Source organism: Manis javanica, chromosome 1 (assembly GCF_040802235.1).
Source record: "Manis javanica isolate MJ-LG chromosome 1, MJ_LKY, whole genome shotgun sequence".
Classification (NCBI taxonomy): domain Eukaryota; kingdom Metazoa; phylum Chordata; class Mammalia; order Pholidota; family Manidae; genus Manis; species Manis javanica.
Genome location: NC_133156.1, coordinates 227,353,504 through 227,424,823, shown reverse-complemented (window position 1 = coordinate 227,424,823; position 71,320 = coordinate 227,353,504). Strand labels below are relative to the sequence as shown.

Sequence of the window (71,320 nt, the reverse complement as noted above, 5' to 3'; positions counted from 1 at the left end):
ACATTTTTATTTTATTTTAGCATTTTATGATTTTTTTTTAGAGCTCTTATTCACATGTGAATATGGCATTGGATCTCTGCAACGGTCTTGGGTGCCAGGAAGGAGGATGCCATTTTCTTTTTCCCATTTTACTACTGATCATATTGAAGCTGAATGTATTCCAAAATCTACACAGCTGAGAAGGGACTGGCCTGAGATTCCACACCTGATGCTTCTCTACTGCCCCAAGCTGGGGAAACAGAGCCATCGGAGTGTGTAATTTTCCCTTTGTTCCACCAAATGAGAGGTGGCTGCGTGGAAGTACTGTTATAAGCCTGATGTAGGCCCCAAACAACTCTGCAATTACCAGGCAGAGGGTATAATTTGGGGAACTCAGCCTGGGTGGGCTTTATTCTGAAATCTCTCTTGTGATTAACTCTCCTATTATCAGACAAGATTATGTGTGGGAACCAGATGCAGTTGGTTCTGATTCTGTCTGTGGCTCTGAGTCAGGCTGCGTTCCATGCCCCTTGGGGGTGCTTCCGGGATCCCATGTCTAAGGTCATGAGCTCAGTGTGAGAGCTGCCATGTGAAGCATCCCTGTGGTGACTCCTGCCCTCCTAGGTCCCAGGGGTGATCCCCAGGTCCTGGTGATCTCCTCCCCCACCTCCTCTGGTCTGGGCCATGCCCCAGCACCCCCATGGAGCCTGGGTTGAACCTGACTCTCTGCTTTCATTGTTGGCAGCTGGTTGTCAGTGTCAGCCTCGATGGGCTGGGCCATGACTCCAAGTGGGAATCTTAGATACAGCCTGGATGAAAGGATATTTCATCTCTGATTTTCACCAAAGTGTGCCGACCTTTTCTATCCCAGTTTCCTCATCTGTACAATGGGTGTTTGAGCAGCTGCTGTGTGATATTCTCAGGGGCTGCCATGGAGACTGGCATGTAGTGAGCTCCTGCTCTGTGCTCCACATTAATCCTGTTTGTTCTCAAAACCATCCTCCGGGTAGATATTCATAGCCCCATTTTAGAGATGAAGAAATTTATTCATGGAGAGATTTAGTAACTTATGGGAAAGAAAAACAGAGCAGCCCCTGACATTTCAAAGAGGGCCTTCCAGTCCCAGCTGACTTGTACTCTTCTCACTGGACATAAACAATCTCACAGGACACCAGCCCCCACCAGGGCACCCTGAGACCAGGATAAGATGAGACCAAGCAAGGACACTGTATTTTTTCTAAGCACAGAAAAAAAGTCAATATGCCACCCCCCAATGAACCACACCCAGCTAAAATGAGGGACCTCTTTACCAGCTACAGCTCCTTCCTAGTCCTAGCCTTTCCTACAGGAACATTTACTGAGAGACCAGGCATGGACTTGCCCCTGCGTTCTAACAACGTCCAGTCTCCAACATCTTCTGCTCCCTTAGACCTCTCCCAAACCACGCAACCAAACGTGGATCCTATATTCTGTTCTTCCCAGCACTCTCTGCTGGAGACCACCTGGTGTGCATTCTTGTCACTGCAATAAGAAATAAAACCATCTTGTTCAACTATGGGTTTGATGCTGGTGGTCTTCCTGGAGGCCAGTGACACTTGTCCAGGGTCCCTTGGTTGATGAAGGATGAAGACAGGATTCAAATTACCTAGGAGAGCAAGGAAAATGAGTAATCCCAGAACAGTAAAGTGTTCCACGCCTCCAAGGGAAGCTTCCAATTGTGGGGAGGATCAGAGCTCCAGGATTTATCTACTCATGGTGGCCTTGACTCTGGTATTGTGCTACACTCCCCATATGCTCAGGAATCAGCCCAGATAGGAGCCTCTCTACTTGCTGTTTGAAAGAGGAAACAGTGAACTCAAACATCCCCTATGTGTCACATGGTCCCACCCTTTGGACTGGCCGGCAGCATGGAGACCCACACAGCCTACAGAGTGACTGCCTCACCCGGCCTGGTGGCCCAGCCTCTCGGTGCCTGGCACATGGAGGCTGCCATGTGTGCTGTTGCCGAGGACAACTGAAAACCCCTTTCCCACTATTGTCCTTTGTTCCTGAGGATGTCCCTACAGCAGGGCCCTTGATCCCAACAGGGCATGGCCTGAGATTTAAGGAGATGACTAGCCATTCTCACAGACTCCCCCCCGGAGCCCAGCAGCCCATGTACCTGATGGCTCTTGACCCGGACTTTGGCAGAGCTCCCAGCTGAGAGCATCTGGCACCAATACAGGGGCATCATCCTTGTAGCCACAGCTGCTAAAATAACAATCACTGTGGTCACCTGTGCCTAGCACCATGTGTAGTGATTACACAAGGCCAGGAAAGTCTTTATATCTCCATGATCCTCATAAAAAATCCTAGAAGGTGGATATTATTATTCCTATTTTACCGAAGAAACTGAGACTCAGAATGTTTGATACTAATCAGACAGATTGGAAGTGGCAGAGCCAAGATTTGGATCCAGATTTGTCTCCCAGACACTCTCCTTCCTCCCCCACTGGTGTCTGAGCATCTGGCTGTCTGACATGTGCCCAGGTACCTGTATAGATTGTTTAAAACTGTTGTGAATGCTGTCCTCCACTCAGACTGCCACTCGGGACAGAGGACTTACCCCAGTTGCTGAAACAGCTGCTGGCTGATGACTTCTCTGGGAATTGCCCTCAGCTGAAGAGAGGGTAATGTCCCTGCCAAGGGGCAGCTTGCATCAAGGGACTGGTCACTGAGGAAGGTGTAAAGGCCTGGCTCTGGCCTCAACTGGGGACAACTCTAAAGGGCCATCCCAACTCACAGTACCCTGTGGGGTCACCTGTGCCTTCAGGATTGCAGTGCATCCCACCTTCTCCCTCTGTCCAGTTCCACTTTTTCCTTCTCCCACAGGTAGCCATCCTCAAGGAGCTCCTTAGGAAATTTCCGGCACACTCTCTCTGTCACAGTCTGCTTTCTGGGGAACCCCACTCACAACAAGGGTGTTTTGCACGATTAGCTGGGGTTTGCAGATTGACCCACTGGGTTTTGCCAGCAGTTGCAATGTCTGGAGGAGGCTGGTGTCGTTTCTGTGTCTTTGGCATCAGTGAGCATGGGCTGAAGGCAGAGGACCAATTCAGTGGGCTCTAGACTCTGTTTTAAAACAAGTTTTCTGCCACAAAGGTCTGCTAAATATATGTTTAGCAGGAAAGCCCAGAGTTAAACCTTTCTTTAAAAAAATTGTTTTCCAGATTAGAGAGTCTGAAAGTCTGAGTTTATTATTAAGGTAAATTAAGGCTATCTACTTTTATAGTTTAACCTCAAAAACATGGTAAATCATTTATAATGTCTTGACTAGAGCAAACAGTGTGGAAACGAAGATATTATTCTATCATTGATCCTGCAAACTCATTATTTATTTAGTTCCAGCCTCTGTTCCAGGGGTTCGGGAGACACACAGATGAATAAAACCATTTCTGCATTTTGAAGAGCTTGCCATCTAGCAGGGGAGGGTGACATCAAGTCAGTCATAATAGAAAATGTGATGATGCTAGTTTTGAGGGAGGATCTAGACTCTGGTTTAAATGTTGAATGAAAAAGAAGTAAATTATATTTTCATACTTAATTTAATGGGAATTATGAGTAGGCAAAAAACATCATCATTCTGAGCTAGTACAGAAGAGTATGATTTAGAAGGTTGCTAATCTTTCTCACTCCTTCCAGGCAGGCCTCAGTAGTAACCTCATGGGGTGGGTGTGGCCCACAACTTTACGGAAAGGCTTTCTGAGCATGATTTGTGTGTGAAACTGGTTGACAGGGTGGTCCCCTTCAGGTTGTCTACCAATGTCTTAAGAGTCATGGCCCTCAACTATATCTTTTTCCTACTCAAAAACCTGTAAATGCCTCCCAATCCACCCCATTTGCCTCCTGGGTAAAGTTCAATTCCTTTGTGGTCCAGCTGGTCCCCTCACTGGACCCCAGACTCAGGGGACCTTTCAGATGGTCCTGGTCACCTCCACTTTGCTCATGCTAGACCCCCTCTCCTGGGCTTCCTTCCTCACTTCTCTTGACTGGTCTGCAGAATGCACCCCTTTCAGGCCAGCCAAAAGTTCATCTCCTCTATAAAGCCCTCCCTGAGCACCAACCTGAAGTCAGCTTTCACCTTTGAGAGGTCTTGCATGGTCCTGTTTTAGGACAATGAGGTCCCATGACCTGTGGTGGCATCTGTGGTGGCCTTGAGTGGCCATTTTAATGTGTTCTGTCGCTCAGTGTTCCGGGAGTCTGCATGTGTCCCCAGCACGACTAGGAACTGGCCCGGAAGGCTCAGGCTTGGTGTCCCGAGAGGTGTCCCGGAAGGCCCTTTGCAGAGCAGTACAGCTTGTCCTCAGTGCTCTGATTTTTAGGGCCAAGCCGGCAACAAGATGCCACCCTCTTCATCTCTCTATGAAGATTTGGTACATTTGGCTCTCCAGATACTGAATGGAGCAAGCCGGCTACTTTGGGAGGAAAGAGGTAGCAGTTCTTACTGTTGAGAATAAATTAATCTAACTTCCTTTTCTTTTTAAGGAAAGCAATACATCAAAAGAGGGAAGAAGCCCTTAGGTGACCCTGTCTTGGTTCTCTGGGAAGATCATAAACTGGCCTCAACCCCAAAAAGGGGGAAAATGTTTTTCAAAATGCTAACAGCCCTACAAATTTTCAGTTCCATTTAGTTCATTTTTTGAGAAAATGAATTGTGATCTATGTATACCTTTGTGTGTGTGTGTGTGTGTGTGTGTGTGTGTGTGTGTGTGTGTGTGTGTGTGTGAATAACGGTGCCTGCCTGTGGGTGGTGTGTATGCTGATGCATGTATGTCCGAATGTCTGGCCATACTGCTCTTGAGCTTCTCATAAGTTGAAAACAGACCTGGAATGGTGTAAACAGAATGCGGAGGGACACCCAGGCCAGTCATTTGTGGTCCAGGGGAGGAGACAGAGCTGCAGTGGAACAGGACTAATAAGAAACACAGGGGTCAGCAGCACCCTAACTTACTATTTTTAAAAGGCACAGAAACCCACAGGAGCACACACCTGGCTCTCCCTGGCTCAGCCACAGGGAGGGTTCTGCCCAGCTAAGCCATGGCCCTTACTGCTCTGGCAAAAGCAGAAACCACAACACATGCCAACCCAGCAGGGCCCAGAGGCCAGGGCTCCAGCCACTTCTGAAAGGCCTCCTGTCTGCCTGTCTGGGGACCATCTCCAGACCCCTAATGACAGTCTTTCTTTTCTGGGGCTGCCTTGGTCTCTCCTGTTAGGTCCCTTGCCTTCCTGAGATGGCAACGAGGAAACCCACAGAAGTAGCTGAGCAAACCGTCCAGTGGCCAAGCCCTGTGCTAGTTGCCAGCACCTGCCTCCACCATCCACCTGCCATGATCACCATGCAAAGAGCAGGGCGTGCTCCCTTTTATGTCCAAGGGAGAGGCTTCATGGCATATATGCCGAGGGGGCCAGGATGTCCTGCTCTGTGTGATCGTGTCTGAGTGGCATCTGTGAGAACCACACTACCCATCACGACAGCAAGAAAGAAGCTGTGAGCGTAACATACAGTGACAGGCTGTTAGGACATGATTAGAGGTGGGACTGGCGGGAATACACCAAGGAAGGCCTGAGGCAGTCATCAGTGTGGCAAGTGTCAGGAGATGAGTTACTCCGGAGATGGCTCTGTCCCTGGGCCTACTCTGTCTCTGTCCCTTTCTGCAGCCTGGTGTCACCTCTGATTCCCTGAATCTACCAGGCAGAACAAGTAGAGGGCCTGACACACAGGAGAGGGGTCTAGAGATGTGTGTTTGGGGAGAGCCACAACCTGATGTGGCCTGTCATGGACTGAATGTCTGTGTCCCCTGCAAATGCATATGTTGAAGCCCTAATTGCCCATGTGATCATATTTGGAAGTGGGACCTTTGGGAGATAATTAGGCTTTGATGAGATCCTGAGGGCAGGGCACCATGACGGAATTAGTGTCCCTGCAGGAAGAGGAAGAGGCGTGAGCTTGCTCTCTCCCAGTCACATGAGGACACAGGGAGAAGGTGGCGCTCTGTAAGCCAGGAAGAGAGTGCTTACCAGAATCTGGCCCTGCTGGCATCCTGATCTCAGACTTCCAGTCTCCAGAACCATAAGAAATAACTGTGTGTCATTTTAGTCCCCACGTTTATGGTATTGTGATGTGGCAGCCAGAGCTGACTAAGGCGTGCACTTATAATCTGAGTTCTGGGGAAACTGAGACCATGGTACAGCATGAATTCCCAGCAGTGGAGAGACGGAATGTGGGTAAAATTGTAATATTTCCAGAATGTCTCTCCTGGCTTTAGTACATCTGCATATCAACAGATGCTCAAGGGTGGAGAAAAGTATGGCTTTAGGGCATTTGCATCATTCCCCAGAGATGGAGAGAAGTTCATCTCCATATCAATGGGTAATTACCTAGGCAACCGAGGGCACGTCTGAGCCTGAGAGGTTAAGGGGAGGAGGCTGGCTTGCTGGCTTCCTTCTTCTGGAGCAGAGGAGAGAGATGGCCCCAGACTGCAGTTTGAGGGTGACGTGGAGTTGGGGGCTGGTTTTGCTTCTGCTGGAGCAAGAAAGAGAGAAGGCCCAGGACTGCAGTTTGTAAGCAATAAACAGATTTCTAAACTTTATTTCTCCCTTTGACTGATTTTGATTTTTAGAGGTATTTTGCCCCAGGATTTCCTCTCCCCAGACTTACATGGAAGCATGAGGATGAAGGTGGCTATGCAGCAGACCGAGCAGGTGATGGAGATCAGAGTGTGCCCAGACTCTGGTCTGGCTGTGCCAGCTTGCCACCGTCCTGCCTGGGCTGGCTGAGACAGGTAACTTCCTCAGACAAAGTGCTTTGGAGGAAGCAGTGATTTCTGGACCAGGCGTGCACTTTAGCGCCCACTCTGTAATTAAAGTATGAACAGCAACAGGAAGCTGGGCCTGTGCAAGCCTGGCGCTCAGCTCTGTCTGTGGTAACACCTGGCCTGGGTCTGGCCACGTAGTGGCTCACCTGAGGCAGGGACCATGGATGTAGTCAGAGTAAGGTGAGAGCCTCCGGAGGGAGCAGGGCGGGGTATTTGCAGTTAGAGCAATGTAACTACATGCAAGGAAACCTCCCCACCCCCCTGCTAAAACTCTATGTTAAACATTGAGCTCTAGAATCATTCTTCAGTGAGATCAGTTAATGTTCCCCAGATAAAGCACATGTTTTATTATGCTAATCATTTGTAACCATGTGTAAGATTCACTTCAGCATACTAAAAGGCCCAGGCCTATGTGCTGTCTTTCCTCCTTCAGATCTGACGAGGTGATTCTGCAAACTGAGCAACTTAGCCTGCAGACCCAGCTGTAAACGGCACGGTAAAGGGCAGGAAGAATTCCATCTTAAAGATAAGATTGCATTTTAACACCCAGGAAGTTCAAGAGGCAAGATTCTTTAGCAAGTAGACAATACCTCAGCCCACCTTGGGGGCTGGGCAGGCAGCCTTTTGATATGCTCCCAGACCCAGGTGCAGGTGTCCCAGAGAGAAATCAAGGCAGGAAATTCCTTACAGTTAAGTTAATTTTTAATATTCAGGGACCACTTAACAAGTCCCCACCCCTAAGTTTTTTTTTGTTCTCAAAATATCCTCAACTGCCTATAAAACCCCCTAGACAACGCACCACTACGGACTCTCTTGTCCCCTCCTGGCGTGAGCCGGGGGCTCTGTCCTTTCACTTTACCTCTAAATAAAAGCCTGTACCTTGCTCTCCTACCTTGACTGTTTGTGAAGCTCATTCTTCGGCTCCGCAAGCAAGAACCCCGGCATCACACCTGACTTCAGGTTCCTTCCCTCCCCTCCCAAGGGGATGCATGCTGTCAGTTTTATTCTTGGGGAAGTGTTGTAGGGGGAAAACAACTGGGTCTCCTGGGTGCATGGAGCTGAGACCTGCTCTCTCAGGACCTTTGACTGGGAGCCTTCAGTGCCCTCATAATCAGCCTGGCCCATGTTTCTTGCACAGCCAGATTCTCTGGCTGATGAGTCCTTCTAGCATTAAGGGCCTGGAACCAGAGCCTCCTGGTTACAGCGGGTTTGGCCCCACGTAGCAGCAGGGGACTGACTTGGTTTACAATGTGGGGTCATGGAAGGGTCTGTCCAGGGCCATCACGGAGGATCCTGGAGGAGTCCCACGGCCTAGCAGGGAGGCTGCCGCGGGTGCTCTGACGTGAGTGAACGTGGAGTTGGTCCCAGCTGAAAAACCTTATCTTCTGGGAGCTTCCTTACTTCAGGGTCTCAGCAGAACTGATTTCCAACTCCTCTTATATCTGCATCCTGAAGGGGCTTCTGTGTCTCACGCTCAGGAGCCTGTTTTTTTTTTTTAATTTTGGTATCATTAATATACAAATACAAATACATGAGCAACACTGTGGTTACTAGATTCCCCCCATTATCAAGTCCCCACCACATATCCCATTACAGTCACTGTCCATCAGTGTAGTGAGGAGCCTGTTGAAAGCTGCCCGGGAACAGCTGACTGGGGCTGAACCGAGGGAGAGAAAGCAGACAGGTCATAGCAGACTGGGCTGGTGACCTCTGAGAAGGATCTGGCCTAAACCTGGGGCTATAGACAGCTGGGCAGACCCGGTTCTGTGCTTTCCAGGCAGCAGTTTAGGTGCTCAGTTTTCCTGTACCTTTTAGGAAATGAAAGACACTAAGAATTCAGGCCCTGGGCAAGCGGCTGCAGCCACAGAAGGCAGCCTCTCTCCTGTCCCTCTGCTCAGCCCTGTGGCCCCGCCACCTTCCCCACAAACACCCGCTTCCTGTCCCCTGCCTGACCTCTGCCTGGGAGCACACCGGGGGGGAAATGTCCAGCCCGCCAGAAACTCTGCCCTGTGTGAGAGAGGATGAACTTAATCAAATCTGCGAACCTGCTCCTCTGAGCCGCCCAGGAAGTGTTGGCAGATCTGGCTGTACTTTCAAATGCTCGGTGCAGCTTTTTATCAGTGAGGTGGGGGTGCCCCAACATTCCTATCCAGGCCACCCTGTTTGTACAGCTAGAGAGAGGCCGGGAGAGGCCAGGGTTCTGCCTGGGTTTCGAATCAGAGTAGGAGCTTCTTGGTCCCGAGATGTCTTGGAGGGGTATCTTGCTGCTGCTGAGGCCAGGACGGTTTCCTCTGATGGACCGTCCCCAGTGTTCACAGGCAGACATTTGGAGGTCTGGCCGGTCCAGCTCTCTGGTTCTGTGGGCCAGAGGTTCTGGGAGCCTGAGGGCTGCAGGCTCAGTATTCACAGCAGCTTCTCAAAGCCAGACTAGGTTTGCTCCAGGCCTCAGTTGGATGGTTTCAGGCAGGGAGGTGGCAAGGATCCTGTGGTCCCAGCCCAGCCCCTCTGGAGTGTGGGGCGTGGGTGCCCCTGATCTGGGGGCTCAGGCAGCGTGGGAAGTGAGGTCCCTGCCCTGTCTTAACCAGTCTTGCAGTCTGAGGTGCATCTTCCCTACTGCACCTCAGCTTTCCCATTTGCCTGGTGACAGGGTTGAGTGGATGGCTGCCTGAAGGCCTGGCACTGGGCTGCAGGGCCCTTCTCTTTCTCTCTCTCATCTCTGTTGGATTCCCAGGCATCAGTTTGAATAAACTAAGGAGAGCTCTAGTCCTTTTTACTACTTTCTGGGGACAAAATCTGTAGGCCAAGGGGAAACCCAATTGCTGTGCCCTTTTGTCTTTTTTGAATTACTTCCTAATCTATTATTAAAAAACAACCTCAAGCAGGATCCTAAATAAATGGGCTTTAAGCAAGGGAATTATTGATGTGATTCATTCTCCCTCAGGGCAGCTACGCAATTTATCTGTCAGCAAAGCACATTGTGATTTAGCATCCTGAGCCTAAGAACAATGGCCATCAGGTTCCTCTGTCCCCGTGAGAAGGAAGCTTTCTGTACCAGTGCCAGGGGCCCTGATCTCATTAAAGACTTCTCAGGGGAGCTCCCATATGGGTGACATCTGAACTAAAACCAGCTGGAGGGCAGTGGGGAGGGGAGGGAGGCGCACAGAGCTGAGCGGAGCTGGGCAGGGTGACCCCTCCTTTCATGGAGGTGGCAGGGGCTGCACCTTGGCAGCCGGTGCACTTTGGCTCAGCCGCTCTTTCTTCCTCACCTGCTCCCCTGCTTCCAGGTGGCTGCAGGGATGAGGATGCTCCCAGCACAGGGTGTTCATACCCCCTTTGCTGTGCAGTTATGGGGGCTTCCCTGGAGGGCATGGGGAGGGGTAAGGCTGGGGGGTAGGGAGGAGGCAGTGTTCTGTGGTCGGCCCTAGGTTGGCACCTGTGCGCTTGGCCCCACAGCAGCTGCTCCTCTGTTCCACAGCCACTCAGTCATGGGCTGCAACGGGGCCAGGGATGTGGCATTGAATCTATTCTTTTTTCTCTCAGAGGAAAGGGCTATAATTGCCCTTCCTTAGTGTGACTTGGTGACTTGGGAGAAGGCGGATTCCTGCCCTGGACTTGTCCAAATGCTTGGGGCCCCAGCTGGTCACCTGGCCAGCCCTGGTCGGGTTTGCCAGCCCTGATGAGCTCAGGCCTTCCCTGCCAGCCTAGGGCATCCCTGCTTCACCCTGCTCTGCCTGGGGCTCTGCTTTCCTGAGGCCCAGTGTCCACGGACCTGAAGGGCCTATGGTGCTAGTGTTACAGACTGAATTATGGGTAAGCCTTCCCAGGACCACAGAACCTCTTGGAAAGGGAATCAACTGGCAATTTAAAGCATTTTCAGAACCATGGAAATATACAAAAAATAGAGTTTGGAAAGATTTTTGAAGTCATCTACCTTCTTTCCAGCATAGAAGCCTCATGTACTTTCTTTCCTTATCTGCTGCCTCCTTGAAAGGAAGCTTGTCCTTGGGGTGGACGTTCCCAGAGTCCCTTTCCTCCCTGGGCCTGTGGGAGGCCATAGTCCCCTTGCAGTTAGGAAGGGTGGCGTGGCATTTCTGGCATATGAAATATGAGCAAAAGTAACGTGTGCTCACGTGCTGAGTAGAAGCAGTGACGAGGCCCTGGGCCATCCTCCAGTACCCCTCTGCGCACACAGCATTGAGGTGACAAGTCGGTGTTGAGGTGGCAGGGCTGCGGATCAAAGCCACCTGGGTGGAAACTTTGCATAGAGTATTGTGCGCTGGAGAGAGGTGGCGCTACTGCAGCCTTTGCATGAGTGAGAGGTAAACTTGTTGAGATGTGGGGGCTATTTGTTACCATAGTATAAAGTAGCCGGTCATTGTCATGATACTGTAATTTATAGTAAGAAATATATGTACATTTGGTCTTCACCTCTGTTTCTGGCACAGAGCTTCTAAGTGATCCTTCTTTTGGACTCACCAAGGATGGTGGCTGGTTGCCAGTGGAGCCGGCCATGCGATTAGAGGGTTGGAACTTTCACTCCCACCTCCCAACCCCCAGAGAGGAGAGAGGGACTTGAGATGGAATTCAATCACCAATAGCCAGTTGTTTAATCAATCATGCCAACGTAATGAAGTCTCCATAAAAACCTAAATGATGGCATTTGGAGAGCTTCTGAGTTTGTGAACAAGCGGTGGCTTATGGAGAGGGGCGCTTCCTGGAGAGCGTGGAGGCTCTAGGCCCCTTTCCCACATGTTGTGCTGTGCATCTCTCCCATCCAACTGTCCCTGGGCTATAGCCTCTTGAAATAAACTGGTAAGCTAGTAAGGAAAGTGCTCCTCTGAGTTCTGTGGGCCACTCTAGCAAATTAATCAAACCTCCCGTCTATAGTCATTTCGTCAGAACCCAGGTGATAATGGAAATTTTGACTGGGGTCTGAAGTGGTGGGAGGGCAGTGGTGTGGGTCTGAGCTTTCGATCTTTGAAATTTGATGCTATCTCTGTGTAGGTGATTGAGTTGGAATTGAGTTGAATTGTAGGACTTCCCACTGGTGTACAGGGAATTGTTAGTTGGCCATAAGGGATCCCTCGTGTTGGAACTGGTACCAGAACCCCAAATACTGGTTAATATATCCAGCCTGGGTTCCAAACTTCTAAGGATGGGAATTTAGCATGACGGAGGCTTCTGGGTTCATGGCTGAGCAGCTGGCAGCTGAAAAAATTCATTTTTCCCTTGAACTGGAATCTGCATCCTCAAAACTCCGTGGCTGGTCACCCTAGGAAGGTAAAATTCATTCCTGGGACTCTCCTTTCCCCTGATGCCCATGGTTCTCAAACTTTAACCTGTATTAAACCATTGGAGGGCTTGTTAAAATACAGTTTGCTGGGCTCCATCTCTCAGTCTCTGATTCAGTAGGTTTGGGGCAGGACTTGGGAGTTTGCATTTTTAGTAAGTTCCCAGGAGAGTTGCAGCCGGTGGTCTAGGGACAGCACTTTGAAAACAGTTGCTTTATACCTTCCTTTAGATCTCCTCAAGGGCCTACTAGTCCATGTCTGTCATAGTTGAAAGATAACCCTGCCATGCTAAGCACCATAGAACAGAACCTGGTTCTTTGACATCCACCCCGCCATTGGACTGGAATGATCCGAGCCTGGCTCTGTCCCCCTCCTTGGGCTGTAGGCCTCCCTGGGTGGGGACCTAGATGTATTCGCCTCTGTGGCCCTCAGCCTGATACCAGGAGGGTCACTCCATAAGTAGGTACTTGGTGAATGCTTATTGAGTGGGTGGAACACATTGTCCTCACCTCTGAAATCTCTCACTCATCTTCAGGCTTTTTGTGGAAACCTCTATGGAGCTCACACTCCCCACCCTGTGGGCACCAGTGCTGACACCAGCTTGTTGGTGGGCTGGAATGGTGAACAGGGGTGGTGAACAGGGAGTGTGCATCAAGATGTCCCTCTATAGGTAAATGGGTCTGTCTGGACAATGCACTATTATTCAACACTAAAAATAAATGAACTATTGAGCCATGAAAACACATGGAGGAACCATAAATGCATATTACTAAGTAAAAGAAACCAGTCTGAAAAGGCTACTGTATGATTCCAACTCTGACATTCTGGGAAGGCAAAACTATGGAGACACCAAAGGATTGCCAGGAGTTGGGGGAGGGAGGAATGAATTGGTGGAGCACAGATTTTTAGGGCAGTGAAAATACTGTGTATGACACTGTAATGGTGGACATATGTCATTATACATCTGTCAAAACCCATTGAATGTGCAAAAGCAGAGTGAATGTTAATGTAAACCATGGACTTTGGGTGGTAATGATGTGTCAGTGATTGTAGCAAATGGACCCTCTGGGGGGGATGTTAATGGTGGGGAAGGCTGTGTGTGTGGGGACAGGGAGTCCCTGAGAACTCTCTGCATCTTCCTCTCAGTTTTGCTGTGAACCTAAAGCTGTTGTGAAAAATAGTCTACTTTAAAAAAGGGAGTGTGCCTCAACATCCATCCAGGAGAGCACTGTGCCTGGGGCCTGCCAGGGGTGCCCTGGCTTTGCCGTGAAGACCTGGGCTGGCAAGCCCGCTCCTGCAGGATGCTCTGCGGATGACTCCCCTGTACCCACGCAGGCCAATTCTGACTTCTGGGAAGGATCGTGCTGTCTTGACTTTTGCAAACACAGACAGGCTAGCTCATGTTTGGCTACACTGCAGATGGGATGGGCTCTGGTTTCTTGGGGGGCCTGCTGGGCCAGATCCCCAGCTTTTCTGCCCCAAAACTGTGTACTACCTCTTAAGGCTCCACCTTTTTTACCCTGGCCCGAGTTTGTGGAAATGAGGCAGTCAAAGCTGTGGAGTGTGATTGCATTTCTGCTGGGTGCCAGCTCTCAGAGACTGGGCAGGCCATCACCAGGAGGGGCTGTACCGGGAACAGCCTGTCAGTATGAGGACCTCTGATATACTTTGCATGGAGGACTCTGAGGCTGACTTCGGGGTTGCCTGCCTTCTCCCTGGGAGAGGACTGACCCTGCTGGAAACCAGGCCCACCATGGAAAGGCCCTTCCCAGTTCCAAGGGCTCACTCATGACTTGCAGAGAAATAGGCAGCCCCATCCCAAGGACTTTTCTGGGTCAAGCGCAGCTGTCCAAGGCTAGGGCCTCACTGTGGTCGGTGACAGATGCTGACCCCGGGCTCGGGCTCTGTGTACTTAACTCCAGCCTTGTCCCAGGTCACACGCATTCATTCTCTTCCCTGCCCTCTTCCCTTTGCACCTCCTCCTCCTCTTCTACTAAAAAGATTTCATTACAAAAATAGCTAAGTATACAGGAAAATTGTGAGGATGGTATGTATAGTAAACCTCTTATACCCATCACCTAGATTTAAAATTATTTAACATTTTGCTGTATTTGCTATCTACATTTTTGTTAAGTACTTTAAAGCAAACTACTGACATACCTTTTACCTTAAAGATTTCTGTCTCTCTAAAATATAAGAGTTTTCTAGGTAACCGTAATATTTTTGCATCCATCAAAATGAACAATTCCTTAACATTGCCTAATAACCAGTCTGTGCTCAAATTTCTGCCATTGTCACAAAAATGTCTTTTATGGTTGGTTTACTTAAACCAGAGTTTAAGCTGGAACCACGCGTTGCATTAGGCCGTTATATCTTAGGTCTCCTTTAAACTAGGAGTATGTTGTCCTTCCCAGGAGATAGGCCCTGCGGGTTTCCCAGGTAGGGGTGCCAGGAGAAAGGCCCTGATTCCTCCTTCCTGTGCTGTAGGAGTCCCTGCAGGCATCACACTGGAGAGGTGCAGGGTCACGCACGGTCCTTAAGTTTCTGCTTTACAGTCCAGAATTCTGGAGAAGCTGTCCCTCCTTGGGGAGCCCGTGTGATGTGCAAAAGGGGCCGGGGAAGATGGCCTAGGATGAGAATAAAGGCTTTGAGACCCTGTAGTCACAACAGGTCCCTCAGGGAGGGAAGATTCACAGAGCCTCTGGGAAGGACCTTTGAAGATGAAGGCCAATGACTCACTCCGGTACCTCTGATTCCCGGGAGGGTGGGTCCAGGCAGCCTCCAGCCCACACACTACCCCCCTTGATGGGACGCTGGGCCCGCCCTCGGGCTCCCTCAAGTCCCTTGCCCGGGAGCAGCTTTTCTTCTGACTCCAGTTGTGCAGCAGCTGTCGTCAACAGCAGCTGTGACACTGTCCAGTCCCCCTGGTGCCTCCCCATAAGGCTGCAGCCCTGGCTCTGCTCAGCTGTCCCCGCCTACCCCCACTCCCAGGGGCTGCTTCTGGGCGTGGCTCTTCTGGGCGTGGCTCTGCGCACACTCACTGCAAACAAACAGAACTTCCTCATCAGTCGGTCACAGGGAGAGGCCAGCCATGACTCAGGAAGATTATAAAGCAATGGTGTAAATGAGGAGATGGCGTTTATTTTCCCTATTACATGGAAAAAATTAATTTAACAGCTGATGATCTCACATTGCCAAGGGTCTGGGGAAACAGTCTTTTGCTCTCTTGGCAGAATATAACTTGATCAGCCTTTTGGAAAATAAATGGGCAATACCTGTCAGCATTAAAAACATGCATGTCTTTTCATCCATTCTTTCATTCAACAAATATTTACTGAGTTCCTACGATGTGCCAGACAGTATTCTAGTTGTTGGGAAGTCAGACACATATGGTATCTGCTCTTGCGAAGCTTATGTTTTAGTGGGAAAAGCAGACAATAAACACATAATTGTATATGGCAATTTATAGTAAATGCTGTGAGTACAAGTAAAACAGGGTAAGGAGAGGGAATGTAGGGTAAGTTGAAGCTCTTTCAATTTTTTGGCTTAGGAATTGCATTTCTAGGAAGCACTCACCAAAATGCTTACATGTGTGAGCGTGCACACACACACACACACACACACACACACACACAAATATTCATAAGAGCAAAAAATTGCAAACACCTAAATGCCTGACCATAGAGGAGATGTAAACATTTTATCCATCCACACAAACATAATTTGCAGCCATTGAAAGACTTTTGTTAGGCCTCATGCAGCAAAGACAGTGTTAAGCAAAAGCATGATGTCTTGGGATAATATATATAACAGGACCCATATCAGTAAAATAATATGTGTATTTGCAAATGCATAGAAAAAAGTCTAGAAGTAATTAACGGTGGTGTCAAGGGCAAGGAAGGGAGAGGGAGTAACTGTAAAATGGGACTTCCACTTTTTATTCAAAATACTCCTATATGTTTGAATTCTTAAAAAACACCACCAGCATATATTTATGAATTCCATGGGTTAAGGAAAAACTAAGCTCAATATCAGAAATAGACCTTCCCCATCATGGCACAGACACCTTTCCTTGGGATTTTCAGATCCTAATTGAGGAAGTTAAATGGCTTCTCAGGTTTTTCAAATTGATTCTGACTCACAGCTTTTTGTCCTAAGGGAGAAAATGAGCATTTTTTCTCTAAATCTAAACTGCTCAACAGCCTCTGCTGGCCCCAAATCAGAGTTAAGAGGTTAGGGAAGGGACAGGAGAAGGACTGGCTTTTGCCGACCAGGGTGCTGGGCCAGGAGTTTAGTGGGCTCCATAGGGAAGGAGCTCCTCCTATCATTTGGAGATGAGGAAACAGGTTCAGGAAGTCAGCGGCTTGTCCAGGGTCCCAGGGCTGCTGAGTGACAGGCAGGGTTTGAAGCTATGCCTGTTGAGTCCCAGCATCTGTGCTCTCCTCTGGTGCGGATGGTGATGGTCCAAGTCAAGAGTCACAATGACACCTCCCCTCCAAGGAGGACCTAGCAGTGGGTGGGTCCCTCTTCTGCTCTGATGGCAAATAAGGACCCTCCAGTCATGCCAGCTGTTGGCCTGTCCCTAAACCCAGGGCCAAAGGAGGTCACCACCTCCTGGGCCCCTAAGTCCTGGCTCCTGGGAAATTGGGAAACTGGTTGCTGCAATCTGCAGCCCCAATCATAATCACAGCTGGGAAATAATAGTGATAATAATAACAACAGCTAATGTGGAACCATAATAGTAGCTAATAAAGTGCCAAGCATTATTCTAAGCACTTTGTAAGCATTAATTCATCTAATCCTTTTTTAACTAGTATCATCCCATTTTTACAGATAAGAAAATGGAGGCACAAAGTATTTAATAACTGGCCCAAAGTCACACAGTTAGAAGGCACAGAGCTGAGACCCAAATTCCAGGAATCTTCAGAGCCCGTGTCCTTGACTTCCCTTATACTGACTCCCCCAAAGCTACCTAACACAAGTAGTCCTCACTGTATGCTGGCGTAATTGTAAGTACTTTAAGTATATTAACATTCTAAGTGTTCTGAGACACCTTAAGAGGTAGGTACTTTCCCAAGGTCACACAGCATGTAAATGGAAGAGGTAGAATTTGAGCCCACACATTTGTGACTCCAGATTTTGTGCTCTTAAACATTGCACTATGTTAATGGACAGACCCTGAGACTCTAATGCTCTCAATGCACATTTTCTATTTCTAGAGAGACAAGTCCTGAAAATCCCTATGGGGCATTCTAGCATTCACGGGAGAAAAAACTGGTAATTCCAGATCTCTTGTCTCTTGTGGTTGAGGAGGTAGCCGTCCCCCAATGACTCATTGTGCTGGGATGGACAGATTAATCCCCTTACTGTCCAGCTAATGACACACCACCGCCCATCAGGCATGGGGAGGGGCTGCAGCTCGATGATTGTGAGCCTGTCCCAGATTTGAAGCAGGGTGGTGGTGGTGGTGGTGTGCAGGACACACACTGCAGAGAGCTCTTCTCTCTCCCTCACTTCCCTTTCTCTTTCTACCTCATCAGGATGAAAACAAAAAAGCAGTTCCTAGCAAGTGTAGCAGCAGTGTTGCTCCAACTCTGCTCACGTTCTGACCAAAGAGCAGACCCAGCCTGCTGCCCTTGTGTGCTTGGGTGCTGGTCTCCCACCGGGCGGCAGAGCAGGGTTGGGGCACCAAGCACTGCCCTGGGGTCACTGTGAAGCTCAGGGTGGCCTCAGGTGGCACCTGGTTGAGAAGCAGGCTGCTGCCAGGCAGCTTTGTGCCTTTGGTGACCTCGTTGGAAATTCATCAGAATGCTTGGCACCCTTCCCTCCTCTAGCTGACAGGAGCTCACACTTCGGAAAGCACCACACTGCTCTGAAATGTGATCACAGCATTTGTCAATTTCTGTGCACAGACGGCTGTTTTCTATAGCAGGAGTTTTGTCTTGGCTTTCTGAAACTGCATGGGCTTCCAGACCAGTGAACCTCACTCCCTGGAGCAAGGTATGGGCGGTAGCTAGGGTATTACAGGCCAGGGCAATGTAAGAGAGAGGTGGTGGGGAGCTCATGGGAGCAGCTACCTCTCTGCACTCCCTTTGTGGGGTGGGAGGAGGGGGTGGGATCTGGGAACATTCCTTAGCCAGGCAGCAGGCACAGCTGCTACTGGCAGCAGCTGCAGAGCCCCAGAATGGGGCTGAGCGTGGCCTCTCCCTCCTTAGGCCTGGCAGACAACCTCCTGCTCCTCCAGCTACGTTGCTGGCTGCGGCTGGCAGGGACAGACTCTCAGTCCTGCCCCTGCAGTGAGCTTTGAGCAGGTGCAGAGGGTGTGTTAGGAGGTGAAGGACAATGGGAACAGAAGTGCGGAAGTGGCATTGTGCCTGGTGTTTGCAGGAACCGAAAGGAGGACATGGTCATTGTTTTGATGCATTTGTACTTTGAGCCCAACTCTGTGGAGAAGGGGTGGTTGGAATAGGCCGTGAGTGTAGGGAAGCTGTGGAAACACGGAAAGGTTTTGAGCAGGGTAAGGATGAGACCAGGAGGCAAGACTGCCTACAGGGTGGAGAGAAGCTGGATGAAGCACACACACTGGAGGCTGTCCAGCAATCCAGGTGGGAGGCCATTCTGGGCTGGACAAAGAAGTGGTGGGTACAGAGAGAGGGGAGAAATGGAAGATGCAATGTTTGGGCAGAGCATATAGGCTTTGGGGTGTGCTGCTCCCCTCTGTCCTCAGCCCTAGTGCAACAACATGCTCAAGGCTGTCCCCCTCCCCTGTCAGGAGTTCAGTGGAACCCAAGGGTCCTGTAGAACACCTGGGTTATGTGACAAGATGTTTCTTAAGTTTTCTTCCTGCCGGATGCCCTGAAATGAAGCATGCATCCAAGGGAGTTGTTCTGGACCATGATGCTGGGTAGGTCCCAGCTCTCAGCCACTGCTCCTGGTGTCCCAAGACTCACGCAGCAGTCCTTTCTTAAGTCATCAGCTATGGCAGCTCACAGATTTAACCATGTTTAGAGTGCTTTAATCCATTGTTCGTTTCCTATTTATGTTCAAATGGTCTCATATTTAGTTGGTGGGAGTTTATTCAAGTTAGCTCTTGAGTCCTTCTGGCACAATCCCAGTAGTTGAGGCTTTGGTGTGAAAAACAGTATTAGGCTCTTATATATTTCCTTCCTCAGACTTGGAATCAGCCTTTTGTGCAAGTGGCCCTGGTTCCTTTTCATGGGAAATCACAGTCTAGCCATATTTGTATCCCTCCTTTCTTGGATAAACAATAGAATGATACAAATCCAGTTCTGCACCTAGATTTTTCACATACTTGATGTCCAACAGATCACTGAATAGCGATGAATGGAGATAGTCCTCCTTCCTTGTTACAGCTGCATAATACTCCATTTTGTAGATGTACACTCAATTCATCCCTTACTGATGAATATCTGAGTTGGTTCCAGTCTTTCATGATCACAAATTGTCCTGCAATGAATAGCTTTGTGCATGTGTCTTTTGGTATCTTTGCAAGTGTATCTTTGGAATAGACCTCTAAAAGTGGGATTGCTGGAGCAAAGGATTGAATCCCAAAGAGAATTGCACATGCAATTTTCTGGAATATTGTCCTCTGTGGAGCTGTGATAGTTTTCAGCCCCATAAGCTATGTATGAAAATGCCACAGTCTCTCCAAAAGTGTGTGATGCCAAACTTTAAGGTTTTTGCTAATGTATTAATAGGGAAGAAGTGGTATCTCAGGGTAGTTTCATTTGCATCTTTCTTATTATGAGTAAGTTTTTTTAAAAATATATACATTTAAGAGCCATTTTACATGTTTTAAATAGGATTGTTGTCCTTTTCTCCTTTAGTTTTAGAAGCTCCTTATTTATTAGGATAGTAACCTTTGTCTTTAATATAAATTGCAAATATTTTTTCTAGCTTTGCATTTGTCTTTTTACTTCATTTCTTTTGTCACTCAAAAGCATTATTTTGTTCTGTTTTTTATGATTATAAAGATCATGACTCTATAACCTAGACTGCAAAGATGGGCCTCAAGGAATCTGAATCTCTGGTCATTTATGCAAATTTTGGAGTATATGAGCAGATACACATTTTGCTGGGGAAGGAGTCTTTTTTTATGATAGCCCCATTATTTAAGAGCTTACCTTTGGATTCTCAAAATATAAGAGACTTTGCTCTTAAACTTTGGGAGGTTTCCCTCTGCCCTCTTAGACCTCAGTTTCTCCATTGAACGGTGATGGGGACTGGCCATGGGTCATTGAGGGCCTTCCCAGTGCCGTATGGGCTTTCCCCAGAGTCTGGACCAGCCTGGCAACCCCTGCAACACCCCTAAACCTGATTTCTCTTGGCCTTTTTGTGGGAGGTGCCACCCTCACTTGCTAAATTCAGAATCGATCCTCTCCAATTATCTCCCAGGAGACCTAGAGGCCAGATGATTCCTTTTTGAATGGGAAAGGTCTCCCTCGGTTAGCTGTGGATGTTACCAAAAGTTCAAGATCAACCAAAGGTCTAATAAATGAAGTAATAATCAAATTTTTGCTCCAGAATGGAAGGATCTGTCACTCAGGAATAAAATAGCCGGCAGGGATTAATGAATAATTAGACATTAATTCTTTGTGAATGGAAACAAATTAAACTGCATTTGGGTGGAGAAGGAGCCCAGCATGGAATGAGCTGTCCTCGCCTCACAGGCTTAATCTTCTCACTAGCGCTAGGGGATGGGGTGGGCAATGATTAATTAAGATTTTTTTTAAGTTTCTGCAATTTAGCAAAAGCCCCCAAATCTGAAGCCCCTTCAGAAAGAACAATCCACAAACCCTGAAACTCTTCTGTTTATACCTTACTTAGGGTCCTGGTGGTGGCGCTCTAGGAGGAAGCAGGTCTGGTATCTCGGGAATCACAGTGATCACCCACAGAGAAGGGATCAGACCTGTTTAGACACTGGCCATCACTGACTCAGCATCTTCAAACCCAAAGGGCCATTTGTCCATTTGTCCCTTTGCAGAACACACAGAGCTGGAAGCCCCAGGAGACAAGCTGCTCTCCTCTGGACCCTTGGCCTCTAGCACCGAGCTGCTGTGGGCTTGGGGTCCAAGCTGAGGCTGCCCTGGGCAGAGCTGGCCCCTTAACCTGGTTTCTTGGCATTCACTGTGGAGTAGGTGGGAGTTAGAGAGGAAACCGGACTGTGGGCCAGCAGCCAGCATGCGGCAGGGCACAGAGTGACCACTCAGCAAAGCCTCATGTGTGAACATGAAGGAGGGAGAATGCAGAAGGCACAGGCAGTGCCCCAGAGCTGCCAGGCTAAGCAGTGCAGTAGAAAGCTTCCTCCACCACCTAGAAAATGCTCAGAGAGGTTCTGTTCCTGCAACTCAACTACAGTAGACCCTGCATTTTCCAGAGCGATTGCTATGTCCCTGCCCCCTGATCCATGAACATAACACTGACCTCCCTGTATATTACTCCCTCACCCACCCACCCACCCTTCTCACCAGCCCCCATGGCCACCTTGAGAAAAGGGCGTTAACCAGACCAAGAGACCCCACAGGCCTGAAAGACGCTAGTCCTGCCTCCTGGTTCCCTGGTTCCCAGCCCTGAGCTCTGCCTGGCAGGCACCTCCCTGCTTCCCTTGTTCCGCCCCTCATGGCTCCTTAATGTTCCAATCTGGCCACCAGGAGCTCTTTGTTGGCTGGTGGGGGCCCACTCTCGGCCAGCGTGCTGCTGCTCTAAGGGCCACTTGGGAAACACTTTTGCTGCCACAGCTGGCATCTGCAGTGAGGGCCCCTGGGGCTCTTTGAGCACATGCCCCACTCTCTCCACCCTGCATGGCCTCCCAGGCCTGCTGAGGCTCAGACAGGCTCCCATGATCCAGTCTCGGTAGGGCCCTTTCTAGCTGCCCTCAGCATTTCTTGTGCATTTGGCCATCCCAGTGTTGGGCCGCCCCTCCTGCAGGGATCACGGAAGCAAAGGCCCTAAAGCAGACTTGCCTTGGTAGGGCAGGGTGGGCCTCTGGGGCTCTGGACCTAGACCTGCTTTTACAGCAGATCTGCCCCTGCCCAGTGGTGTGACCCTGGCTGGTCACAGGAGGGGCACCAGGTCAGCCCCTCTTCAGAGCAAGGCTGGGTGAGGCTGCCTAATGCAGCCCCTTTGCTTGACTTCCCTGAGATATGGCTGCCTCAGCTGTAAAATGGGGGAACAATTCCTTCTTCACTGAGTTTTAGTAAGAGTAGATATAAAAAATCATTATAGGAAATGAATCTCTGAGCAGTTTGCTGATGGAAATCAGGATAATCTCAGTTGTTTGGATGCCAGGCTGGCCTTTGTTTCGGGTCTGTGCTATTACTATGCCCTTTGGCCTCTGTCTTCCCTTGGCTGGATTCTCGTCTCTCTGGAAGATGGGACCCTTTTCTGGGACACTGACTCTCACTAGGCTCTTGTGCCCAGGCTGTTGGCTGGAGGGCGGGTAAGCACATGGCTAAGACTGCTCTCCCAGCTCCTAGTTGATAGCCCTGCTCTGGCCCGCCCTGCTTTCTGCGTCCCACCATAACAGTGAAGGGAGGGTCTACTCTTGGCAAAGCAGGTGGAACCAGGAATTTTAGGTGTAGTCCTCTTACTCAGCAGGCTCTGGCCAAATCCAAACCCCAGAGCCTGTGGCTGCTCCAGGTCAGGAGTGGGATCTCAGGAGACAGTGTTCCTCCGAGGGCATCTCTTCCTGGCAAGCCACTCAGACGCTAGTGGCCAAAACAAGGGGTGCTGGAGGAGAGAGGGGCACTGAGATCCAGCCTGTGGGGAAGCTCACTGGAGGACCAGGCCCTCAGGGACAAGGCCCTAAATCAAGTTTCCATTTTATTTCTCTCTCAGCAGACCTTCTGATGCGTTCATGTCTCCACCCCTTCCATTCTCTCAGGGGAAAGCATGAGATTAGTAAGGATGAAAAAGAGCAGCAGTGCCCAGTCTTGCGAAGTCTTGGGAAAGGGACCCTTTCTTAAATTTTCACTAGAAGTAGAAATGAGCTCAACCTGAGAGGAAAGGCAGTGTAGCCACAGATATTGAAATTTCAAATGTGCGTACCCTTGTACATAGCTTCTCCACTTTTAGGAATATACACATAAAGATGTGAAAACAAAGAAACTCACTCAACAGTATCTTTACTAACAATTACAAACAACCTAAATGTCAATAGGGAAGTAGCTAAGAATGTCAATTACGGTAAACTGATTAAATAGCCACTAAAAAAAGAATACTTTATATTCAACAACACAGGAAAAGGCTGAAAAAAAGGTACAAAATAATATGGTTAGTATATTCTAATGTATGCATATATTCATAAAATTATTTGCAAAATATGGACACATACATGCTTACAGAGACATCTGGTAGGAGTAGACGATACTGTTAATAGTATACAATATATAGCAGTATGCAGTATATAATGGTAAGCAGCATGTAATGGTATATAGTATGTAACAATATCTAGTATATTAACAGTATGCAATATATAACAGTATGCAGCATATAATGGTATATAGTGTAGAAAGTGAATACCGTATGTAGCATGTAATGTATATAGCATACATAGAGCATAGAGCATATAGTATATAATAGGATACAGTGTATGTAGTATATCATAGTATACAGTATATAATAGCATGTAGCATAACAGTATACAGTGTATGACAGTATATAGTAGTAACTGTATATGGTGTATGACAGTATACAGTATACAGTGGCATGCAGTATAGCAGTATACAGTGTATAATAGTATATAGCATATAACAATACACCACAATATGTACCCACATGTTCAGTATTACTTCCCATAGTGAGATTTTAGGTAATTTAAACATTTTTCTTCTACACTGATACTGTTTTCTGAAAGGCTCTTGAATGTACTGCCTAGTATCAGACTGTGGGACCAGCTCTACTGATTACGAGCTGCCTAATCACAGTCAAGATGACTTCTCTGAGGTTCAGTTCCCTTGGCTATACAAGAGAGATAATTACGCCTACCTCCTAGGGCTGTTGTGAGTATAAAGGAGTCTGTTCTGATACATATGAAGGATTCAGTAACTGTTAGCTGCTAGACTTCATTCGACAAGCTCTTAATGTACACCTGCAATGTGCAAGCCAGTGGGTTTTTTTTAGTTTTTTACCTACATCATTGGAAAAAGAATCTGATATGGCTATTTTTGTTTTCTTTTTCTTTTTCTTTTTTTAAATCAACGAAACTAAAGAAATGGACACAGTCTGTGTTCACAAGTTGAAAAACTGAACATTGTAGGGATGTCATTCCCCTCCCCTCCAGTTGATCTACAGGTTAAATGCAATTTCTATTAAATTGCCAGCAAAGCTTCTTGTAGACATAGACAAGTTTATCCTAAAATTTAAATGGAAATGTGTAAGATCTAGGATAGCTGAAATAATCTTGAAAAAGAAAAAATAAAGAGGGAGGAATCAGTCTACCCAATTTTAAGATCTAGGGTTTACTTACAGTAATTTAGACCATGTGATATTGGCGAAAAAACATCAATAGAGCACCCAGATATAGATCCACCCAAAAAGAATGAATTTCAATCTAAAACTCACAAAAATGAACCCCAAATGGATTATGGGCTTAAGTGTAATATGTAAAGCTATAGGACTTAGGCTAGATCTTTGTGATCTTAGACTTGACAACAAAAGCATGATCTATAAAAGAAAAAATGTATCAAGCAGACTCCATCAATATGAAAGACCCTATTAAGGTGAAACGACAAATTACAAACTGGGAGAAAATATTTGCAGACTATATATACAACAAAAGACTAATATTCAGGCTATATAAAGGACTCTTAAGATTGACTAATATTCAGGCTATATAAAGGACTCTTAAGATTGAACAGGTTATCCCCCCTCCTCCACAGAAACAATCCAACTAGGAAGTGGGTAAAAGACATAAAGTGACATTTCAAAGAAGAGGATACAGAGGTGGGAAATAAGGACATGAGAAGATGTTCATCATCATTAGCCATCAGGGAAATGCAAACTGATACACAATGGGGTATCACTACGTGCCTATCAGAACGGCAAAAATGACATAGTGACAACACCACTAGAAAGGGGTCTCCTGGTGCCCAGCCAGAGCTGTTCTGAAGTCAAGACTGGGGATTCAGTTGGGACTGGATCCCTCCTTATCCAGAAGAGCAGAGCAATCCCATCAGCTTGGTTGCCTTCCCAGCTCTGCTACCCTCAGTGTAGAGCTGGTGAAGGTCATGCGGCCCTCAGTCCGGCTAGAAGCCAGGCTTCCTGCCCTGCCTTTCTGTACAGTTCAGAAGTGTTTCTAAAATCAATTTATTTTAAACTCCCAGCCTGATAATTTAGTCTAGAATTTCATGGGGGCCAAGTGCTGCTTTCCTTTCTGTTGTCTCAATTTCCATTCATGCCACTTATGAAATAAATAATACAATTTTAAATAGATAAAAGTTTTAAAATAATCTCTCAAGCTGTTTTCAATTCAATAAAATATGGTGGTTACTATTCATATGCTTGACTGTGTGCCAGGCCCTGTGCTAAGCACTTTATATGTATTACCTAACTGAGTCCTTACAACCACTTTGTGAGTTGGTAGATTATTCTTTTTGCCAAAGGGAAAACAAGTTCAGAGATGTTAAGTAACTTGCTTGAGGTCACACAGCTAGTAAGTGGCAGTTTATTCAAGATGTGAACTCAGCCAAACCTCATTCTAAAGCCTCCACCTCATGCTGTCTCACAGTAAAGCAGGCTAAATGCCAAGTCACTGTTATTAACTCAGGATGGGCTTATGGCTGGGACAAGCAACCCCACATCTCAGTGGTGAACACACTATTCCCTTGGTTAGAACTTAGCTGTATGGGCCCCACCTAACTTCAAAGGAGGGTGGGAAATGTGGTCCTACTGTGTGCCCAAGGCACTGAATTGGTTAACACATAACAGTGTTTCAGCCAAACCACCTCCGGTGGTATTTTTCTCTTCACCTGAACTCATGCCCAAAGTCCACGTCAGAATGGTCTGTCTGATCAGATTGCAAACCTCTCATCTTTGCACAATGTCATGAGCAAAAAGCCTTTTCATGTTTTTGATAGAATCAGGGCAATGCGTCATGTTCCCTGCAGAAATTTAGAGAAAATATTTTCAGTCCCCTTTGTCCTGTGTCCTTTCTTGATCTTGCTGGCCAGGCGTGGCAGGAGTCCCCACTAGCCCTTCTAGCCCAGCGGCTGTGCTCACGCAGGCGGAGGAGGAGCCCTCTCAGCACTGCATCCTGTCTCTGAGCTCCTTGCTCAACTTCGCCAGCCAAGATGCGTGAGCATCCGGGACCAGCCAGGCATTGGCACAGGCCTCTCAGGCACCAGCCTCATGCTCTGTGCCCACCGGCCCGCCAAGAGCGCCCACAGGCCATCCTCACAGAGGGCCTCGGGCAGCCCAGCCAGGGATTCCCCCGAGCTCTCTGCTGCTGCCTCCCTGCCCTTCCTTGCCTTTCTGACCTGCCAAGTCAGCCTATTTTGTAGACAACTCAACTCCCAGAGACATCAGGAATTTGAACTAATTCAATTAAGCAATTAGCCTATCAGGCGGCAGGAAATGCCTGGACTACACCCTCTGTTGAATGGAGCAGGGCTGCTGCTGGAGCTTCTGTTGTTTGGTCTTTAAAAGGCAGTTAGGAGCTCGCCCACGATCTGTCGTGCCTGCCTCCGTGAAAGGCTGTATACCAGAAACAATGACCTGTCTCGGGGGATTATCTGGTTCACAGATTTTATTGCGCATGCTGTGGGCAGGGCCGGAGCCCGGACACCAAGTTCAAGGGCTGGCTCAGTCATGGACATTTTGTGACTCTGGACAAATCCTTACTGAACTCTGGGCCTCAGTTTCTTCTCCTGTAAATGGGAATAAGTAAGGTCTGGTTTTCCCACCTTGCAAGGTTGTGGTATAATTTGGGGGAAAAACTCAAAAAGTAGCCAACGTATACCGATAGAAGACTCAAGGTCATTGCCGTCCTTGAGGCAGACTGTGGGATGTGTAACCCAACAATGGCTCCCATCCCTTTTCCCTTGTCGTGTGCAGCTCTCAAGGCTAACAAGGTGGCCTCTGCCTTTCCTTAGCGTCCGGCTGGTGCAGCTGGGTGGCCAAATGACCAGGCACTGGCCAGTGAACATAACGGGAAGTGTGCTGGGGGCTCCTGGGGGGACCTTAGCTCTCCTGATGTAAAATTGCAACAACCGAGTGGCCAGCACTGACCTGGCTATTCTTCCTTTCTGCTTCTTCCTGCCTTGAATTCTGAAAAGATGCCAGGTCTTGGGACTGTGAGGAGACTCAGGGCCTATCCTAATCAGGTAGACCTCATCCGAATTACATCTGGAAGACCCTATTCCAAACAAGGTCACATTCTGAGGTTTCAGGTAGACACGGATCTTGGGAGGATGCTATTTAACCCCTTACAACCCCCCATTCCCCAGATCTAATGCGTCAGTGAGTTCTGTTAACCCGGCGTCCTAAATACACCCTGGACCTGGTTGCTTCTCACCATAGCAATTCAACTGCCCTTCCCCAAGTCCCATCCCACATACCTGCCTCAACAACGGTGTCCTAGCGGGCCGTGATGCTTGCTGCCACTCTGGGCAGGGAAGGCAGATGGGGCCTCAGCCCTGACTCAGGGCAGGGTGCAGGCTTCTTTACAGCTCAAAGTTCTAGGGGCTGTGACGCTCAATGCACTCTGCATGCCGCAGGCCATGTGACTCCTGAAGTCCTGGCATGATGAGGGCACTGAGCCAGTGTCTTGCCAGTGGGTTTCAGCCCCGGGCAAGTTCACTATACATTCAATGTGACTAAAGAAATGATAGTAGAATGTTCTTGGGGTGAAAGGGTTTATATCCAACTTTATTTCCATGGTGGCAGGTCAATCACTAAAATCCTGTCCACTCAGAGCGAGTCTGCATGCAGCAAGCTGGTCTCTGCCTCTGGGCCTCTGTCCTCGGCGCTGCCACCACTCCAGCCTCTGCTCTGCTCTCCTGTAGCCTTATAGCTGTGCCACCATGTCACCCAGAGCACTGCGTGGAGCTCTTTATATAGTCAATAGCAATGTATTGCCCACACGTGTGTAGTGAGCTAGCCAACCAGGGCCAGGTGAGAATCCTGGCCACAGGAACTTTCATTTTATCTACAGCTAGAATCCCCCATGGGCAGACCTCCAGTGAAGACAAGGTCAAGGAGGGAGGGGCTGAACCTCCCCCCACAGCTCTGATGGAGAGGACAGAGCCAGGTAGGAGTCATAGACATGTGCCACCTTGGGAGTGGACTTTGATCTGGGTTTGGTGGAGAGGTAGTGTGGGAAGGTGTCCCCAGGTCTCCTCTGCCTGGGGCCCTGACGAGAGATGAGAAGACGCATATCCTCCTTAGGGATCCACAGGTGCCCAAAGGGGCTAAGGCAGCTGGTAAGTGCAGGGTGAGCTTTGTAATGGGGCAGCTGGTCGGTGCTGGGATGATTCAGGGCAGCAGTATTGACTGAGCGCCTACCACCTTTGCAGCACTGCATTTGCGGGTTGGTGAGGGCTGGGGAAGTGCCAGCATGTCTCTTCAGAGGAATGAGAAGGCAGCGGTGGTGAGGTGGGAGGATCTGAGCACGATGCAGGTGAAATCAGAGAGGCTCAACCCACTGCAGCAGGAGAGTTCTCCGGTAGATTATGCACACAGAGGCCCCTGTAGCCCTGGGGTCCCGGGAACCTAACCGAATGCATTTGATAGGGGACAGGCCCCTCCCACTTCCTAAGGATGTTCCTGCCTGGAGGCAGAGGGCTGTCAGAAATGACTGTGAGGGTCCTTCCAACTTGGGAGGCTGTGATTCTGAAAGTAGACAAATAACCTCAAGCTCTCTGGGTCTCAGCTTTTCCAACCTTCCCCCGCATCTTCCTTGAACAAAGGGTTCACAGTGGGATCTGGGGCTTGTTCTTAGAAAGCTGAAAATAATATTAAGCAGATCTTCTATTTTAGAGGGAAGCATTTCCATAAGGGATCTTTCAAAAATTTCAGTCTGATGTCTAGTCAAGGAAATATCAAACAGCTGCCACACATACAGTTTGGGGTGGAGGCCACTCCCTACTCCCAGGCCCCCAGCCCAGCTGGTTGGGATGTTCTGAACAGCTGCATGGGCTTTTCAGAGGTCCGTCCTGGGATGAGCCCATGCCAGGCCGGCCTGCTCAGCCAGGCGCCCCTCCCTGCTGCTCTCTGCCCGCCCACTGGCTAGGTCAGAATCAGCAGCAGGCACAGGCTGGAAACTCCTGGAAGGGCTTGGCCCCCCCTGCAGGGGCCCCCAGCAGGACTATAGCCCCCTATTGTTGACCTGGGCCCCCAATCTGGTCTTCTGGCTTCAGCAACCCCACACGTGCCTTTGCACCACATGCAACATTCTATAAACTTACTTTGTTAAATCTGTACTCACTTCCATCACCAGACTCAACTTTGAAAGGAAGGAAAAGAAGAGATGAAAAGAAAATGTCACATTTCAAATCGTTCCCACAGTGAGTCATTTCAGAAGTGGGGTTTCATCCTTCTAAAAAACAGAATCAATACCGTCTTTCATGAACTCAGCCTTTCGGTCCCCTTCAGCTGCAGCCCTGAGCCACCCTTCTTGACTCTGTGTGGAAGCAGAGAAGGAAGCCAACAAGTAGCTCTCATCGTGGGCCTGGAGAGAATAGCAGGGCGAGCCGAGGGGGCTCTTTGGAGGGAAAGAAGATGGAGGGACCCACGGATTTCTTCAGGAGGGGTCTCTGTCATTAATAACTCCAGCCCAGAAGCTTCTAGGACCTCAACCCACTCAATAAGGCCAAACACCAAGCTAAGTACTCTGGAGGTCAGCAAGCTTCTCAGAGTAGCCTGGAGAGACATGCAAGTCTCTTCTCCAGACCCCCATGTGGGCTGATTCAGTGGACAGCCTATGCATTGGCTTATGAGGTCATTTATTCCAATGTCTCTATTATTATTTTTTGGGATGAATACATTCAAATATCTGTGCTCTGTATGCCTTCCCTTCAACAGCCTGATATATTTTGGAGTATATCTAGAATGTGTGCACATTTGGAGCACTTCATTGGATGTGAAAAATTAAATGTACTTAGGTCCATTTATTTCCCTCATTACCTTTAATAATGTCATAGAATGACAGATACGCAGCTCCAAGAGGGGCGCTCCATTCTACCCACCCATCCATTGTGCATCCTCTACTATATTACTGAAGAGCTAAAGTCTGAGCTGTTTTTGAAGATGAAAAGAAGTTTTCCAGTAAACAAAGACAGGGTTCGGTGCAAAGGTGCATTGGAGCCAATCATCTTGATCTACTTTGGATCCAGTAATTAATTCAAAGCTGCTGGGGCACAGGGACCTATGGAGTGGCAGGGTACCACTCACTTCTGCAGTAAGTGGCACACTGGTCTCAGAATCAAAAAACTGCAGTGTTTTATAAGCTTACGCTAAGTTCAGGCATTGTTCCGTTAAGCATGAGAACTCCTGAAATGATTCAAGGGGGGAAATGAGCTTCTGAGATTGATGCTTTACCAGGAATCTTCAATCGTCTGCCCTGGATCATGTCTGCAATGGTCCCCTTTCTCCAAGGACTTCAAATGCTTCTCAGATCATGAGCTAGACTATGTCTGTCCAGATGGCAAGGATGACTTACCCATCAATCCACCCATGGGGGGAGAGTTCCTGTCCTGCCTGTGTCCCTGGCAGGACCTAGCATGACGGGCTGTCTAAGTAGATGCCACCGAGAAGGAGCCCTGCCTAAACACTCCTTGTTGACTGCTATGGCTAAATACACTGTGTGGGCAAAGAGGGTCTCAGGGATGGTCTCAGATGTGAGCAGGCCCCAGGGGAGAATGAGCTGCCCCGTTCTTAGGCCACTGAGTTGGGTTGACTTTGGACTTGGCTATGATAGAAGGCAGAGGAAGAGAACGGAAGGAGAAAACTGGCTCTGGACACTGGGGTGGGCACGGGTTAGTACTGCCCCCCTGCCCCCAGCCTCACCTCCGTGTGCTCCTAGACCTTGAGCTTTCCTTGCAGGGCCTACAGAGCCCCAGAAGAAAGCCCTTCCGTTTCCAGAGCTATGGACCCACATTAGCTCTTCACTCACACAACTGCCACTGTCTGTCAGTCAAGAGACTGGGGCTGGTGTCAGTTCCTACATCCAGGGCCCAGCACAGTGCAGGCTATAGGCAGGGCATCGGGTCAGAGTTTGCCGATCACCTGGACGGGAACAGGCTCCCTTTTCCTCAGCCTGAACACTGGGTCTTTGAGACCCGCCGGAGACGGCCCTGGCCCCTCCTGTGGTTGGAGGGCTTGTACCTATGAGTCACCACTTGGCCCAGCACCGCTTCTGACCTCCCTCCCAGCCCCTGTTCCTGCTGTGACTTCCACACAGGCTCCTTTGTTTCCTTCTCTTCTTCTTGCTGCCAGAACCTTCCCCAGTTTCACTAGGAGGGCCATTCCTGTCCCTTCTACTCCCTGCCCTGTCCGCCAGTTTCCTTTTTAGATGATGGATTTGTTTCCTGATGAGCCTCCTGAGGACCTGCCCAGGACCCTGTCAAGGCCTGTCCCCGCCTCCACCCCTCAGGGGCTGTCCTGGGGCACCAGGGCCGACTCTTCTTCCCAGGGCCCGGCTCCACCAGGGCCGGGGGCCTATTTGGGGTTATCCCACCCAAGACAGAAGCCCGGGCCCATGTCCTTCTCCCCCAGAGTGTAGAGTCAAGCCACTCCGAGCAGCGTATGGAGTCACTGTAAGTAGCAACTGAACTAATAAGAATGTCCTCTGTGAAGCCTGGCAGGTGCCTCACAAGGCAGCTGGCATGGAAATCTGAGTGGCAGTGGTTTGAACGATCAAAAGCATTGCCTTTTCCTGGGGGTGGGGAGATCAGGTTTCAAAGAAATCTGAGGGGAGGAATTAATCCTGCCTTTATTTTGCTGGCACCCTACAACCCTTCTTGTAGGGGCTGCTTCCCCAGATGCAGAGAAAGCCTCGTTTTCTTATCACAAGGGAGTTAAACCCTGAATGGAATATTATTTCTACCCCACTGGGACGTGGCAAGGCTGGACGAGTCACATGCGGATAGACCCTGCCTATGGCCCTGACAGTGATGCGGTGACCAGCTGCATCTCACACAGGGTGGGGCTGGGTCTGATTGCCCCTGCTGCCGGTAGAATGATTAAGGCTAAGTTCCGATCCTAATCGCACCTCCTTGGGGCCAACACTTGGCTGTTCGCTCCACTTTGGGATGCTGTTCCCCCTCCTGCCAAGGGGCCCATAGTCTCTGGGGTAGACCAGACGAGCATGAGATGGCATCGAAGGACAAGGTGACAGAGCAAGGTGGAAACTATAGTAGAGGTAAGAAGAGGGCAGGACGCATTGCAAGAGGGTGGCCTCTGGCATGAGAGGTCTGAGCTCCAGGTCTGGCCCTGCCACCTCAGCAGCTGTGTGGCTCTGGGCAAGTCCCATCACTTCTCTGAGTGAGCGTGTCATCATCGTCTCATCATCCTTGCATTCATTGATGCCATTTACTGTGCACTGCATGCTGAGCAGCTGTCATCTCGTGTAGTTCTCCTAACACTGTGAATAGATATTCCTATTTTAAATATAAAGAAATGAGGTTCAGGGAGATTACTAAACTTGCCTAAGAGCAGTTTAGCTAGTAACTAATTAAGACAGGATTTCAGCTTGGCTCTGACCAATCCTGGAGACAGTGGGTGATAGGTTGAGTGGTGGTCCCCAAGAAGCTATGCATGTCCTAAACCCCAGAACCTGTGAACATGACCTTATTTAGAAAAAGGGTCTTTGCAGTTGGAATTATGTTAGGCTTGAGATGCGATCATCATGGATTACCCAGTGGGCCCTAAATCCAAAGACAGGTGTCCTTAGAAAGAGAAAGGAGAGGAGAAGGCCCTGGGAAGATGAAGACCCATTTGGAGCAATGCAGCCACAAGCTGAAGAATGCCTGGTGCTACCAGAAGCAGGGGATGCAGGGAGGAATTCTGCCCAAGGGCCTCTGGAGGGAGTGTGGCCCTGCTGACACACTGACTTTGGACTTCTGGCCCCCAGAACTATGAGAGAATAAACTTCTGTTTAAACTGCTCAGTGTATAGCTTTTGTTACAGCAGCTATAGGACACTCTTAAACATGCAATGAATGGAGCTGCATTTTATTGGTATAAAACGGCCTTAGAAAACCTACTTGCTGGAGCAAACAGCAGTGAAAGTTTGGAGGGACTCTGAGGTCCTCCCAGGCTAGCTATACCCTTTTGACACCAGCCCTAGTTAGCATGTCCAAGTGGCCTTGAGCCACCTCCTTTGGGAAGCCACTCTCTGCAGAGACAGAGCAATTCCCACAGACTGAGGGGTCACAGCCTGGGCCAAGCCCTCTCTCCTCCTGGCAGCTACCCTGTCTTGGTGCTGTCTGTGGCCCAGGCCATTTCTGGTTTGAGCTCTCCTTACTACTGGGGGTGCCAAGAAGGGAGCATCAGTTAGCCATGTGGGGGTGTGCCAGGGAACACCATAAACAGAGACCACTCTCCCAGGCTGCTAAGGAATCTGATCAAGTCATTCAGAAACACCCTGTGGCTCCTCACTGCCTCCAAACTCCTCAGCCTGGAATTCAAGACTCTTCCTGATCTGGCCCCAAGCTGCTGCCTGGACTCTGAGGATCTCGGATGAGGACCCAGCTCTTCCAGGCCTGGCTCTGCACCTGCGATGATGGCCTATGGCCTACATACCTGCAGCCCCGTCGCTCAGGGGCCTGAGGACACTGTCTCTGCTCTAAAGCTGGAGCAAGCTGACGGGACACTTCTGCCCCAGGGGCTCGTCTGTTCCTGTCCCATCCTTCATGTCCTTGCTCCCATTCTGTCCCGTGGAACAGCTCTCCGCAGCTGCCTGGGCTCGGCCCCAGTAATGGCTCAATCAGTGTTCAATGATGTGAACTGGGTTGAATGGATTTAAGGGGGCATCTCCTTCTCGCGGGTTCACACCACTCCTATGTTGGTTTGTAGTTGCTCTGCTCTCTCCTTTTGCCCTCTGACATGATGTAGCCTCAGCTTACCAAATCCTGCTTTTCAGTGGGCATTTCAGGCAGGCTGCCCTGTACAGTGGGGCAGGCTCGGTATCGTATAGTTCTGGGGGGTGCGGGGAGCACCACCGTTTACTGAGATCATGATGTGAGTGGCGCTCCCTGGAGGGGTAACGTCATGGCCCTGTCCCCAGGTGCCTTGTGTCTCCAGAGGCTGGGCCTGGTGCAGGGACTTTGGACTCTGCTTTCCTTCCCTGGTGCTTTTACTTTGCCAGGCATCTCAGGACACAGCCAGAGCTTCCCCCTGGGGCTGCAGAGTCTCCATGCAGATGCAGCCAGGCCCCCACAGCAGCGTCTCAAGGGGACACGTCATTCTGTTTCCCGCTCCCGCTCTCATCCCAGAACTATATGCGTGCTGAACCAGGTCACCCACGTGCCGTGCCTTCTGCTTAGTAAGGTGACACATGATGTATGGCCCTAACAAGGGCACTTGCAGAGGTAAGGAGCCCCAAGGTGTTACTATGCCAGGACAGCAGGTGTAAACTGTAACTGTCCCTGACAAACTGGGATTCCACTCCAGGCCTGCCTGACACCACAGCCCCTGGTATTTCCATCCATCAGCTGAGAGGGAACACAATCCAGGAATGGTTGTTCTGGTGAACAGAATGCCAAGGCAGGGCCTAAGCAGGGAGAGCTCTCCAGGGAGAGGTCCTGGGGGCCCTGTGAGGGGACTGTTGCTTTTGCTCTCTGTGTCCCTGACCCAGCTCCCATTACAGACCAACTTCTGTGAGCTGGGCCAGCCTGGGCCCAGGGAGCAGGAGCAAAAAAGCCTTCAGCTGGGGGCCAGGGGCCTGGGAGACAGCCACCTCTCCAGTCTGGGCCTCAGGCCATTCCCTTTGCAAACCAGGCCTAATCCTGCTCCGCCTACCTCACCGGAGCCTTGAGAAGCCTCTGCAGGATGACGGGTGGGGCTTTGTGCTCTGCAACACAGGGTCCGGTCCCGTTTGGTGTGTGTCTGTGCTAGTGCTTCTCCTTGGCCATCGCTGCGGGAGGAACAGATACAGGGGCCCCTTCAGGCTCTCAACCAGCTCGCTCCTTGAATACTTCCTGCTGGGAACCTATCTCTGAGCACATCGCTCAGGGAGGTTACCAAAAAAGGGTCTATGACATTCCTTCCCCCAAGCATTCTGGATGCAATGGAATAATACTGGAGCTGGGATCTATCCAAAGTCAAGAACTGGGCAACTTGGAGAGTCGGGGGGGGAGCAGGCATGGAGATGGTTGTGGGCCGGCAGTCAGGAGGGTAGGGGGAAAGGAGACCCACGACATGTCTCCAGGCAGGAGCCTCAAGGTGGCCACGGCCCTGGCAATGGCAGTGGTGGCTGCCATGGGGCGGCCTGAGCTTCCCGTCCTTCTGGGAACATGCTAGAACCCCTGGTTACGCAGATCCCCTTGCTTTATGAACACACTATGTGGAGCCAGGAAAGCAGGCAGGTCAGTCACTCTTTTAGAAGGAGGCTGCCTCATCCTGGGTGGGCACATGGGCCCAGGGTGGGGCTGTCATAGGCTCAGAGGGATGGTCAAATGTACTAGGGCAGGTGGAGGGCTGAGGCCAGCAGCACTGTTCAGTTTCTGCTAATTTTAGCCACATTGGGAGGAGGCTGGTGGCTCTTTATCTGAGGCAATTGTGCTCAGTTTAAATGAGCCCCGAGGGAGCCTCACAGCAGGACAGAAAAGCCAGCAGAGGCGGGAGGGTGCAGGCAGCTGACAATGGGCTGCTGGCTGACTCCTTCCCAGGAAGGAGCAACCCCAGGTCCGAGTGACAGTTGCATCCCAAGGAGGCCCAGGAGGTCACGCTCTGATCTGGAAGGGGCAAAGGATGGATCACGAGAAAGGAAATATGGGAAATGTGGCCAGAGTTAGCAGAGAGGTCCAGCTGGACTCCATTGTTAGCCTATCCACTTGGGGACTTTCCACAGGACAAAACGAATGTTCTCCATATAGAACATGGGGACCAGGGGCCTTAGAGCAGAGAGCAATCTGTTTCCCTCCTGCTCCCTAGCCTCTCGGTATGACCTCAGATGGGTCTGAGTGCCAGCCCCTGGGCACCTCCTTCCTCGGTGGTGGGTGGGTGTTGGGACTGAGGATTGGCAGGAGTGGGGGGCTCTTGTCTGGTGTGTCCACCAGGCATCTATCTGCTCACGTGGGCACTGTGCTCGAATGTTAGTCTGTTTAAATAAAGATGTTCTGGCCTATTAGACTTTGGTCGACCTCAGTGACCTTGCTTCACGATTTCCATCTGAGTTCAAAGTCACCTGCCTCTGGCAACCACATGGCTCATGTAAGCTAACAAGCATCACTTCTCTTTACAGAGGAAGTGCGGTGGGAGCTGGAGGCAGAAGTTACCGCAGGACACATCTGGGCACTGTGTCACCCAGCAGATTTGAAAGCTAAGCCCAACTATCAAAATGCTCTGCCAGGGATGCAGGCCAGGAAACGGCCCTGGGAGCTTGGGGACCTGGTAAGTGGCAGAACTGGAGCCTGGATCCCGATTTGCCTGGCTTCAGTGTCTAGTCTCTTTCCCTGGGGAAATATGGGAGACTCTTATGAGTCAGCTCTTGTCACTGAGGACCCTCCACTGTCCCTCAAGCCCACAGTCAGGACAGTCATGTTATTTATTCAAAGAAAGAGTAGAGAGTTTATATGGATTCCAGTTCAGGATAAGGCAACCATGCAATTGATAATACCTGGTCTTCAGAGCCAGAAAAATCCAGCTCTGCTATGTGACCTTGGGTCAGCCCCTTAACCTTTCTGGGGTTTGGTTTCCCCATTTGGTAAAAATCAGTAATAATATCTACCTTCTCTCTATATGGTTGCCTTGAGAGTCACAGGAGATATGTTTATAAAATGGTTCGAGTAGACTCTGGCACACAGTAAGTTTTCAGAACAGTTGGCTGTTACTCCAATCATCTGTCCATGACCACCTCTGTTATTGGGGATCAGTATAGCTTGACTGATCTATACATATGTGCGTATATATATCTCTCCACCGTTTAAACCACATCAGCACCTAGTGGGTGACTCAAGCCTTCTTCTGTCTGCTAAAAAAGAATAAGCCCCTGACCCATTTCATGTGGTTGCTTTGAAGGATGATTAATAAATGTGCTCATAAAAACCTCCGCTAAATGTCAAAGCCTTAAAGACCTCATTCAAGGAGAGCAGGATTTCTACAAGGTTGTAATCTAACTAGAGATGGAGAAAATGAGAGAGCTTAAAATTACACACGTGTATGTGTTTATGATTCATTTTAAAACTTTACAGGAAAAAAGAATGAATACATATGAGCCTCTAATATATCACTCAAACCTGATTTCTGATCCTTATGGAAGCCCATATCTAGAAGGTTAGCATTAGCATATTCACATTAGAGTATTGAGAATTAATTGGTTTGGGGCTCATCCTCCCGGGGGACTCTGAGGCACTGAGGCAGAAAACCAAGAGACCTGCTTATTACCCCTGGGGGATGTGGTGATGGGTTTTGGGAACAATGTTCAGGCTCCTGGGATTTTGGTGTGAAATTTTGTAAAGGGGGGAGCCTTGCCTCTGTCCAGGGGCGGCGACAGATGGACAGGGAACTCACCCTCTGTGACACGAGCATCCGGGACATGTGCCTTGTGAAGACAGTGGCTCCAGGTCTTTGGGGGAACTCTGCACAGCCCGCCCCCTGCCCAGCCTCCCTTGGACCTGCGAAGGCTGCTGAAGTTGGCTCACGTGGCTTGGGAAACAAAGCCAGGCCAGCTTACACCCTGATTTTTTTCACTTCACATTATTTTATGTTCTCATTGCCCTGTGTCACTGATAAAATAATAATTAACATGTTTGAGTACTTATTACATAGCTGGCATAGTTCCAGGTGCGTATTTAAGTCAGCTCACTTAAGCCTAACAATTGCTCTGCAGGCACCTTATCAGCCCCATTTTCTAGCAAAGGAAACAAAAATGATTGAATAAGGAAACAAAAATGATAGACTAAGGTGTGCAGGTAGGTTACACAGGGCTGTGACCTGGCCTGGCCCTCAGGCTGCTTCTTGGTAATGATAAGTCCTCATCAATGTGGCACTTACTGCAACTCAGGTGCTGTTCTAGGGCAGTAATTGATGTAATCCTCCTAACAACTGTGGCGCAGGTCTTACTACCCTCATCACCCCCATTGCACCCATGTGGAAACTGAGGCACAAAAGGTTTAGCATTTGCCCATAGCCACACCGCCTGGAAGCGTCAGCTACAACCCCTGTGCCTAAGCACACACCCTGCTCCTGGGTCGGGGCCGTCTTTCCCCTGCTGCCCCAACCTCCTGCTACCTAGGATGCCATGGCATCAATGTAAGAGCCACTGGACCAGCTCTGCTGTGGGGGAACCTGGGCTGCCCTCACTGCCCATGACACCTTCCCCTCCTGCCTCGTGTGGCTTCCAAGAATGGGCTTTGGAGGCTTTTCTGGGGGTGGGGGATGCAGCAGAAAGCTGGGAGCTGTCAGGATGCTGTGAAAAGATGCATGTCTGACCTGTTAAACAACGGTCTATCCTCCTGCAGCCTGTCAAGGCCCCTGGAGAGGGGGAGACCTTCAGGACAGCCAAGGCCCCCTCCAGCTCTTCTGTGATGGCTGAGATGATGGTCTGAGGAACGTTTATGTTTCTGCCACCATCCTGTAGAATAAGACCAGGAGGCTCCCCAGGGCTCCATGCCAACCCCTGCAGCCCCCTAAATGGGCACCCACCTGGTCCAGGACTCAGACTATTCCTCTGGCCTTGCCTGCGGGACTTGAGGAGTTGAGCTTAGACTTTTCCAAGGTCACACTGGGGCTTTGATCCCCTTGCTTGAAACTCAAGGCTCATGGCACCTTGGGAAAGCTTCTGAGGTCCAGGTGAGATGGGAAGCATTCTGCCTGATTCTGTTAGTACACCTCTGAGGCGTGGCTCCTCCTCTATAAAATGAGAGAGCTGTTAAAATATATCTAGATCTGAGAGTATTCTCTACTATTTCCAAAGTTTCCATGGAACAAGGTGTTGCTTGAATCAGGGGTGCCATAGTCACATAAGTTTGGGGAACTGCATTTTTTGGTCCATTCTTGGGGATCCAAAATGCTCAGTGCCTGCTCTGAGAGGTCTCCTTTTAAAGGCATCTATTTAGCCTGACTTGACCCAGTATCTCCCATATTTATTTACAATGGAACCCTTTTTATAAACATAACATGTATTAAGTCTTCTGCAGAGGGTATGTATAGTGGTTCCCTTGGTGAATCCCACTTCCTCAGGCATCAGACCTGTACCGTGTTCCTCAGCAGGCAGAGAGCTGAAGGAGACAGCGCTGCCATCAGCAGCGCATGGCCCAGAGAGGCCCGGGGCACCCACAACCTGGCCTAAGACCCAGACGGGATTTCATGGAGGGAGACTTGGACCTTTGCACCCAGGTAGCAGGGAAGGCTTCCCAGAGGAGGTAACCTGGGAGTTGGGCCTTGATGGCCTGGTGAAGTTGGTGAGGGGCAAGGCTGGATGAAGACATGGTTGTCTTAGTCTGACCATCTGAAGGTGTTGTTGGGGAGGGGAGGAAAGGGCCTGGGTCCACTCTGTGATCTTGAACACCCTGACTCTAAGTCTGAACCTGTAAACTTTGCTCGGTAAAGGAAAAGCCTTCCAGTTGTGTGGGCTCAGCCTTCTTAGGAGACAAATGAACAGCAATCTTTTGCAACTTGATTCACCCCACATAGCTCATTGAAGTATTCCTTCTAACCACATGCAATTTTATTCTTTAGAAGAGTCCTGTTGAATATACTTTTCTCCATCCCCTTTACATTCCAGTGATATCTTAGTGTTTCTTAGGAACCGGCACCTGTCCCACTCGTGAATCTAGCTCTGACAAGGGAAGAGGTTAAGGGACTGATGTCTCAGGTGCACAGGACTTTCAGGCATTCATTCTCTGTTTTTCAGTTGACAAACATTTACTGAGCACCTACTCCATTCTAGGAGCTGTGTTAGGTGCTAGGTTCTCAAAGTGGCATCAAACGTCTCTTTTTCCTTAAAGAAGCTCAAACTTGTGGGTCTCAGAAAGGCCTCTTGTAATATTACTGTGAAGTTTCCATGTGTCATAAGTAGAACACTTGTGAGAAGTTGTGGTGACACGATGTGAAAACCAATGACTGCCATCTAGGGTGTTAGGTACAGGGATTGACCAGGGCCCAAGCAACACAGGCACTCCTGGGAGAGCTCTCCAGAGCAGGCCAGGCCCAGGGGCAGCCTTCAGGGAGAAGACGAATACAATAAGGAGTGAAAAGGCAATCAGGGCAGAGGGAACAGCCTGTACAAAGGCACTGGGGCATCAACAGCCAAATGTGGAGAGCTAGGAGTTGACGTTAGAAGCTAACCAGGGCCCAGATCATGAAGTGCCTCTTAAACCATGTTTAAAGAGTCTGAACTTTATCTTGAGGGCTTTTAGCAGGGAGGGAATTTGATAGTGTGTTTTTAGGAAGATCTCTCTCTGGTTGTGGGTGGAGTGTAGGCGCTTGCAGGACAGTAGGTGCCAGAATGAGGAGCTGCTTCTCCCTGGCCAGGGCCCAGCACAGCAGGAGACCATCATGTTTCCGACGGGCAGGCCAGACCCTGGGTTTGGGAGAGACTTCTCAGGCAGGTCAGGAGCAGCAGAGCCATGGAAATCCTGGAGCCTGCAGCCCCAGACAGGCAGGCACTTCACCCAACTAGGACCTTTGAGGCAGTGAGGACGGCAGGGCCGAATCCCCGTGACATGACACGAACAATAGCTACAGGAGCTCTTGGGGCATCTCCGGGGGCATGGTTCTGCAAGAAAGCTGGCAATTTCTGCTCCAGGACAATCCCTTCACAGTATCCAGGCAATTAATTATTTCTTATCTCACTGAGTAAGAGGCCCACATGGAAATCACTCCCATCCTTCTGTTCAAATTTTATGCTGTTTATTCTTTACAGGAAAAGAGCAGAAAATAGAACTGTTTTCAGAATGGATACCAGTTGGAAGGGTCTTTCCCTTTTATTTCTGAGTGGTGCGAACAGGAAGTGGGGGGGCCCTTTCTCTGAGGCTGAGGTGGGAGCAGGCACCCCTCAGGGGATATGTTCTGGAGCCTGACCTCTGCACCTATCGGAGGTTGATCTGAGGGTCTAAACAGTTGGAGCCTGGAATCCACTTTAGCCCCAACCCTGGGAATAGCCCACTCCGGGCTATTCACTTTATGGAGAGAGGTGAGAGCATGTCCTTGGGGGTAGGGCAGGAAGCAGTGGATGCCTGCAGAGTTCTGGAGGGGTGGGAACAAGAGGAGGAAGGCAGGCAGACCCATGTGGCTGGTTGCCTGGTGTCCTGAAGCGAAGGCTGGGCTGGGAGCAGGGGACCCAGGTTCTGGCCCCAGCTGTGCCTGCTTATGCGATGCTGAGGTCATTATATTATCTTCCTGGCTGCAGTTCCCTCATCTGTAAAATGGGCCTTCCACCCTGAACAAATGCCCTAGAAAAAGTATAATACAGCTCCCATAAACCCAAATAAAACATGTAACATAGCCTTCAAGAGCAAGTGGGCAGGGAGTCGAGGTCAGATACTGCAAGGGTGGTGCGCTTGGTGGGGGTGGGGGGCGGTCCTCTGTGTTGTGGTCTTGTTGCAATGCACGTCTCCACGGAACAGCCCACAATTGGCCGTGACATCCTGAGAGTTCCAGAGGAGGGTCCCTGGAACTTTGGAAGGTGTGACAGGAGTGGACAGGCCCTGGGATCTGGGAGGTAGACGCATACTCAGGACTGTCTGGCCTTGGGGTGGAAATCTCTGCCATGTTCTCCCTTTGCATCCTTGGGCCCACTCATCTCCCTGAGCTTCAGTTTCTTCATTTATACCCCAGAGATCCGAAACCTGGCCTTTGAGATTGGAGGAAGAAAGAAGTGAGTAGAGGAGTCATATTGACAGTGTTCATTCTGTATCCCTGGTGCCTACCTGGCCTCCTGTAAATGTTTATTGAATGAATAATGCAAGGGAAGCACATAGTACAATGACTGGCACAGTCTCTGAAACAAGCATTACCTGCTACTATTAATATGCCCCACCCCACTCTGTGCTTCCATTGCCCCTGATGGCAGTTACTGACCTTGACATTTCACACACTTGGGGATTCGTGCTTTTCCTGACTCTGCGGTCCTTTCAATTCAAGCTCCACTGAAGAGGAATGTGTGCCCAGGTTCCTATACCCTGCTCTTTGTGCTGCCAGAAGCCTGCATTGTGACTGCAGGGGCCCCAGGGGCCTAACTCCCCAGTGGCAAGAAACAGCCTTGCACACAGGAGACAGGATCCAGGAGAGCCTCTGGGCAGTGAGGAGGCTTTCCCTCTGCTGAGCAGGTAGCACATCCCCTGCTCTGGGGGTCAGCAGGCTTAGCCCCGGGTCCAGCGCTCCCCAACCAAGGCCAAGCTGCTCAGGATGTGGCAGCTCCTCCCTGGCAGCCAAGCTTAGAAGCCATAATGGGCTGACACATTCCGTATGCCCACTGAGGAGGCCTCAGCCAGAGCCGGACATGGGTGGGCGGCGGCGGCGGAGGCAACATGAGGAAGTCCATCTGGGCAGGTGGGGCCAGGGCTTGACGCCTGGCAGCAGGTGTGGTGGGCAGCAAGCATGTCTCATCAGGTGACCAGCAGGTGGCTGGAGCCTGGTGACAGGAGTCTGGCAATGGGCAGGAAGGTGCAGGGTGCCCACATCTGGGTCAGGAAGCCAGGCACATGGATGTTCCAGGAGTGTTATAGGTGGCAGGGGGTGATCTTGATGGCACCAGGCCCTTGCCACACATACCTGGCTTCTAAGCCATCCTGTGTGCAGCATGCCCTTGACCATGGAATTATACCAAGGGCCAGCCTGCTGAGAAGGGCATCCTGAGTGAGGATTAATGGTGCTCCCCTCACATAGCCAGTGATGGACACAAGAGCTGCAGCTGGTGGGCAGTGGGAAGCTTTGCTAAGGGTACCCTGCCAGGAGAGCCCCACATTGGCCCCCAGGAGAGAAATGCTAGCACAGGCTGCTTGTGGCCCTGCCAGAGGGCCCTCAGTGGGCATACGGAAGGTGGTATCTCAGGTATGTCTCTCTGTGTTAGAAAGCCAAAGCAGAACCATTTCCAGAGAAGAAGAGGGGTGGGTGGGGGCTGTTTGACTCCTCTCCAACCTTGGCAAACACACAATTTGCTAAGGATTGAGGATGGGTGCCCACTAGGGCACCACGAGAGAACGACCCCTACAGCTTTGTGTAGTTCTGGGGTCCAGAAGGACTGATTCTAGTCAAGAACAAGGCCCATTTCCTGGGTCTGAGGTTGGGGGTGGAGGGTCCCCTGAGCCTCTCAAGATGTACCTGGGGGGAAAGTTACTGCTTCACGGTTACAGAGTTTGTTTGGGTGATGAACACATTTTGGAAATAGGTGGTGGGGGCGGGTACACAACATTGTGAATGAAATTAATGCCACGGAATTGTATACTGTCATGGTTACAATGGCAAATTTTATGTCATATGTGTATCGCCAAGGTCATGACAAGTAAAGAAAACCTGAGAACCAGTCACAGATGGGAGGAGACTAAGGAAACAGGACAGTCAAATGCAACGTGGTCACCTGGATTCCATCCTGGAACAGGAAAAAAGGACAATTAATATCCATTAAGGAAAAACTGGTGAAATTCTAATAAAGTTTGTAGGTTAGTGAGCAATATTGTCCCAGTGCTAATCTCTTAGCCGTGACAAATGTTCCATGGTTAGTAAATGTTACCAGTAGAGGAAGCCAGGTGATGGGTAATGGGAACTCCTGTACAGTGTTTGCAACTTGTCTGTAAATCTAAAACTATTCCAAAAGTAAAAGTTAAAACAAAAGTGGGCTGGACTATCAGGGAGAGCTGGGGTCCCCAGTGTGGCACTGGCTTCTGGCTCTGCCCAAAGGCCAGGGTGGCAGCAGCTGGCTGTCAGCTGGCCAGAAGGAAAGGCAGGCAGGCAGGAGGTGGGCACACAGCCCACGCCTGAGCCCCAGCAACAGCTTCTCTGTGAGCTTGCCTGGTTTTCCAGTGTTTTCTGAGTTCAGCAGGGTCTCTGCTCTCCAAAGGGTGTTTTGCACCCTCCCTGAGCTGGAGCAGGGCCCTCTGCAGCCAGGGTGGGGTCCCTGGGGAGCCTGTGGGGAGGCTGTGGTGGGCAGGTCAGCAGGCAGTCAAGGCCTCATTGGTCTGGCTGCACCCTCACCAGGCCACAGGCTGAAGACAAAGGGTTGGTGGCCCTGTCCTGGTGCTGCCTGGCCCCATCAGATCCCGCACACAAGGCCTCTTCCTGCAGGCAGCTCTGCTCACACCACTCCCGGATCAGAGATGGCTCCCTGATGCTTAGAAAGTAAATGCAACTCTGTAGCCAGCACCTGGGTCTTTTGCAGCTTCCACCCTCTTTTTACTGCCCGGCTTCTGCCACCACCCCAGCCAGCTGACCAGGCAGGCCAACCCCAAAGTGCCAGCTGTGGGGTCTCTGCTCATGTGGGTCACCATTCCTTTTGTCGTCATCTCCACAATATGCGACTTTGGGTTTTCAAGGTCCACATCAAACTCTATGCTCCTGGGTCTCTCACAGCATCTGCGACTGGCCGATCTGCAGTCACTCGTTTGTTGACGTGCTCACCTCCCACGGGGCTGTCAGAGTTCCCTTCTGTCTCTCCTGAGAGCGCACTCAGGGCCTGGCACAAGGAAGATCTAGTGAAGGAGTGATGTAGGCCGAGACTTTTGTGAGGCTCTGTCAGAAAACCTTGTCAGCCTCGGCGTCAGGCCAAGCCCTGAAGACATCAAGGATGCCCCACCCTCCTGCCCGAGTGTCCAGCTGTGTCCACACCCTGGCTGACCACAGGTGCTCTGGAATGCCACCTGGAACATGATCCCAGGCCCCATGAGGGGAGCAGAGAGGAGCCACTGCCCTGGGTTGGTGGTTCCACCCAAAGTATCCTCTTATTCTTGAACTGGAGCAGGCGGCAATGAAAGGCTCTGTCCTCAAGTCGGGAGGTTCCCTAGTGGTGGCTGCAGGGAGTCCCAGGGCACAGAGATGAGTCTGCTGTGGCTGCCAGCCTGGCCTGGTGAGCCTGTGCTAGCCTGCCTCTGCCCCTCAGCCAGGCCCACTGCAGGAGGCAGACAGGAGAGATGGCCCCTCCCCAGGGTCTGGGGACCAGGGGAGAACAGAAGGGCAGGGCCACAAACAGGCTGTCCTGGGCCCCTTCTGCCCATCCTGGTTTCTGTCTCTAGAATGGCTCCTCCCACAGCTTCTCTCCACCAACACCATGCGCCTGGGCACAGGGACGTCATGTCCCTGAGATGTGCTTTCCTAGATAAAGGGGTCATGCAGCGAAGACTGACCATGAGCTCTGAGGGAAGGCTGCAGGCAGAGGTCCTTAGAGCAGGATTCCTGTCTCCAGTCACTTACTGGGGGAAAAAGTGTTAGGACAGGGAGGGGAAAAACCACAAACTAATATTTAGTGAGCACCTACTGCATGCCAACAAAGTGCCAGAGACTTCACAGGTCCTTCTTCTTGTGATCCCAGACACTTGACAAGGTGCGTGGTTCTGCCCATTTTATAGTCAGGGCATTGAGGATGAGAAAGGTCAAGGAACTCACTGCCTACAAGAGTCAGAACCAGGGATTAAACTCATGCCTGATAGACCCAGATTCCATCTTCTTTTCTCTATGCTGGGGTGGGACACATCTAGCTCCCCATGTGGGGGCAACGTCCAGACTGAGGAACATTCTAAGCTTCCAAGAGCATCAAGCGACAGGAAAGAGGGTGCGCTTGGTGATGACATTCTTTGGAAGGAGGCAGGGCATGTACCTGCCAGGCCAGAGCTCCTATGGGCGGAGGGGTGGGGCTTGGGGAGAAGTCACGGGAAGTCGTGTGAATTTGGGGGTTGCTAGGGCCTAAGGTGGAGCCCAGGTCTCCTCAGCGTGCCTCCTGCCCTCAGCCCCCACACTGTAATGAGGTTTCCTTGGGCACTATTTTGTGACTTTAGGGACCACCCACATCCTAAAGAGGTGCTGGAAGTGGACGCTTCCTCTGTCCCCCTCCTATCTGGCCATCCTTCCAGGCCTTGCTTCGGTCTCCCCACATCATCCAGACCCTTAGCAGACACATCCTGTGCATGGCCTTGGGGACTGTTCTGAAAGCTGTGACCTTTCCTCACCCTGAGTTGGCGCCCCACACACCGCCCCCCGAGTGGTTCCCCTGGGGCGGCAGCTCCTGTCAGCACCGTGAGTCCGGCTGGTCCTCGCCATAATCGGCACTGAGCTCAGGGCTCAGCGTGTAGTGGGGAGCAGGGCTGGGGCCAAGCTTTGGGCGTCCATGGTGTGGACCAATGAGCCACATGGGGGCAGTCCCGGCTGGAGACCAGCCCAGGCTGCTGCTCATCACTGAGTCTTGACTTGGGATGGCAGGTCTCATAGCTCAAGGCCCTGGTCCAGGCCCGGACCTATCTTGCTGCTCTGAGTATGGCCTCTATTCTGAGTCCCACCCCACAGGCCAGAGAGGAGGGTGAGCCTAGAACATTCTGAGGGTGCAGGCTGTGATTGTACAAAAAGGCCAGTGTGTTTCCAGTAAAACACTGAGTGATCTAGAAAACAGTGACCACTGCCACATTTATTCTTTGAAATCCCAGAAAACTGTCAACTTGCGCACTCTTGGAACAACTCTAGCAGAGACAAGGGGGTCTACTAGAGACAATGCCCAGGTCCGTGCCTGAGCTGAGAGCAGTACGTGGGCAGGCCTGAGGAAGCAGGCTAGAGTGGCAGTTTGCAGGATGGGTAGCTGCGCAGAGCATTGCAAAGGCCCAGGGCCACCCTCCCTGCCCCTCCGCTGCCTTTCTGGCTTCAGAGCCCTTTGTTGATAAGCACACCTGGGTCGTGTGCTCTCCTTCCTTCTCCAGTAATTTCATTCAGTGATCCCTCTGTTGGAATCTTTCTGGAGACTAAGGAGATCAATGGTTTAAGGTCCTTTACCTTAATTCCTTGTCTTTGGCTTTGGGGAAGGGTGAGCCAGACCACGGCCTCCCTCGCTTATTCATTCAGCAAATAAGGGGCCGGGCAGTGTCTGGACTCAGACACTCTTTGTGGCCCTCTTAGGTGTAAAGGTGGCAAAGTCCAGCAATAGGTGTGAAAGGGCCAGAGAAGGCGGCAAACAAAGGGTTACATGGTGCAGAGAGAGAAGTTTGGCACAGCTAAATAGACTGGGCGGGCTTCCTGGAGGAAGGGGCATTTGACTGAGACTTGAAGGACTGATTTTTTTTTTATCTTGAGTACTGAAGGGGAGCCCGGCTGAGTGAAGTCCCTGACAAAAGGAGCAGCTGAGGTGAAACTGGGTCAGGCCTGCAATGGGTCAAGCAGACCTGGTCTGAATCCCATTCCTGAGCACAGGTCATGTGACTTTGGGGAGGTCACATGAGTATATTTCCTCACCGGGAAGGAAGGAAGATCATGAGGATAACATGAAACAGCACGTGAGAAGGCACCCGGCCCCAGTGCAGGGGAGCGGGCAGTGCCTGTGAGGTGTGCTCCAGGCATGCTCAGTGTGGTGTGACGACCTGGCAGATGTGCCAGGTTACCTGCAGGCAGATCTCGATAGCCCAGTGCACTGGTTTGAAGGGATTTATTAGACATCAAACACCCTCTGCACGGTGTAAGCTCCAAACTCCTCTGCACAGTGTAAGGTAAACATCGCCACGGTCAGAGCCACGGGTCCCTTCATTAGGGCAGGTGACTCGGACTGTCTGTGTCACGAGCACCACCAGCAGCCACACCCTGGAACGCTCTGCATCAAGCCCCTCTCCACAGGGAACGGAGGCTGAGGCCTGTGCCCAGCTCACGCAGTGCCCCAGAGGAGGTTTGCGCTGGGGCTCTGTCTTAACATTACTCCAGTCCTCTCGCGGACAAGATTCCTTCTTGTCATGGCTGGAGGCAACCTGAGCCAATTAATGTTTACCAGGAGGAATAATTGACATTCAGTAAAGGGATGTCTGCTTACTTACACTTTTTTCCTCAGAGCTAATTGCTAATTGCTTGATCTAATCCTCACAGCACAGTGGCCCAGGGCCGGGGCTCCTGGGATAAGACGCAGTGTTCAGGAACCCAGAAGCCTTTTGCAGTTCCTGAAAACTGAGCCAAAACTTTTACTTCAATCCAAAGTAGCTTCAAAAGCAGAAGAATAAACAGAAGCATGCTCAAGCTAATTACTCTGTGATCTCTAGATAGCTGTGGACCAGGGCAGCTCTTCGTCCAGACATATCCAGCTGCAGATGAACAGCTCAGTGGGTGGACTGTGAGAGGTGGGAGACCCGAGGTTGGGAATCCTGACAGGATACATCTTATCTTCTTAGGATAACGTACTGTGCGGCCTGGGGTGGCTCTGCTTGTGCCTTAGGTATTGGGCTGCAGCTTAGAGAATTTCACAATGGCCTTTCCATGGCTGGGATGAGTGTCTACAGGGAGCTTTTACTTTAACTCCTCTGTGTAAGTGAGAAACTGAGGCCTGGGGAGAGTGCCAGGGGCTGGTAGTGAAGTTGAGGAACCTGGGGCTGGAGCACAGAGGAGCTCAGAAAACCTGGATTTAGTGGCCAGGGGTGAGGGAGGGTAGGAGGCCAGTGGGCGTGGCTATACAAGGGCCACGTGATGGATCCTTGTGGCTATGAAAACTCCTGTATTTTGACGGCATTGGCCTCAGTATCTCAATGTCCTGTTGTGGGGCTGTAGCTGCAAGATGTTACCACTGGGAGAGACAGGGTAAAGACTACCCAAGATTTCTATTATTTTTTACAATTACATGTGAATCTGTAATATATCACATCAAAATAAAAAGTATAACTTAAAAAAAAGACCTCTGAGTTGGGTATGCAGAGGGGTCTGAGAGACAGAGGGGCCATCCAGGAGGTAGACAACTGAGCTGAGCGGAAATGGCCAGTGCCCAGCGCACCCTGAGGCGCCATGCCAGCCCTGGGACACTGAGTCACAGGTGCTCTGATGGGCATCGTCTGTGGGCACAGTGATGTCTGGGTTCAATAGATTGAGCCCGTAAGAGCAAGGAGAGGTAGGAGCGTGCACAGGAGGAAGTGTGGGGAAGCAGCCAGGACACTCACCTCCTGGTGAGAAGGGTGACAGGTGGTTGAGAAGGATGGGGTCTGCTCTATGGCCCAGTGTGGAAAAGTGCTCTCACTGCAGGCAGAAAGGGAGCTGCCAGTCATGCTGAGGGCAGGAGGGCCCTGGACATCTCTAAACCAACAGCTATTTACATTTCCTCAGGAAGAATTTAGATGAGATGCCAGGCAGGCTTGAGTGCAGGCAGTGCTATCAAAGGGCATTTGGTGGGACCCAGGGCTGCACTGCCCACCACCAGGTCAGGAGCATGTGGACTTCCCCTCTGTGTCTTGCACTTTAACTAGGGCCACAGTGGTGGTGGATAAATGCTCCACATTTCACATGTGACTGAAAAGGCCTGCTTCTCCAGGAACTCTCCTTTTTGCTATTGGCTTTGGCTTTGCTTTTGGAGGAAATTTGCTGGAGTAGCCTGGACAGGGCCTGGGGCCCCACTCTGGGCTCCAGCACTTCTTAACTGGGTAGCCTTGAGCAAATCACTCAAGCTCTCTGATCCTCAGTTTCTTCACTGTAGCAAGATCTAATAATACACTGCCAGCTGCTGCAAGGATTAGAGGTACTGTATGCAAAGTGCTGGACATAGGATTGTGCACAATAGTGAGGAACTATTAATATTATGTCAGCTGCTGGCTGCAGCCACCCCCTTCTCAGTAGTTCCCACTTTGACCACCCAGTCACTTCCAAGGGGATTGTTTCATCCCTTGTAATGCTGCAGGACAGAAGTGAATCTCCTAAGAATCTGAAACAGGTCCCTATGGTTTGACAGATGCTGTGAACATAAGGAAATAAAGTGACTTCCCTGATCCTGCACTTCACATGTTTTACACAGTATCCAAGAGTTGCTGACAATGTAGACAGCTGGTCCTGCAGCGCTCCTTCTCAGAGGAGCTATTAGCTGTGTCATGCATCCATTTGTAATGAAATGGAAGTGTTTTGATTTCTCTGGGAAGCCGGATTTTTTCCCAAATCCTTGCTGCTTTCATCCTTGGACACGAAACAGCCCGTTCTAATCTCATATGGAGGGGCAGCAGTTATAAGGCGCCCGTGAAATCTGATCACCAACTCAGCTCGCAGGCAGCAGCTTTGATCGCAGGGAGGGAGCAAGCTGTCCCCAGCTTGGTGCTAATAGTCCCATGCATTATTGAAGAGCCGTGTTCCGGTGGCAGACACATTTGGGGAGATGCCAAGATTGCAGGTGGGAGGGTCAGCTGCTTTCCCTCACTCCTTGGTGATGCAGCTTTGTAACCCAGTAGAGCCACTAAAAATAGGCACCTGACAGAGCTGTCTGTGCAGCTTGCCCCACCCTTGCTGCAGGCCAACTGGAGGGCAGTTGACCTGGAAGTGAATACGGCAAAACCACCATTTCCCAATTCTCTTAATTGCTGCTCCTCTGACCTAAGTTTCTGAGGAATGACCAGCTGACAGCACCCTCAGAAAGTGCACCTCTGAGGCCTCAGCTGACTATGGGCTGGACTGTGGTCTATGTTTCCTTACCCCTCTGGGGTCAGCAAGGCAAGGCAAGGTCAGGACTGAACTGTCTCGGAGAATTTGATGGACATCCTAAGGGGGGTGGGCAGACTCACCGTACCCATCCTCACTGACTGTTTATTTCACTTACTCTTTCATTAATTCAAAAGCTATTATTTGAGTATCTACGATATGCCAGGCGCTGAAGATATAAAAGTGAGCAAGGACATGGGATTCCCCCATGAGGCAGACAGCCTTCAAGACGGCCCCCAGCGCCCCCTGCCTCCTTGTTTGTAGTCATGTACTTAGGCAGCCCTCTCCTACACTGACGAGAGCTCCCGCATTGTAATCAGTAGAATATTGTGGAAATGGTGGAGCAGGAGGTCTGAAGCCATGTCATAAGAGACACAGTGGCTTCTGCTTTGCTTTCCTGTATCTCTTGTTCTCTGAGGGAGGCCAGCGGCCACGCTGTTAGGACACCAAGCGGCCCTGTGGAGAGGGCCGGCAGCCACCTCGGAAGTGCGTCTTCTAGCCCCAGTCTAGCCTTCAGATGACTGTAGCCCTGGCTGACTTCTTTACTGCAACCTCATGAGAAACCTTGACCCAGAATCATCCTGCTAAGGAGCCCTCTGACTGGAAGAAACTGGGAGATAAGGAATGCTTGCTATTTTAAGCTGTTAGGTTTTGAGGAAATTGTTCCTCAATAGAGAGCTAATACACTGGTCTTCAATGAACATTATAGTTGGGTAGAGAACTACATATTGATTAAAGAATCATGCCTATAGCTATACAATTAGAACTATGAAAATTGCTGTAAAGGCCTCCATCGGGGCAAATGATCCAGTTCAAGAGGTCAGGGAAGGCTTCCGGAAGGAGTGATGACTGACCTGAGGCGGAGGGTAGGTACAGGTCAAGGTGGGGGAGAGCTCTCCACATAGACAAGCAGCTTGAGCCAAGGCCCTGGGTTGGGAGGGAGTCAGAGGCACAAACACAGAAAGGAGACCAGTGGGGTGAGCGCGCTGTGGGAGAGAGGCACCAGGTGGGCCTAGAAAGGCAGAGGCGCCCTCCCTCATCAAGGGACTGGCTGCGTAGCTTACGAGCCTTGGAAGTGTCTGAAGGGTTTTAAACAAATGAGTAACATGCCAGATCTGTGTTTTTGAAGGTTTGTTTAGTGCCTGTGGAGCCTGGTAAGGAGATTTTAGGAGATGAGCTGTGGCACGTGCCATCCAGGAGAAGGATGGGGTGTCCAGAACCAGGTGGCATTGGGCATGGAGAGCGGTGGACAGATAGATATTCAGGAGGTTGCACTGAAGGTACTGTGGTGAGGAATGGCCTTGGTCGGGGGAGGAGAGGGAGTTCTAGGTCGTCTAACCACAGATAGCTGGGAAATTAACTGGCCTGAGAGGTCCAGAGAAATGTACCTAGTGGACCAGGGGCCGAGTGAGCTTGACACGCCATGAAGAGAGTGCCCAGCAGTATCAGGGACTTGGGTGCAGGGGTCCGCCCAGCCCCTGCCTCCACCCAGCCCCTGTCCCATCAGAGCTCATAGTCTTTAGGGCAGATGACACTATAGGAAACAGTGAGGGACTAGGAGGTTGAACTGGTTCTTTCTGAAGAATGGATCTCTCAGGACAAGGTCCAGAGCATCACCTGTGGGGTCCTGAAACCTTTTCGGGGCATCCAGGAGGTAAAACTATTTCCATAACCATACGAAGATATTACTTAGCCCTTTTCACTCTCCTCCTCTCATATGATAAAGTGGAGTGCTTCGGGATCTGTGTGGTGCCCCAGTCTGCAGGGGACTGAGGGCAAAAGCTGAGATGATCATCTGTTTTCTATTAAACACTGGAGATTTACAAAGCTGTACAATAATGCCATCCTTCTCACTAAATATTTTTGTTTTGGAAAATAGTTATTTTTCATTAAGATATATATGTTAACACATAATGGATTTATGATTGTTTTAAAATTAATATATAATTTTAAAATTTCTCAGTTTTAATTTCTAATATGGTAACCATTGATTGTTATACCTCACCTAAACAGAAGCTTTAGGGGTCCCCAATAATTTCTAAGAGCATAAAATAGGGGTCCAGAGACTATGAAGTTTGGGAACTGCTGATAGAGAGCAAGGAGGCCCCTTAACCACCGGGGTCCTTCTCAGGCCCCTCTTTCTCCGGCAGCCGAGTCATTAGCAAGATGTCGTGGGGTAGTACAGCTGTGTGGGAAACATACGTTAGACATGAATGGCTGTAGTCGTGCGGGAGAGCCCGCCTGCCACTCCCATCCGCCCTGTTCATGAAACCACTTCCTGGGCTGTAATACCTACAGAAGCATCACTTCTTGTTTGCAGGCTGACAAATGTCCTGCATGAAGCAAACAAGCATTAGGAGAACCCCCGTGCTATACACGAAGGTACACCTGAGAGCAGCTCTTCTAGACTCGGGCTTGACTTCTCTCACTTGGGGAATTCCTGGTCACCTTCTGTCTGGCCCCTTACCCTCAGTGGTTAATTAGAATTTAGACACTCATCTTTCTAAAAACACTAGAAAGATAGTTTGGTCCCATTTCCCCCTGATTAAAAAATCCTTCAACTGTCCCAAATGAACCTGAGTAATCAAATCTCAAAACAGTATTAAATCATGCAAAGTCCTTCATGGTCTGGTCCCTTCCAGCATGGCTACTTCCCACCAGCCTTGCTCAGCTACTGGAAGGTTCCTGAAGTCCTAGGGGCTCTCTGGATTATGGGATTTTTGTCCTGTGTCTGGAATGCTTGAGTCCTTCCTTTCCTCCTCTGGTCCTGCAAGGTTCAGCTTGGAAGCATCTCATGTGTGGAGCCCCACCGACCTGTCTCACCACGCCCACCAGAACACTGTGCTCTCAGCTGGGCCACTATCGCCAGGGCTGAGCTCGCTTGTGCAATTTGGAATGTGTTGGTCATTTACACACAGTGTCTGTTCTGAGTGGTCAGTTTATCATTCTGATCACTGTTGCCCATGTCATTCTGGTTGTTCCATATTTTTAAGGCCACTCCTTCCAAAGGCCTTGAAAGAAAGGACATGGTAGGTATTTGTCAAATGAAAAAATATAAATGAACAAAGTGCTCTGGGTTCAAAAGCCACAGAGTAGGTTTAAGGACCCCAGACTCCAGGCCCCCAATCTCTGAGTTGGTGTTTAAGGCCCTTCTACTTTACCACCAGCCTGGCATTTGAAACATCTGCCCTGCCCTGAGGGCTCTGCACCCAGTCAGTTGAGTTTTCTCAGAACCACGCAAAGCAGCAAATCATCGGAGCTTGAACCCCTTTAATGGACAATCTCGTTCCAACAGGCTGGCTCTTTACACACCTGAGCCTTTAGAAGCAGGGAAAAACCCCGCCCTACTAGGAAGTGCATCCTATGGTTTCTTAGGAGGGTCAGCACACACCCTTGGTCCAGAGGGATCATTACTGAAGCCTCGGCCTTTGCACATAATTTAACAGCTCACATTACAGGTTGAGCTCCTAACTGAATGAACTGCAAAGTGTTTCAATTACTTGAAATAATTATGCACTGGAATCAATAGCCTTCTAAATTGCTGAGAAGAATTGTATTCTAAATCCAATTATTGCCTCCGTGTTGGAATACCCTAATGGCTCTGCATCAAGACACCCTCATTGTCCCGTTAAACCTACCCTGCAGGGTCCTGTCCAGGGGAGAGTATAAAGCAGTCACTTGGGTGTGGGCTGGCCATCTGCAGGATAAACAAGAATGCCCCCTGCTGAGCAAGTCCGGATTCCTTTTCTTGCCAGTTACGATCTGTTATGCTCTCCCCTTCAGACTTGCCTAACCAAGTCCACTCATCCCTGCAGGCTAGGGTCATGCCCACGTGCTCCAGGAAGCCTGCCAACCTGGGCATGGCAGTGTGCTAGGGCCGGGTGCACCTACATGAACACTTGGTGTGTTAAGAGGCCCACCAAAGACCTGACCACCAGTTAAATCAATAAATAAGCAAAGAAGTTCAATTGATAAGGTTAAGATTAGAAATACCAAACACTGGCACCAAATGCCGTTTGATTGGTTATAACTGGTGGATGGCAGATGCATTTTAGCCTCATTTTGTATTCATTTGACAAATGTTTACACAGTGCCTGAGAACGTGCTAGGTTCTGTGTGGGTACAGGTCCCAGCACATAACACACACACACACACACACACACACACACGGACACACACACACAACACACACACATTTTTCCTTGGAAAATAAGGAAATGCAGCTTCACAAGAATTATCACAGCAGTGAAAATTCTCCAAAGAGGAACAAGAGAGAGGCTTCATTCTTCCCAGCTCTCCACAGACTGCTAAGACAAGCCTGGACTTCATGGTTTCCCTGAGTCTAAAAACTGGGTCCAGGAGTGGAAGGGGAGTGTGTGTCAGGCCTGTGGACATGGCTCCGAGGACAGGCTTCTGGACGCTGCCCGGGCCGTCGCTGCTCACTCCGTCTGGCCAGCGTGCTGGGCTGTCAGGCTGGCCAGGTGGGCACTGCCACAGGAAAGCAGGCATGTTCTGTTGGCAGCCGAGATCCCGCCTGGGAGCTGCGGGCCAGGGCCCATCACAACATCTTCCTGCTCAGCCCACTGCTCCTCAGCAGTTTAGAAAAAAAAAAACCAAGGAGATCAGGGGCTTGGATGATTGATGGGCTGTGTGTGTCTTTCTCTCGCTCCTGTGGATTTTTCAATAGGAAAGAAGAGGCTTATCTCTCATTTTTAATTGATTTTGATGTGGCTCAGGCAGGCTAGATCGGACCTCAGCTCTTCCGTGGCCTTCAACAGATGGTGTGCAGGGCTGCCGGCATGTTCATTAGAAGACCTGGGAGGAGCTGGTAAGAAGCTGGGGGCAGGTGACAAGGCCCTTGTGCCCTGGCCAGGTTTCCTCAGCTGCTTTGAGCTGACCTGCCAGGATGGCCCCATCTATGGGTTTCAGGGGTGGTGTGCATATGGGAATGGGGGTAGTTTGATCTCTAGATGATGCAGAGGAATGTGCAGGAGTAATTACAGCCTGGAGAGCAGCTGGCTCGGTCCATTGCAGGCTTGGGACACCAGCTTGCCTACTGCTCAGAATGTCTACTCCCCCTCGTCCTGCCAGTTCCCCGTGCTCCCACCTTCCCTGGAGAGCCCGTGCGGTTTTTAACTGCAGCACAGTCAGTACCTTCTGGCACTTGCTGGGCTCTTCCTCTCTGTAAACTTGGGCCAAGCTCCTCTGGACCTCAGCTTTCTCCTCCCAAATAGGGTAATAGTACTGGCCACATTACTTGAGGAGGGAGAGGGGATACTGCAGGCAAAGCGTCCAGGCTGTGCTCAGAGCAGTAAATACCCAGGTGTTACTTCTTTTCTACCGTCCCTTCCTTTCTACCAAGCCCACTGAATCAATCCAGAGATTCAAGCAAAATAATTGGAAATGGAAGGAGGCCTCAAATGGTATCCCTCGGGGATGGACTCAGGCTCCTGTAGTAACCACGTGATGTGAACGTTAATTGATAAATGCTCTGTCCCATTTTCCTGGCTGGAAAGAGATAATAGGCACTTTAGAGGGGAGGTTCTCAAGCTTTGCTGCTAGAGAAGAAACACCAAGAGTGATTTAAAAAAACATAATGCTGAGGCTTATGACCCTGATTGGGATTCAGCTGACCCATGATGGGCCAGGCATTGACAGAGGTTTGGAATGTTGTAGAAGTTGGTGAGTTTATGATAGATTAGGGAAGAACTTGTTTCACAAAGCAGGGATCCCTTCTAAGAGTTCAGCTACTTTTCCTACCTGATGGTCCTCTGTAGGCCTCTTCCTGTGGCCGCTACAGTCCTGCCAGGGGAAATCCCGTGCTCCTCAGTGGTCTCTAGAAGCCCAGGGGGCAGGTGGCTGGGTGGAGGAGGGGGCCATCTGTCTCTCCATGGTCCTTAGTCCCCATCTCCTTCCTTCCTTTCAATGAGGAGAGCTGGGATAGTCCCACATTAAATACATGCCATAGTTTTCTTGTACAGACTCAAATAGCCAAAGGCTGGTTTCCCACTATGTACAAACTCTGAAACACCCTTTTCCCAGAGACACTCTAACCCTCTAATCCTCACATATACACACAAATCTGGTTAAAGCCAGATTCACCGAGACACACATATTTACATGTTGTCAAGAGCTGTGAATGGTCTGAGATTTTCCCCCACTTGCAAGCTATTGAGCTAGCCCGTCACAGTTCCGCAGATGCTGGTAAAAAAACAAGATTCCTGGGTTAGGGCTGAAGGACAGTTTATTTCTAACACAATCACAGTCGCCAGAGTAACAGCATTTTGCTGCCAGCTTCTGGAGCCCTAATTCCCACAGGGTGCCCTGAGGAGGATTAGATGTCACCCTGCATGCAGTGGGTTACATTATATGGCAGGAACTCTGAGCTTAGGACCCTGGAGTCTTAGAGAGCAGGAAACATATCTGCCCTTTGCTCTGGAGGGAGATGCTGATTCTGTGCACCAAGGCTGTTGGCTCTACAACATGCAGCGCCCAGAGCAAAGGGGCATCAGGGCCTCCCTTTGCAGAGTGTGCAGGAACATGAGCTCCAAGAGGAATCATCTCCTAACACTCCTCAGAGATGCATCCCAAAACTGACACTTGCTGCCAGAGCACATTCACACAAGCATGTGAACTCACTTCAGTGTGTTCAGAAATCTTCACAGGGCATCCATGTATCACTCCCCACAAACACCCATGAAGCTTAGCAAAAGCTCAGATACAGTTTGGGACAGGGCTTGTCTTCCTTGTATAAATGGAGAATGCTTAGCTCGAGTCGCCGTCTAGATTTCATTTACCTTATAGTGATCCGTCTAGAACAGAAATCTCTTCGCTTCCCTCCCCTACTTGAAACCCTGTAGGACACAGTTCCAACTTGCAGACGTGGCCCTGGAGCCCCTGCAGCCTCCTTTCTTGCTTCTCTCCAGCCCAGCACCCTTTGCTTCAGCCAAGAACACCTTGATGTTCCCAGCCTGCCCTGAGCGCTCCGGTGCAACCATGCCCATTCCTGACATGCGTCCCCTCTCTCAGCCTGAGATCTACTGGGTGCTCATCGTGGGCCTACAGAGCGAACTGCGCTCTGCCCCACCTTCTCTGCATGCGTCTTTATGCCCAATATCCCACTGAGCTCCCTGTGGTGTAATCATCATATTTTGCTTTATTCTTGATTTTCTCTCCATTCTAGGTTAGGAGTGCCTTTAAACCAAGGCCCTTGTGTGCCTTGTTTTTGCATCTCTGTTGGGTGAGCCCAAGGCCTGGGGCGTGGGCCAAGGCTTAGGATGCCAGACCAGTTATAGGACTGCAGACGGGACCAGCAACATAATTTGCAGGGCTCAGTGCACAGTGAAAATGGAAGTCCTTTATTCAGAAATTAATGGTTACAAGAAGGTGACAGCAGAGCATCACACCAAGTGTGCAGCCCTTCTGAGTGCAAGGCCCAGGTGACTACACAGGTCACACAGCCATGAAACCCACGTCGACTACAGGAGCAGCCCCATGGAGAGGCGATCGCATCAGGCACCTTCACATGCCTTGAGGACTCAAGGAAGGTGAGTAGCCCAGGGAGGGGCTTCAGGTCAGGGAGCAACCAGCCCCAGCAGAGCTTCTGGGGAGCCTTGAATTTGCATATAGTGACCTTCCTTCCTTCCTCCTTCTGTGCGTGGGAGGAGCCTAGCATTGACATTATCTGCTTCTTTACCTTTTATCCATGTATGAAAATTCTTTGGGGCTCTACTGTGAGCCCTGACTCGGATATAACACAGTGGGTGCCCTGCTCCCAAGGAGCCTCCATACACACCCACGGGAGAGGAGTGGAACCTCCAGCTTCCAACCCTTTCTCCACCCCACATCTGCAGACTTACCTGATCACCCATCCAGCCCCTTCCCCTTCCCTTCTCTTCCCCTGTAAGACTCAAAAACATGTTACAGCTGTGTGTTCACCATCAAAGTCCTAAGGCAGAGGTGAAATGGAAACGAGAAGAAGACAGAATGGTGTTACCTAGAAAGTAAGTCTCTTGACTACGCCCAGTCCCACTACCCAGAGGAAACCACTTCTTATTTATAGTTCCGGTCGTTAGCACTGCAGTTCCAAATATGCTTAGACCTGTGTTTCATGGCTTGTGAACTTGGGACAGTATCTATTGACTTCCTGCTGTGAAAGGTGATCAATTTAGCATATTTCTTTAAACCTTGGTTTTCCCCTCCTCTACGAAATTTGTTTGTTTTTACTTCTTTTATTAGCTATCCTTATAACACTAAGTAATATGCTTTACCCTTGATATGCTCTGTTGCAGCAGCCTTGCTGTGTCTCTGGGCTGTCTGCTCTGTGAGAAGAAAATGGCTCTGCCCCTTCCAAACACCCTCCTGCAGCCTTCTGCACCCACATTGACTTATTTTACACAACCACATTCTTTAACTTTATCAAATACAGCTTCAAGTTCTTTTATTCTATCAAATTCTTTTATTTATTTATTTATTTATTTTGGTATCATTAATCTACAATTACAGAAAGAACATTATGTTTACTAGGTTCCCCCTTTCACCAAGCCCTGAGACATACCCCTTCACAGTCACTGTCCATCTGCGTAGTAAGATGCTGTAAAATCACTACTTGTCTTCTCTGGGTTGCGCAGCCCTCCCCGTGTCCCCCACACACTATACATGCTAATCGTAATGCCCTCTTTCTTTTTCCCACCCTTATCGCTCCCTTCCCACCCATCGTCCCCACTCCCTTTCCCTTTGGTAACTATTAGTCCATTCTTGGGTTCTGTAATTCTGCTGCTGTTTTGTTCCTTCAGTTTTCCTTTGTTCTTATACTCCACATATGAGTGAAATCATTTGGTACTTGTCCTTCTCCGCTTGGCTTATTTCACTGAGCATAATACCCTCTAGCTCCATCCATGTTGTTGTGAATGGTAGGATCTGTTTTTTTCTTATGGCTGCATAATATTCCATTGTGTATATGTACCACATCTTATTTATCCATTCATCTACTGATGGACATTTAGGTTGCTTCCATTTCTTGGCTATTGTAAACAGTGCAGCAATAAACATAGGGGTGCATCTGTCTTTTTCAAACTGGGCTGCTGCATTCTTAGGGTAAATTCCTAGAAGTGGAATTCCTGGGTCATATGGTATGCCTATTTTGAGCTTTTTGAGGAACCTCCATACTGCTTTCCACAATGGTTGAACTAGTTTACATTCCCACCAGCAGTGTAGGAGGGTTCCCCTTTCTCCACAACCTCGCCAACATTTGTTGTTGTTTGTCTTTTCGATGATGGCGATCCTTACTGGTGTGAGGTGATATCTCATTGTGGTTTTAATTTGCATTTCTCTGATGATTAGCGATGTGGAGCATCTTTTCATGTGCCTGTTGGCCATCTGGATTTCTTCTTTAGAGAACTGTCTATTCAGCTCCTCTGCCCATTTTTTTAATTGGATTATTGCTTTTTGTTTGTTGAGGCATGTGAGCTCTTTATATATTTTGGATGTCAATCCTTTATCAGATCTGTCATTTATGAATATGTTCTCCCATTCTGTAGGATACCTTTTTGTTCTATTGATGGTGTCCTTTGCTGTACAGAAGCTTTTTAGCTTGATATAGTCCCACTTGTTCATTTTTGCCTTTGTTTCCCTTGCCTGGGTAGATATGTTCATGAAGAAGTCACTCATGTTTATGCCCATGAGATTTTTGCCTGTGTTTTTTTCTAAGAGTTTTATGGTTTCATGACTTACATTCAGGTCTTTGATCCATTTGGAGTTTACTTTTGTGTATGGGGTTAGACAGTGATCCAGTTTCATTCTCTTACATGTAGCTGTCCAGTTTTGCCAGCACCATCTACTGAAGAGACTGTCATTTCCCCATTGTATGTCCATGGCTCCTTTATCGTATATTAATTGGCCATATATGTTTGGGTTAATGTCTGGAGTCTCTATTCTGTTCCATTGGTCTGTGGCTCTGTTCTTGTGCCAGTACCAAATTGTCTTGATTACTGTGGCTTTGTAGTAGAGCTTGAAGTTGGGGAGTGAGATCCCTCCCACTTTATTCTTCCTTCTCAGGATTGTGTTGGCTATTCAGGGTCTTTGACGGTTCCATATGAATTTTTGAACTATTTCATTGAAGAATGCTGTTGGTAATTTGATAGGGATTGCATTGAATCTGTATATTGCTTTGGGCAGGATGGCCATTGTGACGATATTAATTCTTCCTAGCCAGGAGCATGGGATGAGTTTCCATTTGTTAGTGACCTCTTTAATTTCTCTTAAGAGTGTCTTGTTATTTTCAGGGTATAGGTCTTTCACTTCCTTGGTTAGGTTTATTCCTAGGTATTTTATTCTTTTTGATGCTATTGTGAATGGAATTGTTTTCCTGATTTCTCTTTCTATTAGTTCATTGTTAGTGTATAGGAAAGCTACAGATTTCTGTGTGTTAATTTTGTATCCTGCAACTTTGCTGAATTCTGATATTAGTTCTAGTAGTTTTGGAGTGGAGTCTTTAGGGTTTTTTATGTACAATATCATGTCATCTGCAAATAGTGACAGTTTGACTTCTTCTTTACCAATCTGGATTCCTTGTATTTCTTTGTTTTGTCTGATTGCTGTGGCTAGGACCTCCAGTACCATGTTGAATAACAGTGGGGAGAGTGGGCATCTCTGTCTTGTTCCCGATCTCAGAGGAAAAGCTTTCAGTCTCTCGCTGTTCAGTATGATGTTAGCTGTGGGTTTATCATATATGGCCTTTATTATGTTGAAGTACTTGCCCTCTATGCCCATTTTGTTGAGAGTTTTTATCATGAATGGATGTTGAATTTTGTCTAATGCTTTTTCAGCATCTATGGAGATGATCATGTGGTTTTTGTCCTTCTTTTTGTTGATGTGGTGGATGATGTTGATGGATTTTTGAATGTTGTACCATCCTTGCATCCCTGGGATGAATCCCGCTTGGTCATGATGTATGATCCTCTTGATGTATTTTTGAATTCGGTTTGCTAATATTTTGTTGAGTATTTTTGCATCTAAGTTCATCAGGGATATTGGTCTGTAGTTTTCTTTTTTGGTGGGGTCTTTGCCTGGTTTTGGTATTAGGGTGATGTTGGCTTCATAGAATGAGTTTGGGAGTATTCCCTCCTCTTCTATTTTTTGGAAAACTTTAAGGAGAATGGGTGTTATGTCTTCTCTGTATGCTTGATAAAATTCCGAGGTAAATCCATCTGGTCTGGGGATTTTGTTCTTGGGTAGTTTTTTGATTACCGATTCAATTTCGTTGCTGGTAATTGGTCTGTTTAGATTTTATGTTTTTTCTGGGTCAGTCTTGGAAGGTTGTATTTTTCTAAGAAGTTGTCCATTTCTCCTAGGTTTTCCAGCTTGTTAGCATATAGGTTTTCATAGTATTCTCTAATAATTCTTTGTATTTCTGTGGGGTCCATCATGATTTTTCCTTTCTCGTTTCTAATTCTGTTGATGTGTGTTGACTCCCTTTTTCTCTTAATAAGTCTGGCTAGAGGCTTATCTATTTTGTTTATTTTCTTGAAGAACCAGCTCTTGGTTTCATTGATTTTTTCTATTGTTTTATTCTTCTCAATTTTGTTTATTTCTTCTCTGATCTTTATTATGTCCCTCTGTCTGCTGACCTTAGGCCTCATTTGTTCTTCTTTTTCCAATTTTGATAATTGTGACATTAGACTATTCATTTGGGATTGTTCTTCCTTCTTTAAATATGCCTGGATTGCTATATACTTTCCTCTTAAGACTGCTTTTGCTGCGTCCCACAGAAGTTGGGGCTTTGTGTTGTTGTTGTCATTTGTTTCCATGTATTGCTGGATCTCCGTTTTAATTTGGTCTTTGATTCATTGATTATTTAGGAGCATGTTGTTAAACCTCCATGTGTTTGTGAGCCTTTTTGCTTTCTTTGCACAATTTATTTCTAGTTTTATACCTTTGTGGTCTGAAAAGTTGGTTGGTAGGATTTCAATCTTTTGGAATTTACTGAGGTTCTTTTTGTGGCCTAGTATGTGGTCTATTCTGGAGACTGTTCCAAGGATACACTTGAGAAGAATGTGTATCCTGTTGCTTTTGGATGTAGAGTTCTATAGATGTCTATTAGGTCCATCTGTTCTAGCGTGTTGTTCAGTGCTTCTGTGTCCTTACTTATTTTCTGTCTGGTGGATCTGTTCTTTGGGGTGAGTGGTGTGTTAAAGTCTCCCAAAATGAATGCATTGCATTCTATTTCCTCCTTTAATTCTGTTAGTATTTGTTTCACATATGTTGGTGCTCCTATATTGGGTGCATATATGTTTATAATGGTTATATCCTCTTGTTGGACTGAGCCCTTTATCATTATGTAATGTCCTTCTTCATCTCTTGTTACTTTCTTTATTTTGAGGTCTATTTTGTCTGATACTAGTATTGCAACACTTGCTTTTTTCTCCCTGTTTGCATGAAATATTTTTTCCATCCCTTGACTTTTAATCTGTGCATGTCTTTGGGTTTGAGGTGAGCCTCTTGTAAGCAGCATATAGATGGGTCTTGCTTTTTTATCCATTCTATTACTCTGTGTCTTTTGATTGGTGCATTCAGTCCATTTACATTTAGGGTGATTATTGAAAGATATGTACTTATTGCCATTGCAGGCTTTAGATTTGTGGTTACCAAAGGTTCAAGGTTAGCTTACTACCTTACTGTCTGACCTCACTCGCTTATTGAGCTGTTGTAAACACAGTCTGATGATTACTTCTTTACCTTCTTTTTCCTCCTCCTCCATTCTTCATATGTTGGGTGTTTTGTTCTGTACTCTTTTTAGGAGTGCTCCCATCTAGAGCAGTCCCTCTAAGATACCCTGTAGAGGTGGTTTGTGGGAGGCAAATTCCCTCAACTTTTGCTTGTCTGGGAATTGTTTAATCCCTCCTTCATATTTAAATGATAATCATGCTGGATACAGTGTCCTTGGTTCAAGGCCCTTCTGTTTCATTGCATTAAATATATCATGCCATTCTCTTCTGGCCTGTAAGGTTTCTGTTGAGAAGTCTGATGATAGCCTGATGGGTTTTCCTTTGTAGGTGACCTTTTTACTCTCTCTGGCTGCCTTTAATACTCTGTCCCTGTCCTTGATCTTTGCCATTTTAATTATTATGTGTCTTGGTGTTGACCTCTTTGGATCCCGTCTCTCGGGAGTTCTGTGTGCCTCTGTAGTCTGAGCAACTATTTCCTCCCCCAGTTTGGGGAAGTTCTCAGCAATTATTTCTTCAAAGACACTTTCTATCCCTTTTTCTCTCTTTTCTTCCTCTAGTACCCCTATAATGTGGATATTGTTCCTTTTGGATGGGTCACACAGTTCTCTTAATATTGTTTCATTCCTGAAGATCCTTTTATCTCTCTCTGCATCAGCTTCTATGTGTTCCTGTTCTCTGGTTTCTATTCCATCAATGGCCTCTTGCATCTTATCCATTCTGCTTATAAATCCTTCCAGAGTTTGTTTCACTTCTGTAATCTCTCTTCAACGTCTGTAATCTCCCTCTGGATGTCTGTAATCTCCCTCCGGACTTCATCCCTTAGCTCTTGCATATTTCTCTGCAGCTCTGTCAGCATGTTTATGATTTTTATTTTGAATTCTTTTTCAGGGAGAGTGGTTAGGTCTGCCTCTGCAGATCCTTTCTCAGGTGTAACTATTTTGGTCTGGACCAGATTTTTTTGCCTTTTCATGGTGATCGTGGTGGCTGTAAGCAGGTTGCGGGCGTGTCAGCTGGGAGAAGAAAGTCCTTTCCTGCTTGCTGGATGCCTTGCTCTTCTCCGCTGCCTGTGATGGCTACCTGCACTCCTGGAGCAGCCACCGGGTTAACCTCCTAAGCTGCTGTGGGCGAGGTATCTGTCAGAGCAGTGCAGAGCCCTGCGGGGAGTGGCAGGCATGCCAGATGTTCTCCTCCCTGCTAGTGGTGACCCTGCCGGGCAGCTGTGTGGCAGCAGCGACCTTTGGGTCTGGCCTGGGCAGCTGTGCATTGGGCTGGGATTCTGGTCAGCTCCTGGGAGCGCGCCTGCTCCCTCTGGCTCTGCTGCTGGTGTGCACGGGGCTTTTCCGTGCAGGCTTCTACTGGGCTCTGGCTTCACTGCCGCCGGTGTGCGCGAGCCGCACCCGGGCTGTTCAGTTGCACCACTGTGGGCTAGCCCTGTGGCGCACGGATCTGCTCTTGGTTCCTTCTAGCGCTTCCGCCCCTGGCATGCGCTCCCACTCACCTGCTACTGGGCCTGTGTGTCGGGGTCCGCGCCAGTTGGAGGAATGACTGGCAGGCTGCCTAGTCCTGTGAAGGGCTTCAGAGCTGCACTGCCTCCGTTTAGGCGCCTAAGTTTCCCCGGTATTCCCAGCTGCCGGGACAACTTCGTCCAGCTATGGGGTCCCTGTCTCTGTCTCTTTAAGACTTGCAGAAAGCACTCGCTTTTCTTTTGTCTCAGGGGCGCCAGTTACGGGGACCTGCCCCCAGGTTTTGCTTTTCCGTTTCTCTAATATCCAGTACCCCGTGCACCTTGTGTCTGCGTTCCATGTGGATTTCTAGAGCTGGTTGTTTAGCAGTGCTGTGCTTTCACTCCCTCCCTTTCTGACTCCTTTCTTCCCACCGGGCTTTGGGGTGGGGGAGCATTCAGGTCCTGCCTGGCCGCGGCTTGTATCTTACTCCCTTCGTGTGATGCTGAGTTCTTGCAGGTGTAGATGTATCCTGGCTGTTGTATTGCATCCACTGGTGTCTCTTTTAGAAATAGTTGTATTTATTGTATTTTCATAAATATATATATTTTGGGGAGGAGATTTTCTCTGAACTACTCATGCTGCCATCTTCCCGTGCTCCCTCTACCAAATTCTTTTACATGATCAAGGTTATAATACTTGTAGGCTATTCAATAATTATGACTTCTGGGTTTTGTTTATGGGTTGATTTCAACAGAGCTTCTGCAATAAGATGATTACATAAACATTGTCCAAGTTGGCCCCTTAGAGAAGTCATCGTATTTCCAAGCCATAAAACCTACATTGCCTGGAGAAGGGCGCCATGAACCTTAAAGTCACAGGGATCCTCTTACCTTCTGTGCCTCAGCTCTCAAACACATCCATTGTCGCATTTCAGCTGGCTGCACACCTAGTTGCCCTACGACTTCTTGCCTGGTTTAATTTTTTTCCTGGCTGTCTCTTCTGCCTTTTTCTGATTCAAAAAAGAAACACACTCTTCCTCTTCTTTTCCATATCCTTAGACACACCAGGACTTTTAGTCATACTGTTTGTGGAAAGGTCTCAGGTGGACAATCAGCTTGCTGGGGTCACGTGAGCCCCCGGCTGGGATTCCCTCTCCGGGCACCACATGCTTAGTTCCACACTTCCTTCTACCCCATCCTCTTCTATTAGATTCCTTTTTTGTTTTGTTTGTAGTACACTCTCCAAAAATCTTTGTCTGAAAGGGTATTTAATTCATAGTTTGTCTCATTATAAGATGAAAGTTGCAAAATCATTTGCCCTCTGGAGCAGTGACATCCAGCATCTATGTGAGCCATACGCATTCGGAAGCTAATCTGATTTTCCACTCCTTGCAGGTGACCTGTTTTTCACTGTTCTGGAAGCCAAGAATTTCTCATCGCTGGCCTTCTGAAATTTCATCTGGGTGTTCCAGGGTACCCTGCCTTTCAGACTGAAGATCCATGCCTTCAGGATGGGTTATTTTCTCATTTTCTTGGTTTTTACTTTCTGAAACTCTAATAGATGAGGGTGGGCTGCCTGCCTGGCCTTCTGTGGAGCCGCTGATCTCTCCCCAGCCACTTTTAGGTCGTAACTTTCTTGTCTGGTTCAGTATAATTCTCTTCCCGCTTTCCAGAAAGCCAACACACTCCCTTGATACTCATGAGTTACTTGCCAGGTTGAAAGGGGTTTTCTATGCTTGTACATTCCTACAGGCATTTCCGTGGGAAGGGGAAGGAGGGAGTAAAGCCATGCTCGGTCTACCACCTGGACCCAAAGGCTCTCCGGGGAAGGCTTGGGTCCTTCTGAGAAAGGACCAGAGGTGGGAGGGTGCTGGCCAGGTTTTCAGAGGCCTAAGGAGGAGCCCAGCTTTCTGTGCCTGCTGGAGCTTCAGGGTAGTCACCTGCTTTCCCAAGGGGTTCCCACCTGGCTCAGGAATGCAGGGCATTGCTGGGGGCCAGATGCTGAGATGGTAATAGGAAGGAAGGCAGGTGGACAGGGGCTTAGGGTAATGAGAGGAGCCAGAGCTGCCCATGTGGGCCAGCAAGCCTTGAGGGCAAGTGGGGCCCCAGGCCTATGGTCAGCCTTGGGGTGACTGGCTCTGTTTCTGCCTTAACTCAAGCTCCACAAAATAGAGGCCAACAGGCAGCCAGCTGCCCACTTGCAGAGCCTCTTCCTCCCTGTCCTGCCTGAGAGTTTCAGCCCTGAGTAAATTCAAACCCTGGTGAATACAATCCCATTTGTGGGCAGCACTCGGCCTGGGGAATAGCCATCCCTACCTTGCCCGGCTCAGGGTCTGCTGGACAGCCCACCTCTTCCCCCACCCTGGCCACGAGCACCGGGGGAAGGGGCAGGCCAGAGGAAGCTGCAGTGCCCCGCCCAAATGGTAGTGATGAACTGAGGAGGAGGGGAGGGGATGCTCTGTGCACACTGAAATCCCCCACACGGCAGTCCTGCAGGAGTAACAAGGGACCTGTGTTTTGGTGTTTATCAAATACCTTGGCCTCCATCATGTTAACAGTTGGGCAGGCAGGAAAGAAATTTTTATATACACACCCATTTAACAGAAGAGGATATAGGCCCAGTGAGGGGAACGGACTTATCCAAGGTCACACAGCAGAAAATGCTGGAGTCAGAACTAGAACCCTGGCTCCCAGACCTGGCTCTTGCCTTTATACCACCTGGCCCCTTTGGGAGTCCTACTATGGCAGTGTTGTACGGAGGGAGCACATGATGCCATTCTCTTCCTTAACACTGAAGCTTCCGTGGGGACAGTGGGACACCAAAGGAGGGAGGTTGTGTGATGGTGACAGGAGAGGCAGAGAAAGTAGAGGTTGGAGTCATGGGGCTGCAGGCTGGTGCCATGGCACCTGGGAGTGATGTTGTGGACAGCAGAGGCCTCTTCCATCCGCACATGGACAGGCATGTTGGGCTGGGGGAGCAGGGAGGCAGTGAACTCATGGAGGGCAGCCAGAACACCCCAACCCCTGGCATTCCAGGCCCCTCCAGGTCCCGGCTGTGCTGGCTCCTCTGCTGTAAATATGGCTCCATCCTCATGCCTCTGTTTTTGCCCAGTGGTCCCTTCTCTGTCACATCTCTGAGTCCTGCCAAGTGCCCACTCCTCTGGGATGTACCCCATATCCCATGGTGGCCATACAGTATCCCTGTCTCCCACAGCACTGAGGTCCTGGAGGCCCATCCCCAGCACTTGGCTTGGGGCTTGTGGATAAAATGAGAGTTCCTGTGGCCGGGATTCTCACCTGGCCCTGGTTGACTGGCTCACCGCACACCTGTGAGCAATACATGGCTGTTGACTCTATAAAAAGAGCTCCACCCAGTGCTCGGGGCATGACACAGTGGCAGGGCTGCAAGGCTGCAGGAGAGCAGAGGACAGAGGCCCAGAGGATGGCTGTGTGGGGTGACTGTGCAGAGGGGCCCAGAGGCAGAGACTGGCTTGCTTGCATGCAGACTTGCTCTGAGTGAACAGCATTTACTGACTGACCTGCCACCTGGAAATAAAGTTGGGTATAACCTTTCACCCCAAGAATGTTTTGCTGTCAATTTCTTTAGTCACATTGAATCCATAGTGAACTTGCCTGGGGTTGAAACCCATTGGCAAGACAGGGCTGCACAGAGCAGGTACCTGGAACACATGTGCAGAATAAATACATGAATGGACAAAAGAGTAGTAAGTAATGGGGCTTGCAGCAGAGTGCCTGACTGCAGTGGGCTCTCAGTAAGGATTTAGTGAAACTGAGCAAAAGACCCTGAAGGCTGGTCCATGGTCTCACATTGTCCCCATTGGCTCCCTCCATCACACACACACACACACACACACACACACACACACACACACACACACAGAGGCATGTAGGCATGCACACATACATGCAGACATGCACACATAGGAACATCCTTCAAGAGTACTTAGAACATTCTGAAGAGGTCCTGCTTTGTCATGGCCAAAGAGCCCTGCCCAGAGCACCAAGACCCTCTCTGGAAATGCCTGTGCACTCTCCCCACACCTCATTCCCTGTACCCCCTCTCTGCCAGACAGCTCTGGGTAGAAAGGCCAGGACTGTGACCCGTGCCTTCCCCACTGACACACACAGCAGCCCTGGGGAGCCTTCTCAGCTCCCCACCGTGATTTCAAAAGATGATGGTCTCTGTCAGCTGAATTAATGAATCACAGCCCAGGAGGTGCCAACCTTCCTAAAAATATCTGAGAACCCTCAGTGCAGAGAGAGGCTGTGAAGGCATGTGCATCCTGCTGGAGCCAGCCTGGCTTGCCCTGGTGGCCTGGCACCCCTCCCTGCCACCCTCTTTTCTCCATGACCCCTGCCCCACCTGCTCTGAGCCCAAGAAGCCTGAATTGGTGGGGGCAGTGCCACTTCCAATAGAGCCTTCAGGTCACCCCCACATTATAGATAGGGAAACTGAGGCTCAGGGGGCAGGGCCAGAGGCCGAGGGCTTCTGGTTCCCAGTGAAGGGCTCTGCAGAGTGCTACTTCCATGGCCAGCTGAGGGTGGGGAGAAGGTGACTCCTGTCTAGGGCCCCGGCTGGGCTAGGCCAGCGCCTGGAGTGAGCCCTGGTGTATGGGGCCTTGGCCACCCCAAGAGCTCCTCTGGGCAGAAGCAGTCACCAGGGGCAGGTGGGGGGCAGGGGGAAGTGGCCGAGGGTACCCAGGCCACGGAGGAGCTGCTCTCTTAGAGCAGGTTTACGCTTCTCAAGCAGGGGAGGTGAGGAATGGCCTCACAGCGAGGGGTGGGGCTGGACTCAGGCTGCTTCAGAAGGAACCGAGTCCGTGCCTTTGAAGTTCCCATGCAGGGGCCTTCTTGATGCTCACCTTCCATCCCACCTCCTCACAGGATGCTGCCAGGTCTCACTAGCAGCTACAGCCTGATTCTCCCAAGGCGGTCCCAGGACCAGCAGAAGCAGCACCTGGGGGCTTGTGGGAAATGCAGAATCTCAGGTCCTGCGCCAGACCAGCTGGATCGGGTTCTCAAGGTGTTCTTATGCCCTTTCGAGTGGGGAAAGCTCTGGCCTGTGGAACCATTCAGCCTCAGGTCTCACCTGGCGGGGACGCCTGTGGTTAACTGGGAGGAGTATTATTAATTAGCTGGGAGGGGAGGTGGGTGGGTTAGCATAGGAAAGGAGGGACCCCTAGGAGGGTAAATCCGTATGAAAAGTGGAAACTTCTACTCAGCAACTCTGGATGAATTAGGTTCATAGAATGACTAATTCTGGTGGAAATTTAGCCTGTGAGCTTTTGGCCCACCCACTTGCTAAGGCTGGGAGCTCCTCTGCAATCTCTCTGAAGGCTGCCCTCCAGTGCCAGCTGGGACTACCTACCACAACGGGGAGCTCAGTACCTCTCAGGCGGTTGGTTCACTACGGGAAGCACGGAAGGACGGCAGGATGGCGGTGACTGGCAAGGGGCCCCTCCCACGGGGCAGACCCGCCCCCTGGCTCAGCTGGCCATTCAGCGGTGCTTGGTCTCCGGGAGGCTGCCAGGAACCAGGCCAGCCCTCCTTTGATCCTCAACACCCTGCCACATTCCTTGTTCTTTAGTTCCAGAAATAGTCTTTCTATGTGGGCGTAGAGAGTCGTTTCATAGGTCTCCTTCTGCTGAGTGTGAGAGGCCAAAGAGGCCTCTACAGAGACAGGGCTTCACCCACAAGGATTCACCATGTTGGCCCCATTTCATCCCTTCTTCCGGCACCAAACAAGTGGGCACCCTGGGGCTTAGCTAAGTGGCTGCAAGGGCCGTTTGAAGCTGCAGATGCCTTGGCGCACACTGGGTGCAGAGGTGTGCTCGGAACGCTGGGCAGCTTGTACATGTCAAGCTACCGGCAGGATGCCCAGGAACCTCGGGGGCCTGGAGGAGCATGTCCCAGGAAGCTCAGATGTGTGCAGGATAGGGGTTCCATTCTGCCCCATCCCTACATTCTCTGTGGGGCTCCAGACCAGTACAGGCACAACCTGCTGGACACCAGCTGCCCACAAGCTTCAAACTCACACCCTCTGCAGCTGAATCCAGCCTCCTCTTCCAGCCTTGTGCTGTGTCTTGTCTTCCCGAGTGGCTCCATTGTTTGCCAGGATCCAAGCCACAAACTGGGGGTCACCTTCAGCTTTGCCCACCCACTCCCCCCTATCTCCTCCATGCCTCTCACAGAGTGCTGTGAATTCTGTGAATTTTCAGGTTAGTTCTGCTAATTCTACCCCTTCATATCTCTGTTCTCTGTCTTCTCTCCATCC

At 49.6% G+C, this 71,320-nt stretch overlaps 1 long non-coding RNA gene across 2 annotated transcripts; it reads left to right on the top strand.

Annotated features, from left to right (window-relative positions):
• The first annotated feature begins 17,985 nt into the window (after nt 1-17,985).
• On the top strand, nt 17,986-68,592 carry LOC140844371 (uncharacterized). 2 transcript variants are annotated; one of them, XR_012122580.1, is made up of 4 exons: nt 17,986-18,124; nt 36,545-36,693; nt 58,040-58,403; nt 66,421-68,592. It is a non-coding gene; the product is annotated as an uncharacterized lncRNA (long non-coding RNA). The 2 variants fall into 2 exon arrangements; XR_012122579.1 differs by lacking the exon at nt 17,986-18,124 and adding an exon at nt 31,600-31,896.
• Nucleotides 68,593-71,320: the final 2,728 nt, after the last annotated feature.